Raw genomic sequence first — 70,817 nt, forward strand, 5'->3', positions numbered from 1 at the left:
AAAAAAACCAGCATATAGCCGACTTAGAGGAGCTGTTTGTTACGATAGCCAAATACAAGCTAAAGCTGAACCCTGAGAAATGCATTTTCGGTGTGGAAGCAGGAAAATTCTTAGGTTTCCTCTTGACCGAAAGAGGGATCGAAGCAAACCCTGACAAGTGTGCGGCCATTTTGGCAATGAGGAGCCCTGCTACGGTGAAGGAGGTGCAGCAGCTCACGGGTCGGATGGCCGCCCTGTCGCGATTTGTGTCTGCCAGTGGAGAGAGGGGTCACCCATATTTCCAGTGCCTGAAAAGGAACAATAGGTTTGTCTGGACGAAGGAGTGCGAAGAGGCTTTCGTAAAACTCAAAGAGTACTTGGCAAGCTCGCCGGTTCTGTGCAAACCCCAAGTGGGAGCGCCCCTCAGGTTATACTTCGCCGTAACCGAGAAGGCGCTGAGTGCGGTGCTCGTCCAGGACCAAGATCAAATTCAGAAACCCGTTTATTTTGTCAGCAAGGTGTTGCAGGGCCCAGAAGTGAGATATCAGGCTTTGGAGAAAGCAGCACTGGCAGTAGTGTTTTCGGCAATGAGGTTGCGCCACTACTTCTAGAGCTTTACAGTGTTTGGTGATGACCGACTTACCTATCCAGAAGGTCCTAAAGAAACCAGATGTGGCTGGAAGAATGGTAAAATGGGCGGTAGAGTTGTCGGAGTTCGACATCAAGTATGAGCCCCGAGGACCGATCAAGGGACAAATCTTCGCTGACTTCGTGGTCGAATTATCCTCTGAAACAGTGCAAAGCGCCGGAGATGGTTTTCGTTGGGTGCTCTCAGTGGACGGATCCTCTAACCAGTTGGGCAGTGGGGCCGGGATAATTTTGGAAGGACCCAACGGCGTGTTGATAGAACAGTCCCTAAAATTCGCCTTTAAAGCCAGCAACAACCAGGCGGAATACGAGGCTTTGATCGCTGGTGTTTTGTTGGCAAAGGAGATGGGAGCAAGGGTGCTGTTGGCCAAGAGCGATTCATTGCTAATCACAGGCCAAGTGACCGGCGAGTTCCAGGCTAAAGATACGCAGATGGCAGCTTATCTGGAGTATGTGCAGGAGTTGAGGAAGTCTTTTGTTTCGTTCGAAGTAGTGCATGTGCCAAGAGAGCAGAACGCCCGAGCCGACTTGCTAGCAAAGCTCGCCAGTTCGGGCAAGGGGGGCAGGCAGAGGACCGTCATACAAGAAATCCTGAAGACACCCCGAGCGTTCGTGGCAGACCACCAAGTTCTCCAAATCTGCAAGTCAAAGGAAGGGATGGCAAGAAGTCATAAGTCCCTATCTCAGGAGACCTTGAGGACGCCAAGGGTTAGAGCGCATCCAGTGGGAGAGATAAAGATGACACAAGTTTGCGCCGTCCACGAGCCGGACACATGGATAACGCCATACCAGCGATACATGGCAGATGGCGTACTCCCAATGGACTCGACGGAAGCTAGGAAGGTAAAAAAGAACTCCAGCAAGTTCACCCTCATCGATGGCGAGTTGTACAAGTTTGGGTTCACACACCCCCTTTTAGTATGTGTGCATGGAGAGAGGTGCACGAGAATTATGGCCGAGCTCCATGAAGGGATTTGCGGGAGTCACATCGGAGGTCGAGCCTTGGCGACAAGAACCATCTGTGCAGGTTATTATTGGCCGACAATGAGGGAAGACTGCAAGAGATATGCCCAACGTTGCAAGCAGTGCCAGGAGCACGCCGATTGGCACAAGGCGCCTCCGGAAGAGTTAAAATCAATCTACAGTCCCTGGCCTTTCCACACATGGGAATCGATATCCTGGGACCCTTCCCATTGGCGATTAGGCAGATGAAGTATTTGGTTGTGGCAGTCGAATACTTCACGAAGTGGATTGAAGCAGAACCAGTAGCCCAGATCACAGTGCACAAGATACAGAACTTCGTGTGGAAGAATATTGTGTGTCGCTTCGGTGTGCCCAAGCGTTTGGTATCGGATAACGGGACTCAGTTCGCAAGTCACCTGCTGAAGAAGCTGTGCGAGGACGTTGGAACTCAACATGTGTTCGCTTCTGTGGAACATCCACAAACGAATGGGCAGGTGGAGTCGGCTAATCGGGTTTTACTAAGAGGTTTGAAGAGGAGATTGGAGAAGGCCAAAGGATCTTGGGCTGAGGAAGTTCCCCGTATAATATGGGCATATCACACCACTGAACAGTCAGGAACCCACGAAACCCCGTTTAGCTTGGTGTACGGGTGCGATGCGATGATCCCACTTGAAATCCAGGAAAGCTCGTCGAGATTCCAGAACTTCGTAGCAGAAGACTCGAATGCAGAAAGGAGGATGAACTTAGACTTGTTAGATGAGGTCAGGGAGGAGGCAAGGGTAAAGGCCGAAGCAATAAAGAGAAGAGTCGAGCGCAAGTACAATTCTAGGGCAAGGCCAAGACAGTTCAGAGATGGCGACCTGGTAATGAGGAAGGCCCACCTGTACGAGATGCAGAATAAATTGTCACCCAAATGGACGGGACCGTTTAGAATAACTGAAGCACTCGGGAACGGCACCTATCGTTTGGAAACACTGGAGGGAGGGGCGATTCCTCGCACTTGGAACGCTACCCACCTCAAGTTTTATTACAGTTGAAACATTGTAAGTAGCAGTTAACTCGAACAGTTGAGTGAAAACAGTTTTTCAAGGTGGCGCTCTTTTTCCCTGAGAAGGGTTTTTTAATGAGGCCACCCAATAAAGAAAGTTCGAGTCTATCAAGTTTTCCCAGTTATTGAGTTTGCATGATTATCATTTTAAATAGTCTATCAAGTTTTCCCAGTTATTGAGTTTGCCCGATTATGATTTTAATTTTTTTTTAACAAAAGACTTAGTCGTCCTTGTATAATTTAGGGCAGATTCAGATCGCATGCATTCAGTCCAAAGTTTTAAAGTATAAATTTTTAAGACCTCATCGCCACCTGGCGATCGGTGGCAAACGAGTATAAGTTTCAAGTCCTCATCGCCACTCAGCGATTGGAGGCACAAGATAAGTTTAAGTCCTCATCGCCATATGGCGATTGGAGGCACAAGCACAAAGTTTTAAACCCTCATCGCCACCTGGTAATCGGAGGTGAAAGTTAAGTTTTAAGTCCTACTCGCCTAAGAACGAGTATAGGCGAGAACAGATTAAGAAGTCCTACTCGCCTAGAACGAGTATAGGCGAGGACAGAATAAAAAGTCCTACTCGCCTAGAGCGAGTATAGGCGAGGACAGAATAAAAAGTCCTACTCGCCTAGAGCGAGTATAGGCGAGAACAGATTAAGAAGTCCTACTCGCCAAGAACGAGTATAGGCGAGAGTTCAGAGCAAGATGACAGGTATGTCCAGTATGAGTTAAAATCCGGGCGCCTAGTCCTTGAGCAGGGGTTAAGGGATTCCTTCGGGACGCCCCCTCCTCAAGTATGAATAGCTAGCCCCGGTACCAGATAACAGTTAAAATCCGGGCGCCTAGTCCTTGAGCAGGGGTTAAGGGATTCCTTCGGGACGCCCCCTCCTCAAGTATGAATAGCTAGCCCCGGTACTAGAGAAAGTCCTCCTCACCCTCGAGAGAGTTCAGGCAAGATGAGAGTAAAAGTCCTCAGTGCATCCAGGGAAAAGGTAGCCCCTGGGCAGGTTGAGGCACCAGATAAAGTCCTTCTCGCCGTCGAGCGAGTTCAGGCCAGATAAAGTCCTCCTCACCCCAGAGTGAGTTCAGGCAAGAACAGGATAACAAGACCTCTTTGCATAAGCAAATTGAGGCAAGTTCGAAAGTCCTCAGTGCAGAATCAAGCCAGCCCAGTTCAGGCGATGACCTGGAAATACTCATGTCACTTGGCAGATCGGGCAAGCGAGATTTCAGATACTAAAAATGACTCTCGCCTACTGGTCAGTAAGTAATTTCGTGTCAAATGTTATTGCTATAGACTAACTGTTTGTTTAAAATAAGTTGATCGCCAGAAAATTAGACATTTCTGTCTGCGCTAAGTTAATTGGGTCGAGTGAGAGCCCACCAAATTATCAGGCGATCGCACAACAGGTAAAAGATAAACCATGAGCATAAGTTGACACGGTCCGAAGAAAAGGAGTCATTACAAACAGATTCGTTGCACATAGACAGAGGTCGAATATGTAAGTCTTTCAGAATGTTCCTAAGAAAACGTCAAATGAAAACAAATGAAAACGTTAATCTGAGGGTACAATTTTTCCGTCTACCACTTCATGACAAATCGAGAACTGGGAGAGGTCCAAGTCGGGGTAAGCACAAGCGAACTGCTCCAAGGCTGCGCCAAACTCGGAAGTCAGAACATTTGCGGCGTTGAGGTCGAGTTCTTCACTTTGTTTCTTCAGCTTTTCGTTCTCCTCAAGCGCCTGGGCAAGTTTTGCTGCAAATTCGTTCAGCTCCTTATCTTTCTCGCTCAGTTCCTTGGCTTTTTGGTCCATGTCGGCTTTGATGTTACCCAGGAGATCCTCCCTCTCAATCGACTTGGCCTCGAGCTCGTCCGCGTAGGCCCCTTTAGCCTTGAGAGTCTCCTCAAGGCCCGCTATCTTCTCCTGCTGATGCACGAGTCTGCCCTCGAGTTCAGTGACCTCTAAGAGTTTGGCGTTGAGCTTTTGGCCTAGTTCAGCGTTATTTTTGCGTTCGCTCCGCAACTCCTCCTTCAGAGCATTCTCTAACCGCGAAAACTCCAATCCCCGCATCGTAAGATCACGCTTAAGTTGTTGAACTTGGTCTTTCGCAACACCGGCTTCGGATTCATACTGGCCCAAGGAGTCTCTTAAAGCCTCGCCCATCATCTGGTAAAGGCGTTTCTCTACGCACTCGGTAGTCATAGCGCTAAGGTAAGCGGCGTGGTCTTTCAAGACCTCCTCGACAGGGGCTGGAAGAGCAGGGATTGGAAGAGGAGTCGGGGGTTGGTTCTCGCCGCCGCCTTCATAAGTATGGACAACCAGGGGAACATCAGGACGCGGCGGCGACACGTCTGGCTCCACTACAGGTTGGGGAGACCACTGAATGTCCGTAGCTTGCTCCGGAACGCCCCCAACAGCTGAGGTGTTTGACAGTAGAGCATCCCCAGCACTCTCAAAGGGTGTAGAGACGCTGGGGGGTTTTTCCGCATAATCTGGGCCCGTACTCTCGTTTGCGGGTAGCTCGGTGACGGTTGCCCTGTTCCTTTTGCAGATAAGTCCATCTTCAATGCTCTCGTCATCCTCCTCATCCGACACCATTATGGGATTCTTCCTCTTGGCCCTCTTTGGCGGCAGCTTCTTTCTCGAAGGGGCAGGAGGGGCGATAAGGGAAGATGAGCCCATGGGAGGAAGCTCGCCTCGGGCAACAGCGGCTTCCGCTACAGAATTCGGGACGGTTTGAGAACCCGCAGCAAGTTTGTGGCGTTTGACTATAGAACGCAGCCTAGCCATATGATCCTTTCCCAGCATTGTGTCTGCACGAAGTGATCGATGTTCACAAATCAATACAATTACAGATACAGATAATTAGCAGTGCAAGGGTAAGCGCAGGACATGTAATGCGAACAAACTTGGTAAAGAAGTAAAACAGATTTGGCACAGGAAGAAAATCCAGGTGGAGTGGAGGGACAGACCTATGTAAAAGTCTAGTTGATCCTCATAGAATTCGAACTTGATGATTGAAGAGGTAGGTAAGGTGGTATTGGTCGAGGCAACTTCCTTCCAGAAGTGGCACAAGTCTCTATCGAGCTCCCCCATCTTCTCTGGACTCCTAGCTTTCCGAAAGTGATCCTGAGAATCCTTTTTTCCCTTGTCAACCCAGTACAAGGGGAACCCATCGAGAAGTGTGGGACTCTGATCATTACAGCAAACATGAACGAACTTACCCTTCCAATCCTTATAAGATTGTTGGAAGATGGAAAGGATGGATCTCCCAGCAATCCCATTAAAGCTTACCCATAGGCGGTCCCCCGGGTTTTTGGCCTCAAACAGAAATAAGAACACGTCTACAGAGGCTGGATGGCCTAAATGTGCACAAACAATTTGGTATGCCCTGACAAACGCCCAGCCGTTGGGATGCAGCTGAGCAGGGACAATATCAAGCTCGGTAAGGAGCTCCCTCTCAAAGCGAGTAAAGGGGAACCTGAGCTTAACCTTCTTAAACACGGTTGCGTAAACAAAGCAGAAAGGGTGGCCATCGTTGCCATCGCTATCAGTACAAACAGGTTCCCCGGGAGGACAAGGACGAATAACAACCTTGTCATCATGCTCCTTATGGAATGTAAGGTGGGTCTTATCTCTCAAGCGAAGAATGTCGGCCTCAGAGTTAATCGAGGAAGTCTCGTTCAGCAGGGCTGGAGGAGCCCAGGAGTACAACAATTTGTAATTAGGAATGGGGCGGGCAGTGGCGCTAGTTTCTGGGGGAGTTGATTGCAATTGGTTTGGACGAGAGGGCGCAGGCCTCTGAGCCCGATTTGAAAGGATGCCAGGATCTCTAGGTGGGTTACGAGATGTGGAGGGGTTTCCTGACGAAGGTTGTTTGCGAGATTTCGAAGGAGGGTTTCGAGAGGGGGCAGGGGTGGCACCTGTATGAGCCATCGAGAACTGCAGGAAAGACGAAAGGAAAGTAAGAAAAGGAAAGCGGAGGATTTCTAAAAGGAATGATCCGATTCGAAAAATAGGAAAGGAAAGCAGCATGAACAACAGGGGTCGTAGGAAGGGAAAGAAAACCTAAAGGCGCAGGGAAAAAAGCAAGATAGAGAACAAACAGCCCACAACGTATGCGTCAAACAGTTAAGGGATGATGCAAGTTGATCAAAATGCGGTGAGCACCAACAAAGGGATGAAGGGCTTACCTTTTTTATGATCGAGGGAGCGTACGAGGAAATGATGATTGGGGAGTTGAAGCGTTCACCAGAGCGTATCGAAAGTTTGAAAGTGAAGCAGGAAGATAATGTAACAGTGGGGTGGCACGAGAAGTTTAGAGTTTCGAAGGTTATGGGAAGCGCACGACACGAAATAACAACCGTCGATGAATCCACGTGTCATTTGATGGGAGGGGGTTGGTGAAGTGTCAAATCAGTAACCGGCGTGCGCATTAGCGCGCGAAGCCACGTAGATCGCCGAAGTTTAAACTTATCCTCCCCGAGTCACCAAGGGCGATGACATGATCAGGTAGTGTGAAGGGGCGGTCTGCAAAATGTACACGACCGCCGACGGGGTCGTCGTCAAACGAAGGGCTAGGCGGTCTGACATCGCTACGAGCAGTACGTCGCCAACCATCCCAATGAGCTCGGGCGCGATAATGCTGAAGGTTCGAATAAGAAAGCTCAAACGGAAAGGCATCCATCACAAAAGCGAAGGCCGAGCAGAGCCATAAACAAGGCAACCAGAAACAAGATGTTTAAGGAATGGGAAACAAACAAAATCTAAGAAATTCACGCCGAGCGTAAAGGCAATATCGGAGTGACGTGCGCGGCATGACAAAGAACACAAGCATGTAAGATAATTTAAACAGCATTCAGCATAAAGAAAAGTGCAGAACCAATGTTAGGGTTACAGACGAAGTTTGTAACATTTGCAAAATGGAATTGTAGTCCTATACACGTCCTAAATATCTGCACAAAAAGCAAGAACACATCACTCATCAGTGGCCCCAGGCTTCAAGCAGTGCGACGAAAAGGCCCCGTCTCCGAACCGCAAAGCCCGAGTCAGAAGCGTCCTCTGATGATCGTTTATCTTTGAACCTACGTGAAAGAGAGGAGTAAAGTATAGTAAGAGGCATACGGGAAACAAAGTATTCCTAAGCGAAATCATAACAAGGAGTGGGAAAGTCATGAGAAAAGCCTCACACACATATATATCTTTTCAGAAGCTCGGCATTATACTCCAAGCTTATTAAAGCAGCCGCATCAAATCCTCCAACACCTGCCAGGATCTTGCAAGCTTCCTGATCCCTTGAAGACAGTTTCTTAAGGGGTTTAGATTTCAAAGCTCTGGCGTCCTTTGTCCAGTACAAAGGAAAGCCGTCCAGGGCAGAAGGCACCAAGCTGGAGCAGCATACCTTAAAAAACCTGCCTTTCCACCCTGTGAAGGCTTGCTGAAAAGGAGTCAAAAGAATCCTACCAGGGATATTGCTAAGAGTTACCCAAAGATTGTTTCTCTGCCTCTTCACCTCAAAGAAGTGAAGAAAAATGTCCACAGAAGGCACACACCCAAGGAAGCCAAACAAAATGTCAAAGGCCTTCACGAAGGCCCAACTGTTAGGGTACAGTTGGGCTGGAGCGGTGTTCATCTTCGTTAACAGCTCCCTCTCGAACCTGGAAAAGGGAAGGCGTACGCCGACGCACTTAAAAACTACTTGATAAAAATAGAAAAGGGGACCCCGTTATTGGATCGTTCATCCCCGCACACCGGCTCCCCCATGGAACAAGGGAGCACGACGATGTCATCATCGTGCCTCTTTGCGAAGGCACGATGGACATAGGAGCACGCTTCCCCACGTGTTCCCTCAGGGCCCTGGTAGAAAGTAAGCAAGAGTACTCGTCGAGTAGTTCACTCGAAGCCCAAGGATAGAGATCCTTGTGACTCACTCGGGAGGAAGATGGATTGGTAGACATCTTAGTTTGTACTGGCAGTAAAGAAACTGGAGGTCAAGGGTTCAGTAACGCAACAAAGGGAAGGGTCGCAAAGAAAGAACGTGGGGCAAGAAGTTCTTGGAAAGAAGGTGAATAGTGCAAGAAAGATACGAAAGAAGCAGAGACAATGAGTTGAGATGCGGGGTTTTCAAGATTCGAGCCTCATGGCTGAAGCGGTAAAACAAGCGCCTCGTGAGTGGGCCACATGTCGCGAGGTAAAGGTACGGATTAAAATGTAATTTGTCTCACTCAGAGAATGTCACATCGTCAGAGTCCTTGAGGGTACGTTGCGCCGGCGATACAGAAATGTCACGTCAATCGATCGGAAGGTGGCATGTCATCAAAACGCCGCAAGGGCAGTAGGGGGCAAGCTTTAGTCTTTTCGCTGAAAGCAAGTTATCAGCTCAAGACTTGGGGGCTTGTGTACCGACCAAGTCATCGGGTGTGATGACGTGGTCAAGAGAAAGGTAGGTAGTCAAGAAGTCAACGTAGTCGTCGTATGTAAAGGCGGCGTTCTACAGCATAAATAAGCGGTTATCGCCGAGATGTGTCACCGCCAAGATGGATCATCGCCCATCGCCTAAGTAAGACATCGCCTAAGCAAGACATCGCCTGAAGAGTCAACCCGCATGACGTAAGCATTTCACAGAGAGGAGGCCCACAAGAGGGGATAACCCTAAGTTGGGTAGCGGCACTGTGGGTCCCTATGCACAGAATAAATGATCAAGTCAAAAGGGCACGTAGTAATGCCCACGTGCTCATTAAAGGTATCCAGGGAAGATTGCATGCATGTCACGTGTCCAATTAGGGCACTCGAACAGAGTGATGCCGCGATAAATACAGCGCTCAAGTTAGAGCCCAAGTGGCCATAAGGTTATACATTGCACTCCAGATAAGGGAAGTCCATGGGCCAGATACGCTAAGATCCTAAAGATAGCGGCGCAAGGACCTTCTCCAAGGAACCCTAGATAATAGCAGGCAACGCAGAGGTAAACCCTAGTTTTCACTTATATATAGGGCGCAAATAAGCCCTAGAGAGGTACGTTTTTCAGTTCACAGTTACACGAGTTTTAACCTAGTTCCCAGATAGACATACAGAGCAAAAAACCCTAATTGTTCTTGACGGCGCATCCGCTGAGAGCACAAGACAATTAGGGCAACACAGTTTTAACCATACAGTTTCAGTCATTGAGATAATTATACAGTTTCTAGTTACTCTGGTGTTTCTCGCTAGCTGACTTGATCGTCGGAGTGCAAACGGCCGCGAGGGCGCCCCTTTGTTCTTCTTTTTTCAGGTACTGACAGACGAAACAAAACGAAGGTGCCCTAGCTCGTTAGAACAAGCCGCGCACAAAGACGACCCAGGTCAACTGGCCGGAACACATATTCCGAGAGAACAAAACACAAAAGCAGATTCTCTATCCAAGTTGGCAAGTCAACGAAGACAACCTCAACACAACTCCATTCTACATCAAACCTTGCACAATCCGACAGTTGGAGTGGAAGAATGTTTGATTGCTACCACAAAGAAAGATGATTGGATTCAATCATACAAAGAACTGATTAAAAATCAAGAACAAGGAATTGAAATTGATGTTAGAATGGCTAGAAAAGTTGCTAACTTTATCCTCATAGGAGATGAATTGTACAAAAGAGGGTTTTCAACTCCTTTGTTAAAGTGCCTTTCTCATGAGCAATCTGAACATGTAATCCGAGAACTTCATGAAGGACTATGTGGATTGCACTGTGGTGCGCGAACAATGGCAACAAGAATCTGCCGTGCCGGATATTATTGGCCAACAATACGAGAAGACTGCAATCAATACGTCAAAACCTGTAAGAAGTGTCAGGAATTTTGAAGCCTCAACCATATACCATCACAAGAATTGCATGGAATTTCTCCTCCTTGGCCATTTGCTAAATGGGGAATGGATATCCTCGCCCCATTCCCTTTAGGCCGAGGACAAACAAAATTCATGATCGTTGCGGTTGATTATTTCACAAAATGGATAGAAGCTGAAGTGTTGACAAAAATAACAGCTCAACAAGTTCAAACTGTTGAACCAAGTGGTGTTCAAGCTTTGAAGAATCCAAACCCTTTGAAGGATGTTGAAGCCTTGGCTGTGCTTGCTGTTGCTGTGCTGGTTTAGTATAGTTCTTGGGTTGTTTGAGTGTTGTAATCCACCCCTTGATCGAATCTAAAGCATAGGCATTCTCAATCTTTGTGAAAGTAAAATGTTTTCAAACTAAGTTAAAACAACCGATTGTTTTGTCGAAACAACCGATTGTTTTGTCGAAACAACCGATTGTTTTGTCGAAACAACCGATTGTTTTGTCGAAACAACCGATTGTTTTTTCGAAACAACCGATTGTCGAAACAACCGATTGATCAAAGTTTGTGGAATAGGATTCTGCTTGTATTGATTTCAGATTATCTTCTGTAACAAGTGTAATCCTTGTACTCTGTGAAACAAGTTTTCGTTTCTGTGTTTGCTGAGATTGACTGTGTGTTCTTGAGGGGATCAAGATCAGGAATCTTAGTTTTGGTGTGTTGGCCAAGAAGAGTGTGTGTCTTGAGGTGTTCAAGGTCACTTTCTTGGTTGTGGTGTAAGTGATCAAGGTGTGATTGCTTAGTGGAATTCCTTAGGGTTTCTGAGAAGACTGGATGTAGCTTTGGATTTGGAGTGAACCAGTATAAACATCTGTGTGCAATCTCTCTATCCCTAACTCTTTAAATTCAGTTTTATTTGTTGTTTGTTGGTATAAACAACCGATTGTTTTTGTGAAACAACTAATTGTTTTTTTGGTACTGCTGTTTTTAATTGCTATTTGGCAAACTGAATTTCTTATCAATTGTTTCTTGAGATAATTTCATTCTTGTTTTAAAAGTTTGCGAAAACCCTCTTTAAACAATTCACCCCCCTCTAGTTTAAAGCAATCCATCCTAACACAAACATTTGTGTGGAAGAACATAATTTGTAGATTCGGTATTCCACATTCTATTATAACTGACAATGGCCGACAGTTCACTGATAAAAAGCTTCTGGAATTCTATGCGGATTTGGGAATCAAATCTACAACCACCTCAATTGAACATCCGCAAACAAATGGACAAGCAGAGTCAGCTAACAAAGTCATTCTCAGTCAACTAAAGAGGAGATTGGGAAGCGCGAAAGGATTGTGGGCCGAGAAGTTACATGAAATATTGTGGGCATATAGATGCACATCGCAAACATCAATTGAAGAAACACCATTTAACCTAACATATGGAACAGACGCTATGTTGCCAATAGAAGTCAGTGAACCAACATTATGGAGACAAATAGAAGATTGGAGTGTTAATAATGAATGCTTAAAGGCAGAACTAGATTTGATTGAAGAACTCCGAGAGAAAGCCAAAATAAGAGAAGAGGCAGTAAAAAGAATAGCATGTAAGAGGTTTAATGCAAAGGTAAGGCCGAGAACTTTTAGTGAAGGAGATTAGTATGGAGAATGAGGACTGATGCAAGAAAAGACCCTGCACAAGGGAAGTTAGCACCAAACTGGGAAGGACCATTCAAAGTAATAGAAAACTTAAAGAATGAAGCCTATAGGTTGGAAACGTTAGACGAAAAGTTAATACCCAAAACATGGAATGCGAGTCACTTGAAGTTTTATTTCATTTAAGGCTTGTATTTAAGAACACCAACTATTGTATATTAAGTCCTTTTGTAGAACAGTGAATGATGAAAATGTTGAAAGTTCTAAGTGTTAACTAGAAACTCTCGGTTTAGGATTCTTTCACTCCAGGTGAAATTCCTTCTGAGAGAACATCTACTTATAATTCTTTCGGTCTTTGATGATTTCACTTCAGGTGAAATCCCTCTCGAGAGAACATTTCCTTATAATTCTCTCGGTTCAGGATGCTTTCACTCCAGGTGAAATCCCTCCCGAGAGAACATCTACTTATAATTCTTTCGGTCTTGGATGCTTTCACTTCAGGTGAAATCCCTCCCGAGAGAATATTTCCTTATAATTCTTTCGGTCTTGGATGTTTTCACTCACAGTGAAATCCCTCCCGAGAGAAAATCTACTTATAATCCTTTCGGACTCGGACGCTTTCACGACGAACCTAAAACTTCCCAAAAGAACTATTTCATGTAAATCTTTCGGCATAAACTACTTTCACTTAAACTCTTTTCCAAAGAATATTATTCTGTGTAGTTCTCGTGGTCAAGGATGCCTTTTTTTTTAGTTGGGCAAAGTACATCGAAAACTATCGAAAACTAATGCCGAATACTGATGCCGAAAGATGAGATCAAATGTGTTTGTTATATTAGATGAGTTAAACTAAGATATATCTTTTAAGCATAGTTAGCCGAATACTAAGCCGGATACTAAAGCCGAAAAGGTGAGATGTATTTATCTTAGGTTGGAAAAATAAATCAAAGTTAAGGTCGAGGATGTTATTTTATTTTTATCTCGGTTGATAATGTCGAATACTAAAACCGAAAGGTGGGATCAGAAACGTTAGTTATATTAGGTGATATAACTTTATCTTTCATGCATATTTGTGGTAAATAAGATTATTCACTAGCAAACAATTGGGATACATGCAAAGTAAATAAAATATTATATATAGTTTGATGTTATTATACTTCCAAAATAACCATCAAGTGGCTAGGACAAAACATGTTAAGAACCCTGGAACTTTACTTGGAATTCTTACAAAACAACAAACTAAAACAAGCTATTCGGTGTCGACATGCCTATCATCATCAGCACCACCATCTTTGATGGAGGAAGGCCCAAGCTCACCACACTATGAAAGCCAAGCTTCCAAGACTAAGACCGTCTAGCCATGATGGGAGCGTCTAGCCTCAAAAAGGAGCGTCTAGCAATGATGAGGAGCGTCTAGGCCATGAAGTGGAGCGGCTACATAAGGAGCATCTATGAAGAGTTCTAGACCGTCTAGCTTCACATATACATGGGCCAAGCTACGGTTTTGTGAAGAGAAGGCTTTGTTGCATAAAGGCCCATTAGGGGTACTTAGTAAATAGAGTAGTGTAGAAAGCATATTTGAGTGAAACTTTCTAGAAGCTTTCCATGTGCTCATTTGTGCACCCATGTGCCATGTGCACCCATGTGCTTCACATTTACATTTCATTTGGCTAGCATTAGGGTTGCATTATGGTCCTCCTTAGCCTATAAAAGGAGGAGCCTACACCTTGTATTTTCAAGTTTATTGTGAGTAAAGTTATGCTGCCAAATTGTGCTCAACTTTGCTTCTCCCTAGAATCCTAGGCTCTAAACTTCAATTCCTTCATCTTTTCCCTTGAGCTGGCCGAACCACTCAATACCCATACCTATCATGCACCTACAAGATCAACACCACTCTTAGGAGGATCTTGCTCACTCTCATTCATTGCTTCCGCCCCATACTCTACATTGATTCAAGAAGAACTTCATGAAAATGCCATCATTTGGTATCATGAGCTTTGGTTCTTCAAGATGAGTAGCTCCTTGTCTTTTCAATTTTAGTTCTTCTTTATTTCATATTGTCATTTACTTTCCTTACTTGTCTTGCTGTTTTTTACATTTTAATTTGTTCTTGGTGTGCTTTGTGGAAGATCCAACCGAAGCACTCTTGTTCATTTGATCTTGAACAAGTTCTTGTGCAATTTGTGATAGGATTCCATACACCTTTGTGTTGCTATTTTCTTTTAGGCTTTTGAGTCTTTATTGCTTTCCTTATTTGGTTCATATTATGCTTTGAGTCTTTAATTTTCTGAATCTATACATGTTTTGTCAAGTCATGTTCATCCATATTGTCAACAATTCATAGTAGTCCTTTTATTTGGCTTAATTGTTTCTTGATTTTGGGTCTCTTTATTTGCTTGAATCTGCTGTTCTTTGCTCCTTTGGTGCCTTTTAATTTTTAGTTTGAGCTCATATTGTGTTTAGATCATACACAATTCTATTTCACAAATTTCCATTGTGTCTAAACTTTGGTATCTTGCTGTTTTTGTTTCCAGTTTTCAGATTCCCCTGTTTTCACCTTCTCTGTTTTGGCTGTTTTAACCCAGAAAAATATTTCCACCCATAGGAAAATTTTGATTCTCTGGAAAATGCAAGTTTAAAGTGTTATAGAAAGGACAAAAAAAGAATTAGGTCAAAAGAAGCAACAGAAAAAAAATGATAAATCTTTTAAGATCAGAGTGCAAATCTGAAGCGCTCCAGCTGACATAACCGAACACCAATTTTGCAAAATTTATTAAAACAAAATGGTGCATCCGTTTTGAGTGATTCCAAAGCCAGATTTTAGATAAGATCCTGAATATCTTGCATAACAAATTTCAGAGCCAAATTCTAAAAATACAGCTCAGCATAAATCAGGGAAGAAACACGTTTTCTAGCCCACAACATTTTCCAGTGGTGCTGTTTTTTTATTTGGTCATCTAATCTAGTGCTTTTCTTTAGGAATTCTTTTGTGTGCCAACCTTTAATTGAGTACCTTTATTTGTTTGCTTTACTTAATTGACTCTCTTTCTAGTTGTCACAATCTAAATCCTTTTGGTGGTACTGTTTTTATTCAATTAAATTTGTTTCTTGCTTTTGTTCTTTGACCTCTAATTTGGGTGCTGGAATTTAATTCTTCTTTGGTGCTTATGTGAATGGGAACTTGATTTGGTTAAGGTTTAGCCCTTTGCTAGGTGCTGGAAATTGGAGGATTAAAGGCCATCATTCTAAGGAGAAGACAAGGCCAAAGCCGAAACAAGCATTCTTGAGAAAACACTATAAACACTTGGAAGATCAACAAGCAAAGACAACAAGGAAGTGCACTAACCAAAAGAGGATCAACAAAGGGAGTTCTCTTATTTCCTTTGCAACTTGGTTTATTGTTAATTACCTTGTTAATTACGTTTAGACGGTGAGTGTGTCTTTAAGGGCTCAAAGTGTCCAAGAAGCCTCACCTAGGGCCGAATAGTATAGCATTCTTGATTAGTAATTGTTACTTGTTTGTAATTGCTTTTCTTTTGCCTTCATAGCTACGCTTTGCATGTTTAATTTTGTTTAAATTTTTGTGCTAAACCGACTAGCTTTGTTGCATAGTTAGCTTGCATTGTTTTCTTGCATTTATTTCTCAACTTATTTGTGTTCTAAGTGTTTCACTAAGAGAAAGTCTTGTGTGAAGATATTTGGGGATAGTTTTTTGGCAAGGAAAAGGCTTGGTACTTAAGTAGTCCTTTGTGACTCACCTCCCTTACCTGGAAAACTACCTTCTTTAACTTTCCTAAACTTTCTTAAAGTAAAACACCTATATACACAAAGTTTTAGCCATGTCTTCTTCTTCTCACTCTCCAAAGTCTATAGAAAGTGAAGTAAAATCTTTGAAAACTCTTTTAAAAGAAGTATCCCAAGCGGTACAATTGATATCTTTTAGACAATTGGAGAATGAGAACAAAATCAATGAGTTGGCTAAAGCTCAAGAAGAGAAGTCACAAAAAACACAAAAATAAAAAAAAAACGCTTACTCATGCATCTCAAAGTATTGAGTCTCTAGGGGAGGGAAGCCGTAGAATCAATGATTATTACCAACCACCCCCTAGAAGAACTAGGCAAAGGGAACAAGAGGTGCCAAAGGAAGTAAGGGTAGACCTACCCCATTTCTATGGTAAGGAAGATGTAGAGGCCTACCTAGATTGGGAGATGAAAGTAGAGCAACTCTTTGCTTGCCATAGGGTGAGTGAAGAGAGAAAGGTACCCTTAGCAACCCTTAGTTTCCAAAGCAATGCCATGTATTGGTGGACCTCTCTAGAGAGAGACCGACGTCTTCATAGGGAGCCTTCCATAGAATATTGGAATGACCTTAGGGGAGCCCTAAGACGTCGCCACATACCTTCCTACTACCATAGGGAGTTGATGGACAAGCTCCAAAGACTCCAACAAAAGAACTTAAGTGTGGAAGAGTATAGGCAGAAAATGGAGCTCTACATGATGAGAGCATCCATTAGAGAGGAAGAAACCACCACCATATCTAGGTTTCTAAGTGGGCTCAATCTTGAGATAAGGGATAGAGTAGAACTATTTCCCTACCAAGACTTGAATGATTTGGTTCAACTTTGCATTAAAGTTGAACAACAAAATTTGCGCAAAACTTCAAGTGAAAGGGTGGGTTCTTACTCTAATTCTTATCCCAAGAAAGACTTTAAAAGGGAGGGTAGTACACCTAGAGAGGAATCCAAAGAAACTACCAAACCCTTAGTAAAAGATGCCTCCACCCCATACATCCGTGCTAGGGACACCAAGTGTTTTAAATGTTTTGGAAGAGGGCATGTGCAAGCACAATGTCCAAACCAAAGGGTTTTGTTTTTAAAGGGAAGAGATGAGTACACAAGTGGTGAGGATGAACCTAGTACACAAGGAAAGGGGGAAGGAGAGAGGATAAATCCTTTGGAGGGGGACTTATTGATGATTCAAAGAATCCTCCACAATCAACCTAGTGCATCCATTGAGACACAACGAGAGAACATTTTTCATACTAGATGCAATATTTTAGAAAATATATGCTCTCTTATTGTGGATGGTGGATCATGCTGCAATTGTTGTAGCACTAGATTGATTGAAAAACTAAAACTACAAGTAGTTCCTCATCCAAAACCGTACAATTTACAATGGATCAATGAGGATGGAGAACTACGTGTAGACAAACAAGTGGAAATCGAGTTTTCTATAGGTAACTACAAAGACAATGTTTTATGTGATGTAGTACCTATGGAAGCTTGCCACATCTTATTAGGTAGACCATGGCAATTTGATAAGAAAACCTCGCATAATGGTCTAACTAACGAGATTTCTTTCATCCACAAGCACAAAAGGTTTGTACTTAGTCCTTTACCACATTCCCAAGTGGTAAAAGACCAAATACAAATGAAACACAAAAGGGATGAAGAAAAAATAGAAAAAGAGAAAAATTTTGGGAAACAAAAGGCGTGGGAGAATAGTGTTCCTTCCCACAAGGTCATTCAACAAGTCAAGCACATAGAAAATACCTTTACAAACATGCTTCTTGTTGAACAACCTAGCCTTTCCTTTTGTAAAGGAACACTTGCAAGCATAAGCACAAAAGAAAAGTCTTTAAAAGAAGCTTGCATAGATCAAGACTATTTCTCAAATGTGTTAAGATATCCCCAAGGGAATGACAAGTTATCTATAAGCACCTACCAATTTTTGTATGAAGTAGTGCCTAGAACAACTTGCCATGTCTTATTGAGACAACCATTGCAAAATGTACAAATTTTCATAAACCATGGTTGTACCAACGAGACTCTCTTTGCACATAAGAGAAAAAGTCTACAAGAAGGAGAACTCATGGGACAAATGAGAGTTGATAAAACTCTAGAGTTTTTTTCACCCATGAGAAAAGAAGTTCAAAGACATTACTTTAGGTATACCTCTTGTTTTCAAACTACACCTAAAGCGAAGTCCCAAGAACTCTATCCTCCTTCACCTTTTGTAAAAAATCCTTGGGAAGACACACATTTCAAATTAGATCTTCCTAGGACGACAAAAGGTCTTATTTCATTTTTCATGGATGTGGATAAACTCATCCTAAGAAACGTGACAAGCTTCCATGATTTATTCTCAAATGAAAGAGCTACAACATTTGCAAACATAGCTCTTCTTTTCATGCTTCACGAAATCATGAAAGACACTCACAAATCTTGGGATAAGAATCCTTTTCCTTATAAACATGCATACAATGGAGTAGTCCACAAGATTACTCATATTTCTCCATTTGAAGTTGTATGTGGCCAATGTCCTCTTACCATTTTAAAGTTGTTACCATCTCTTAAAAGGCTTATGCCTAAAGGAAAAGTAACTACTTTTGGAAATTTTAGAAAATATAAGAGGACTAGAGAGCACCTACAACCCTCAAAAGAGAGGTATTGTGAGAAGTTGGCCAAAACAAGAGAAAAACAAAAATGGCAACTTCACACACTTCTTTGTTCTCCAAAGGCTCACCCTAACTCCTTTGCTTTGTTTCAAGATTCACATAGGTTGATATTTGATCCTGGAGGACACATCTTGACGAAGCAAGAGGCTGCTATCCGAGATCAAGAAAGCAAATCTGAGGATAGATCTTCTCAAGACGGAGGAGATGATGGACACCATCCAGCCACAACCATTCCCTTAGCAAAAGCCTTGGATTTGAGGACAAATCCTTTTCAAGAGGGAGGGGATGATGGAGGAAGGCCCAAGCTCACCACACTATGAAAGCCAAGCTTCCAAGACTAAGACCGTCTAGCCATGATGGGAGCGTCTAGCCTAAAAAAGGAGCGTCTAGCCATGATGAGGAGCGTCTAGGCCATGAAGTGGAGCGGCTACATAAGGAGCATCTATGAAGAGTTCTAGACCGTCTAACTTCACATATACATGGGCCAAGCTACGGTTTTGTGAAGAGAAGGCTTTGTTGCATAAAGGCCCATTAGGGGTACTTAGTAAATAGAGTAGTGTAGAAAGCATATTTGAGTGAAACTTTCTAGAAGCTTTCCATGTGCTCATTTGTGCACCCATGTGCCATGTGCACCCATGTGCTTCACATTTACATTTCATTTGGCTAAGTTTATTGTGAGTAAAGTTATGCTGCCAAATTGTGCTCAACTTTGCTTCTCCCTAGAATCCTAGGCTCTAAACTTCAATTCCTTCATCTTTTCCCTTGAGCTGGCCGAACCACTCAATACCCATACCTATCATGCACCTACAAGATCAACACCACTCTTAGGAGGATCTTGCTCACTCTCATTCATTGCTTCCGCCCCATACTCTACATTGATTCAAGAAGAACTTCATGAAAATGCCATCAATCTTCATCTTGATCTTCATCATAAGTGTACCGCCCTGGAAGTCGGGAGTAATGACGTGGCGTCGAGCTATGATATAGGCGTGTTGGATAGGTCACCTGGTTGGCAGAAGGGAAGGAGGTCGGGAGGTTTGCGTAGTCGCCAGTTATTAAGTTGGCGTGCTCTGATCTCCATCATACCTATACCGGCGAGTTGAAGATGAAGTCCCCAGATATGAACCTAGGCGACCAAGTGATTAGAGATCGCCGAAACAAGGACATCGCCGAAGATGAAGGCAGATGGACGCTTCCTAGCTGGCCAGAGGATGAGGTCGGGGGACAGTTTACTTGAACGTATACAGTGAAACAGGTAGCACCGATCATGAAGGCGGCCGGCGAGACCACAGGGAAGGTGTGTACGAAGGCACCCGAACTCGCCATCCAGAAGAGATCGCGCTCCGAGGCAACTATTCACTGAGTAGTATCATGCATAAGTTACTTAGCCAAAGAAGAGTCAGAAGTAGCGCCCAAGTCAAGGATACTCTAGATGATGGCACGTGTACAGCTGGATGCGAGCCACGTGTCCAGATGTGTAACTGCCAGGAGAGAGAAAGTGCCCAGGTATATAAGAGTCTCCAACGAACTTCTGAGGTACGCACGTTCAGATTATCTCTTTACGCTTGCGAGTCTTGAGTACACTAAGAGAGAACTGGTCACGGTTCCTTAGAGTTCTTGAGTTTTACTCTTAAGTAATTGGTGGTTCAGTCGCTGACTTGGGCGTCAGAGCGCGATCGGTCGCAGTGGCGCCGTTTCGTCTTTTGCAGGTTCTTGAGGTGGATCGCGGTGAAGGACGGAGGCAAACACGGCGCATACGTCAATCCAAGTTTGACGAGGCAAAGCTCCAGCGTTTTGGTCAACAGGCAGGATCATCAGGCGCCCACCGTGGGGCCGTGTAAAACCTGTTCCCATCCACAGTGTGAGTTCTTGGAGGTTTCGGCAGTTTCTGCGTGGTTGTGTGCTGGTGCAACCATTGTCCGCTGTTCATCTAGGTTTTGATCGGTGATTTCGCATTTTCCACCGTTTGTTTGTGTTTTTGTTCGGTGAGGTGAGGTTTTTCGCTGCTTGCGCGAGTTTTAATCGGTGAGATCTGAGTTCTGCTGCTCGTTTGGATTCTCGTGGAAGAAGCGTTGGTTTTTTGGTGGAGTTGCGAGTTTCTTTGAAGGTTTGCTGTGTTCTTGAGGTTCTTCGAAGTTTCCGCGAAGTTCTGACCGATTGATCGCTGAATCGATCGTCGCTGAAGAAGTTGTTGTTCATCGCTCTCTGTGATTTGTCAGGTTTTCATGAGAAAAATAAGAAGCAACCGTTCAAGTCCAGTTGTGGCCGTTGCTGCTGAAGGAGCCATGACTATGGCGCAGATGGTGGAAATCATGCGCTCGCTGCAGGCGAATGTGGAAGCCTCGCGTATAGAGCAGGCAAGAATGCACGAGGACCTGGTCGCCTCTCGGGCCAGGAATGATGAGCTTAGCAGAGTGACTGAAGAACTGCGTCAAGCTCTTCAAGAGCAGCGAGGGCGCCCAGTCGCTGAAGAGGTCGCGCCGTCAACGCCGCCTCGCGTTTTCCCTATGCCTTTCACTCAGGCGATTACCGACACGCCTATCCCCGCGAGTGTGGTACCTGTGAAGGCTGTTTCTACCGGCGTGGAGGATCCTGAGGCACATCTCACCACGTTCCATACGCAGATGATGCTGTCAGGAGGATCAGACGCCGTGTACTGCAAGATGTTTGTGAGCACACTCCAGGGAACGGCGCTGGAATGGTTTGTGAGCCTGCCTACGGGTCACATTACCAACTTCCAACAGTTTTCAAAGATCTTCGTCGAGCAGTACATAGTGAACAAAGCACCGCCCAGGGTGTCTTACGATCTGTTCGACATAAGGCAGTATCAGGGAAAGTCCCTTAGGGACTACCTGAATCGTTTTGGGGCGCAGATGGTCCGCTCGCCAGCCAAAGACGAAGAGATGCTGGTCTACGCATTCAAAAAGGGCGTGCTGTCGGGACCATTCTGCGAGGCATTGATCAGGGCTCACCCCGCCACATTTGCTGAGGTCAGGCGACTTGCGGTGGCCCACATCGCCGATGAAAGTGAGGTCGTCGAGAAGAGGGGAAGCGTGGCTCCCGCTAGGCCACGTGCCCAGACCAGGATCCAGCCACAGAGGGTGCTGGAGACGGCAGCGGCCAGGAGGGATCAGAGGACTCGCCATCCTTATGATCCAAGGAAGAACAAGGGCAGGGGCCAAGGGCGCCCTAAACCAGCACGCCGGGAGTACAATCGCCCGCTAAAACACAAGTTTGTCATGGGGCTGGCGGACCTGATCGCCATTCCCAATATATCAGCTAGGTTGAAGGCGCCCAAGAAGGTGGGCGATAAGGTGTTGGGACCAAAGCCGGACGCCTGGTGCGAATTCCACCAGGGCTTTGGCCACACCGTGGACTCATGTTTAGCTTTGGGATACCAGCTCGACGACCTGGTCAAGAGCGGGTTCCTGAATGATTATCTGCTGGATAGAAGGACGGGGGGCGCGTCGAGCTCCCAACCAGCAGGTGGTGAGGCTCAGCAGCACGAGATGCCTACCCACGGAGAAATCCACACCATTGCATGAGGTTTCTCGGGTGGTGGATGCACCGCATCACAGAGGAAGAGGTATGCGAGGTCTGTGATGACGGTGGATATGTTTGAGAACCACTCGCCGGATGTGGACATTACGTTCACAAAGCAAGATCTTCGGGACGTTGTGCCTCATGACAACGACCCCATAGTCATCTCGTTGATCACAGTAGGAAGGAAGGTCCACAGGGTTCTGGTGGACCAAGGAAGCTCGGCAGACGTGATGTTCTGGCCGACTTTCACGCAGTTGGAGCTACCCCTTGACCAGCTGAGGCCCTATGGAGGTTGTTTGTATGGTTTCGCTGGCAACCAGGTGGAGGTCAGGGGGTACATTGAGTTGAAGACTACGTTTATAGATGAGGCGGGTTCGAGAACAGAGAAAATCAAGTACCTTGTCGTAAATGCTCCCTCAGCATACAACATTCTGCTGGGAAGACCCACGCTCAATAGAATAGGCGCTATACCGTCGACCCGGCACATGAAGGTGAAGCTGCCATCTATGGAGGGGGTGGTGATCACCATCAAATTTGACCAGAAAGAAGCAAAGAAGTGCTATGAGAATAGCCTGAAAAACAAGAGGTCTGTGAGTTGCGTGACAACCACCCCGCCACCCGGTGTGAAGCCCAGGACGACGGTGATGGAGGAGACCGCTGGAGGCGACGTGGTGATGGTAGATGCTGAGCTGGGGGAGGGGAACGCCGGTCTAGAGGAAGAGGAGGCGAGGAATCGCCCTGAGGAAGCGAGGGAGCTGGGAATGGCCAGGGCGGTGATCGCCAGAGAAACCAGACCAAAACCTGTCGAGCAGTGGCTCGAAAGGGAGATCGGGGGAAAGATCTTCAAGCTGGGAAGATCCCTGGAAGTTGAGCTCCAGAACCAGATCGCCAAGGTGATAGAGCGGCATCTGGATGCGTTTGCATGGTCCGCTTCGGACATGCCCGGGATCGATCCCGACTTCTTGTGCCATCATTTGGCGATGGACAGTCAGTCAGACCGGTACGCCAGAGGAGAAGGAAGTTCAACGAGGAGAGGAGGCAGGTGATTAGAGACGAATCCCAGAAACTCCTCGCTGCAGGCCATATCAGGGAGGTGCAATACCCTGAGTGGCTGGCCAATGTCGTGCTGGTGAAGAAGAGCAATGGGAAGTGGCGCATGTGCGTCGACTTCACCGATTTGAACAAGGCTTGCCCAAAGGATTCATATCCTTTGCCAAGCATAGACGCCCTGGTGGACAGTGTTGCAGGGTGTAAGTTGCTGAGTTTCCTGGACGCCTTCTCGGGGTATAACCAGATCAAGATGCATCCCATGGATGAAGAGAAGACTGCCTTCATGACCGAGAGATCGTGCTATTGCTACAAGGTGATGCCTTTTGGGCTGAAGAACGCGGGGGCCACGTACCAGAGGTTGATGGATCGAGTACTTGCACCAATGCTGGGAAGGAATGTGCAAGCGTACGTGGATGACATGGTCATGACCTCGCCGGAGAAAAGCAAGCACGTTGCGGACTTGGAGGAGTTGTTCACTACGATCGCCAAGTTTAGGTTGAAGCTGAATCCCGAGAAGTGCATCTTTGGCGTGGAGGCTGGGAAGTTCTTGGGTTTCCTCTTAACTGAAAGAGGAATAGAAGCCAACCCTGATAAGTGTGCCGCCATCTTAGTGATGAGGAGCCCGGCTACCGTGAAGGAAGTGCAGCAGCTTACAGGTCGGATGGCCGCCCTGTCTCGTTTCGTGTCAGCTAGCGGAGAGAAGGGTCATCCGTATTTTCAGTGCTTGAGGCGGAACAACAAGTTTACCTGGACGAAGGAGTGCGAAGAGGCCTTCGTTAAGCTTAAGGAGTACCTGGCGAGCCCGCCGGTTTTGTGCAAACCGCTGGTGGGAACCCCTCTCAGGTTGTATTTTGCTGTGACCGAGAGGGCGGTGAGTGCGGTGCTCGCCCAGGACCAAGATCAGGCTCAAAAGCCTATTTATTTTGTTAGTAAGGTGCTGCAGGGCCCCGAAACGAGGTATCAGGCCCTGGAGAAGGCTGCACTGGCAGTAGTCTTTCCGGCAAGGAGGTTACGCCACTATTTCCATAGCTTCACGATACTGGTAATGACCGACCTGCCCATCCAGAAGGTTTTGAAGAAGCCTGACGTTGCTGGGAGGATGGTCAAGTGGGCAGTGGAGCTGTCGGAGTTTGATATTAAGTATGAGCCCTGAGGTCCGATCAAGGGGCAGATCTTCGCAGACTTCGTGGTCGAGCTCTCGTCTGAGGCAACACGAGTTGAGGGGAATGACTTTCGTTGGGTGCTCTCAGTGGACGGATCGTCGAACCAGCAGGGTAGCGGTGCTGGGGTCATCTTGGAGGGACCCAACGGCGTGCTGATCGAGCAATCTTTGAGGTTTGCCTTCAAAGCCAGCAACAATCAAGCAGAATATGAGGCGCTGATCGCCGGTATCTTGCTGGCTAAGGAGATGGGAGCCAGGGTGCTGATGGCTAAGAGTGACTCGCTGTTAGTCACGGGACAAGTAACAGGCGAGTTCCAGGCTAAAGATCCACAAATGGCGGCTTACCTGGAGTATGTACAGGAATTGAAGAGTTCCTTTGTCTCCTTTGAAGTGGTGCATGTGCCCAGAGAGCAGAATGCCCGAGCTGACTTGCTAGCTAAGCTCGCCAGTTCAGGCAAGGGGGGTTGGCAGAGTACGGTGATTCAAGAAACTCTGAAGACGCCAAGAGCATTTGTGGCAGATCACCTGGTTCTTCAGATAAGCAAGTCGACGGAAAAAGCGACAAGGAGTCACAGGTCTTTGACTCAAGAAACCTTGAGATCGCCGAGAATAAGGGCATGTTGGGGAGAGAAGGTGAACGTGACGCAGGTTTGCGCTACGCTTGAGCCAGACACCTGGGTAACGCAGTACAAGCGATGCCTGGCGGATGGCCTTCTCCCGCTGGATCCGACGGAGGCTAGGAGGATAAAGAAGAATTCTAGCAAGTTCACAATGATTGATGGCGAGCTGTATAGGTTTGGGTTCACTCAGCCACTCCTGGAATGTGTGCACGGCGAGAAATGTGCAAGAATTATGGCAGAGCTCCATGAAGGGATATGCGGAAGCCACGTCGGGGGTCGAGCTCTGGCCGAAGGACTCTCCGTGCAGGTTACTACTGGCCAACAATGAGAGAAGATTGCAAGAGGTATGCGCAGTGCTGCAAGCGATGCCAGCAGCACGCCGATTGGCACAAGGCACCTCCCGAGGAGTTGAAGTCGATTTACAGCCCTTGGCCGTTTCATACATGGGGAATCGACATCCTGGGACAGTTCCCGCTGGCGATCAGGCAGATGAAGTACTTGGTGGTGGTGATTGAATATTTCACCAAATGGATCGAAGCAGAACCAGTGGCCCAGATCACCGCACACAAGATCGAGGGTTTCGTGTGGAAGAACATTGTGTGCCGGTTTGGTGTGCCCAAGCGCCTGGTGTCGGACAATGGGACTCAGTTTGCAAGTCACCTGTTGAAGAAGCTGTGTGAAGGGGTGGGAATTCAACAAGTATTTGCATCCGTCGAGCACCCTCAGACGAATGGCCAAGTAGAGTCAGCTAATCGGGTGCTGCTGAGAGGGTTGAAGAGAAGGCTAGAGAAAGCCAAAGGAAGTTGGGCTGAGGAGGTACCCCGTATAGTTTGGGCGTACCACACCACCGAGCAGTCAGGAACCCATGAGACCCCGTTCAGCCTGGTCTATGGATGCGACGCAATGATTCCAGTGGAGATCCAGGAGAGCTCGCCGAGATTCCAGAACTTCGTGGAGGAAGACTCGAATGAGGAAAGAAGGTTGAATCTGGACTTACTGGATGAGGTCAGGGAGGAGGCAAGATTAAAAGCTGAGGCGGTGAAAACAAGGATTGAACGAAGATATAACTCGAAGGTGATGCCAAGACAGTTCAGAGAAGGCGACCTGGTGATGAGGAAGGCTCACCAATACGAGATGGAGAATAAGCTGTCGCCTAAGTGGACGGGGCCGTTCAGAATAACCGAGGCGCTCGGGAACGGCGCCTACCGCTTAGAAACTTTGGAAGGAGGGGCGATTCCTCGCACTTGGAACGCCACGCACCTCAAGTTATATTACAGTTAAGAACTTTGTAAGTAAAGACAAACACGAAAAGCTTTACAATGTTTCGGTTAAAACAGTTTGGAGGGGGCACTCTTTTTTCCCTAAGGAGGGTTTTTAATGAGGCCACCCAATAAAGAAGAATTTTCAAAGTTTAAAGTGTTTTAGATTGCATGCGTGTTGTTTTCTGAAAGTTTTGAAGAAAGACCTTGTCACTTATATGTGATTTAAGGCAAGTTGAAGTTATGTTGCATGCTTTCTAAAAGGTTTCTAAGTCCCCATCGTCTTTCGGCGACTGGCGGCATCAGTTAAAGTTTCAAGTCCTCATCGTTTTTAGGCGATCGGAGGCACCAGTTAAAAGACCTCAACGCCCTCGCGCGTCCTGAGGCGAGAAAGAGATAAAGACCTCCTCGCCGTCGAGCGAGTGCAGGCGAGTTAGAATGAAAAGTCCTCAGTGTTTCTGGGGGAGAGAAGATGGAGCCCCTGGGGCAACGTAGAGGCACCAGTAAAAAGTCCTCAGTGCTTCCGGAAGAGAGGAGATGTAGCCTCTGGGGCAATGTAGAGGCACCAGTAAAATGTCCTCAGTGCTTCCGGAGGAGAGGAGATGTAGCCTCTGGGCAATGTAGAGGCACCAGCAAAAAGTCCTCAGTGTTTCTGGGGGAGAGAAGATGTAACCCCTGGGGCAATGTGGAGGCACGAGATAAAGACCTTCTCGCCGATGAGCGAGTCCAGGCACGAGATAAAGACCTTCTCGCCGATGAGCGAGTTCAGGCGAGTTAAAGACCTTCTCACCGACGAGCGAGTTCAGGCGAGTTAAAGACCTTCTCGCCGATGAGCGAGTTCAGGCAAGGTAAAATCCTTCTCGTCTCGAACGAGTTCAGGTATGGTGTGAAGGGTGGAAGAAGTTTGGAGGGTGGCTAAGGTAGGTTCAAAGAGAACGCCTAGCCATCCGGTCTTTTGTTCTGAAGCTCAGGGAGGTAGAGAAGGATCCGAAAGGCGCTTCTACCCCCAGATAAAGGAACAATGGCCTAGTTGTGAAGGCAAGAGGAAGCTGGTATCGCCAAGAGTCTTTGGCGACCAGGAGAAATTCAAGCAATGGCGAGAAAGCCAAGGCCCGTTTTGATAAGGCAGATCAGATGAGTTGTGTCTTAAGCCATTAGTTGGGTTGAGGTTCGTTATTTGAAGAGCGATTTCACGCTAAGGTTCATTACCTTGAGGTTACAAGTTGTTAGAATGTTTTTGTTCGAAATTCGGTGGTTCGAAGCAGTTAAGTATACAATCGCGCTCGCGGAGTTACTAAGTTAATTTCGTTGAAGTGAATTGTACGAGGAGAGATAAGGCAGACAAAGAAGTTGTAAGAAGAAGACTTTATAATAAAGTACGATCAGTTCAAGATACATGAGCAGAAAAGGGAAAAATTTATTACAAGTAAATTGGGTAAGAGAGAGACAGATGAATAAGTGGTGAAGGGAAGCAGCGAGCGGCTAGTCTTCAGAAGGAACAATCTTCCCGTCCACCACCTCGTTGTTCAGCGACACCATGGAGAGATCCAAGTCAGGGTACAGGCAGGCGAATTATTCCAAGGCGGCGTCGAATCCAGCAGCGAGAATCTGGGTGGAGCTCAACTCAAGTTCTTCAATCTGCTTCTTGAGCCCCTCGTTCTGCTGCTTCAGCTCTTCAGCTTGTTTCTTGAGTTCTTCAATTGTTTCCCGAGCTTGAAGAAGGTCTTCAGTAACCTTCTTGGATTCCGCCTGTGCCTGGGCCAGCTGTGTGGTGATCTTCCCATTTTCTTCTTTGGCCTCAGCGAGTTTGGCCAGGTGTCGTCTCTCTCCTTTTCGACTTTCCCCAAGAAGACCTCCCGATCGGCTGACCTCTTCTCGAGGGTTTTTACCTTGGTGGCATATGCTTTGATCGACGCCTCCAGGTCAGCCACTTTGACGCGATAAGGGACCAGCTTGCTCTCCAGCTCGATCTTCTCTTGAGCTAAGAGCTGCACCTTATGGCGTAGATCGGTGGCCTCCTTGCGTGCCACCCGAATCTAGGCGATTCTCCTCTTGGAGCACGGAGATGTCATCCTGGAGCTTCTTGCTGGAACTCTCCACAGCTTTGGATATGATGGAGGGGAAGTCCTCCGCCATCATCTTGAGTTTCGCTGAGAAGGGTTCCCACACCTTTTTTACCTCAAGGGAGAGGTCTGCTCGTGGGGGCACCAGAGGAGCTTGTTGTTGGTTCTCGCCACCACCTTCTTGAGTTGGTTGTTGAATGGGAGCTTTTTGGCGTGGTGGCGACGGCGGGGATTCAGTGATGATGATAGGCAAGTTGTGAGCGCCTTCATCCCCGCCTGGTGCAGCTCCAGCAGTCGAGGCAGTTGAAGGAGGACCCCCTCCAGCAGATACGTATGGCGTGGAAGCGCTCGGGGGGTTCTCCATAAAGTTGGGCTTGGCAGCCTCAACCACAGGAAGCGCAGCTGCCAGGGGAACCGCTTGGACTGGCGAGGTAGGAGCTGGGGGAGGAAGCAGTGTTGGAGGTGGAGCCGGCGTGGAAGGTGGTGTTGACGTTGGAAGAGGAGGTGGAGCAGGTGGTGAAGAAGGCGCCACCCTCTTCCTCTTAGTGATAAGGCCATCCTCAGTCGCCTCATCGTCTTCTTCTTCGTCTTCATGAACCACTTGAGGGGTTTTCCTCTTTGGTTTCCTGAGGATGAGTTTTTTGCGTTGTTGGGCGGGCTGGGCCTCGGAAGGAGCTGGGCCTTTGGGGGGCGATCTCCCCTGGGCGGCGGCGATCTCCACCACTGAGTTTGGCACGGTCTAGGAACCCGATGCCAACCCATGGGCTCGGGCGAGCGCCCTCAACTCAGCCAGTTTTCCCTTGCCCAACATGAGGTCTGCATAATGCAAAGGTACATGGGTCAGCTCAGAGAGAAAGATAAACGCATAAGTCAGTATGCAAGAAAAGCAGATAAGTGGTGCAGAAAATAAAACCAAAGTCTTGTGCACAACAGACAAGACGCCCAACAGCAGTTAACAGAGGAATAGCATAGGGCAAAGACTTAAACATTGAAGCACTAACCTATGCGAGCCTCGAGTTGATCTTCGAAGAACTCGAAGGAGATGAGCGCAGTGGTGAGGAAAGTGATGTTGGTGTCTGCCACGCTCTTCCAGAAAAGGCACAGATCTTTGTCCAAGGCTCCCATGTTGTCGGGGCTCCTTGGCCTCCTGAAGCTCCCCTTGGATTCTTTATTTCCCTTGTTTACCCAATACAAGGGAAAGCCTTCGAGCAGCGAGGCGTCCTTGTCGTTTGGGCGCACTTGGACAAACTTGCCTTTCCAATCCTTGTAGGATTGCTGGAAGATGGAGAAGATCGACCTCCCAGCAATCCCGTTCAGACTCACCCAGAGGCGATCTCCTGGATGCTTAGCTTCAAACAGGAAGAGGAAAACGTCCACTGACGCTGGCAGTCCCAGATGTGCGCACATGATTTGAAACGCCCGCACGAATGCCCAGCTGTTGGGATGGAGCTGGGCGGCGGCGATGTCAAGCTCGGTGAGTAGCTCCCTTTCGAAACGAGTGAAGGGAAACCTAAGTTTCACCTTCTTGAATAGGGTGGTGTATATGAAGCAAAACAGCTCGCCGTTATTCCCTTTGTCGTCTGCACAAACTGGCACATCGGGGGGGCAAGGTAGCACCATCATCTTGTCGTCGTGCTCCTTGTGAAACGACAGGTGGGGCTCGTCCCCTTTCTTCAATCGAAGAACTGTTCCAGCAGAGTTTACTGAGGAAGTTTCCTTCAGCAAAGTCGGGGTGGCCCATGGATATAGCTTTTTGAAGTCTGGGGAAGGAATGGGGGCTCCTCCGGCGACCGGTGGAGTAGCCTGAGCCAGGTCAGGGCGAGAGGTTGCAGGCCTCTCAGCCTGGGAAGAAGAAGCACCAGGTGCTCGTGGTGGGTTATATGCTTGAGACGGAGGGTTACGTGACGAGGGAGGAGGATTCGCGGTGGTCTTTGTACGAGCCATCGCGGAAACTGCAAAGGAAAAGGAAAGGTGAGCAGGGTTCGCAGAGGCTGGCCCAATCGTGAAAGAAGGATGAAGAAACGAACGAACGAAGGTTCGTTGTAATGGAGACAAAGCCCTAAGTTACGAGAAGGGAGAAACAGAAGAAACAGCCCACAGCGTATGCACCAGACAGTTAATGGATGATGCGAATCGGTTAAAATGCAGGAAAACTCAGCAGAAGAAGTATAGGGAGTACCTTTTTATGATCGGAAGAACGATGAAGGAAGTTGAGAATCCAGAAGGTTGAAGAGGGTCGTGGGTTTTTGCAGAAGAAGCTTGAAGCGTTTGAGAAAGCAAAGAGGTGATGGAACAGTAGAAGTGAAATGGGTTTAAGGGTTTTTCGAATGGGTTTTGGAAGCGCAAACGACAATTAAAGGTAACCGTTGATGAAGCCACGTGTCGGGTGATTGGAAGAGTGTTTAGTGGAGCGTCAGGAAAGCAGAAAGTACAAACGTTTGGAATTCTGCGCCAGCGCCACGTAGATCGGTAGTGACGTGACTCCTTTAGTCTTTTCGCTGGACAGGTCTTCGCTTAAGACTGGGGGGCTTGTGTACCGCCCTGGTAGTCGGGAGTAATGACGTGGCGTCGAGCTATGATATAGGCGTGTTGGATAGGTCACCTGGTTGGCAGAAGGGAAGGAGGTCGGGAGGTTTGCGTAGTCGCCAGTTATTAAGTTGGCGTGCTCTGATCTCCATCATACCTATACCGGCGAGTTGAAGATGAAGTCGCCAGATATGAACCCAGGCGACCAAGTGATTAGAGATCGCCGAAACAAGGACATCGCCGAAGATGAAGGCAGATGGACGCTTCCTAGCTGGCCAGAGGATGAGGTCGGGGGACAGTTTACTTGAACGTATACAGTGAAACAGGTAGCACCGATCATGAAGGCGGCCGGCGAGACCACAGGGAAGGTGTGTACGAAGGCACCCGAACTCACCATCCAGAAGAGATCGCGCTCCGAGGCAACTATGCACTGAGTAGTATCATGCATAAGTAACTTAGCCAAAGAAGAGTCAGAAGTAGCGCCCAAGTCAAGGATACTCTAGATGATGGCACGTGTACAGCTGGATGCGAGCCACGTGTCCAGATGTGTAACTGCCAGGAGAGAGAAAGTGCCCAGGTATATAAGAGTCTCCAACGAACTTCTGAGGTACGCACGTTCAGATTATCTCTTTACGCTTGCGAGTCTTGAGTACACTGAGAGAGAACTGGTCACGGTTCCTTAGAGTTCTTGAGTTTTACTCTTAAGTAATTGGTGGTTAAGTCGCTGACTTGGGCGTCGGAGCGCGATCGGCCGCAGCGGCGCCGTTTCGTCTTTTGCAGGTTCTTGAGGTGGATCGCGGCGAAGGACGGAGGCAAACACGGCGCATACGTCGATCCAAGTTTGACGAGGCAAAGCTCCAGCGTTTTGGTCAACAGGCAGGATCAATAAGGAATTTCACTAATTGGAATCAGTTCGCCATTATAAAAATCTTTACCCACGTCAAAATTTCCAGCATCCAATGGAATCTTGTAAAAATACTTAGCTTGCTGGAGAGCTTTTTGAAAACCCAACTTGTGTTGTTGAACAACATAACCCTTAGCCCGAGTAACCCTTGAATTCAACTGGTTTATCACAGATTCTAAACGAAGATTATTATCAGCTTCAGCTTTCTTCGCAGCAGAAAGATCAGCGAAGTTTCCTTTCAATCGTTGAATCTCATCGTCAAGGGATAACTTCTGAGCTGTTAACTCAGCAACCTCATCCTTTAAAGACTCTTTCTCGACTTCATAACAATCCTTAGCCTTAGACAAATCTTCAACCTGGGAGGTTAAGGATCCGATCTTCTCATTTGATTCAGTTGCTTCTTTTTTCAATTTTTCAAGTTCAAAAGAAGAAACAACATCCTTAGTCTTTTCTCTTATTGCTTTGCCAATTAGTAAAGTTCGGCTAGCAAGCTCAATCACCGAATTTGTAAGAGAAGGAATAGTAGCCGATGAGAACATGTCACGAGAGGAAGCATCGTGACTAGTATGCACAAAATCCGAAAAACGTGTAGAAGAGGTGAAGACAGTTTCAAAAAGGTATTGAGAAGAGCTCCTAGAACCGTGACGATGCCTCTTAGAAGAATGTGATTTCTTAGCACTCTTCTCTCGCTTTCTAGCTTTCTTCGAAGGACCCGCTTCAGCTTCAACAACATTCTCGGTTGCCTCTACCCGAGAACTAGGCTAAAGAATTTCAATGTCCGCCTCCAGTTGGACATTCCTTTTAGGCCGAGGAGTGGAACCTCCAGATTGATTGAATAACTTGAAAAACTAAGCACGACCTTTCGGATTGGTAGCCGCCATCAAACCTGAACATTATCAAAAGATTTAGCAAAGTTAAGGTTCCTCTATAATAATAAAAGAATCTGAAAGAATCACATACCAATGAAGTCTTTTCGAGGGTTACGAGCAACATATAGACGGAGTAGAGCACGAGTAGGAATCTTCTGGGAAAAGTGACAAAGTACCGAAATGACATGATGTTCTTCATTGCTCATGGAATGGTAAGAACATGAATTAAACTTCAAAGGAGAACGAGTCCAGTTGAAAGGAAACTTTGGAACATCACCATTAAAGAAATATTTCTTCCTGGTTTCCTCAATAAAAACTTTGAAAAAACCTCCTTTGAAATTCTTATACGAGGTGGTAAATGGAGATAGAAAACAAATTTTGGTCTTACTGATCAAAGACAACCAGCGAGGTTTCTTACCGGGCCAAGAACTGTAATAGTATAAGAAAGTTTTCGGACTAGGAGTCAGCGAGAGATATTTACACAAAATACTAAAAGCTTGCATATACGCCCAACCGTTAGGGTGAAGTTGAGTAAGTGCAACATTAAGAAAACGTAAGACGCCCATTTGAAATTCACTCGAAGGAAACCTAACATGGAGATCGGTGAAGAGACACGCATAAAAAAAAAAAGAATTTGGAATTATCGCCTTCACGGCCATGGTATACATTGTCAATGGCTCGAGCTCGCCGAAAGGAAATTATTTCTTCGGTAGCTTCGGGAGAATAAACATAAAGGTTAGAAAGTAAGTTGCGGAGGTTTAAAGAAAATCTGTATCGAGAGAAAAATTCTCGAACCTTGGGGTGAACCCATTCGTAACCAAGACGAGGTTTTAATTTCTGCTCGGCCAGTTCATCCTTTTCCTCGACGTCAATATCCACAACTTCTTCACTCGACGTTTTCATACAAGAAAGTGTTTCAGACGAAGATGTAGACTCAGTCTTTTTATTGATTTCAATCACTCTCCTAGTAGATTCGTTGCTCGCGCTCGAATACCCCGAAGAAATGGAAATAGAGCTTGAAGAAGACGTCATACCTTTTAGACACAATTGCTTAAACTTTCTGAAAATGCCAAAGGAAAAAGCGGTAAAACAAAGCAAATGAAATTGAACATTTATAGCCATGGAAGAATCATGATACATGAACAGTCATGATGCAGTAAGCGTTATATTAAATTGCATCAAATGGCTAAGGATTCACACCTTGTCATGTCAAACTGCACAGTCAGAGGAAGCACGAAAAATGAAGAGTCCTGTGCAGAATTAACACGACATTAAAGGCACGTTTCTTTTCAAAAATTCGTTTTCCCTCCCAAAATATAAAAGAGGTGAAGTTTCATTTTCTCATAGACATTTCGTCGTTTACATCTCCTTATGCCTGGGGGGCTTAGTGTACTGATTCGGCCGAGAGATTCGGCCGAAAGGTCCAATTAGGCCAAGAGGCCAACCGAAAGCAATGTGAAGATTGAGCCGGGAGTTTAACCCAAAAGTGAAGATGTGAAGTTGAACTAAAAAAAGGTCAATTGAGAGAATTAAAAGAAAAAGATAAAATAAAATGGAAATTATTATTAAACAAAAGCCCATGAAAACGGGCCCAAATATGCAGGTGTGTGTAGTAAATGTTTAATACAAAGAGAAAAAGCCCAAATAACTTCTGGGCCCAATAAAAGAGTAGTATAAATAGAGGGTCATCGTAAGAGGTAAGGGGAGTGAATTCATTCTAATATCTTGTAAAACTAAATCTAACTTTGGCATCGGAGCACCTTTCAGGTACACACACCCATCTATGAGAGGGAGCCGAGACTAAAAACCGAAAGATCAAATGGAGTAAATTAAGTTTGACTGGAAGCTGTTTGTACCGTCCTGATCTACCAAGATTTGGGCCGATTGGGTTTGCCAGCTTTTGGGTCGATGGTGATGAGCTCATGCCCTAAAGCCTTTACGCCTCGCGAACTCCGCTCAAGGTTGGGGGGCTGTGTACCGTCCCGATTCTACCAGGAATTGGGCCGATTGGGTTTGCCAACTTTTTGGGTCGATTGGACCTGATAGGAATCAGGACGAGAAGGCTAGCTGGCCTAAGCCCAATCATACAGTCTTAGCAAAATTAGATGGTTTCCTCGGATTTAACGAAAACCCCAGTTTAATTGCACAATATTCTTAATTATATCGCTTAAATACTCCGATTATATCGCTTAAATACTCCGATTTGCCTGAACAATATCCTTAATTATATCACTTAAATACTCTGATTATATCGCTTAAATACTTCGATTTACTTGAACAATATCCTTAATTATATTAAATACTCTGATTATATCGCTTAAATACTCTGATTTACTTGCACAATATCCTTAATTATATTGTCTAAATACTTTGACTCGCTTGATATTCCTGATTACGTTGCATAACTGCCTGGATTATATGATAGAATCATCCCGATATACTAAGATTTTAGGAAAAGTTACCTGAAGATGACATGTTAATATCCGGAGAAACGAGAGTCCAAAAGAAAAAGCCCGTAAGGCCTTATAAATAGACAACCACCCTCAGGGAGTATCTCAACTTGCTTTTTTACATTATACTCACTAGATATACAAAATTTGATGCTCTTAGTGACTTCAACGTCGGAGTGTAATCGTGGGAGGAGCCCCCATTCGTTCTCTAGAAGCTGATCTACTAAAGCTTGAAGGGAGGCCATCAGGAGCTCATCCGGATTCCGACCGACTTCAAGCCAGCGAGAACAGTGTCCATCAAGCAATTCGATAAAACGAGAAAGATTTATGAACCAAGTACAAACCAAGAACAAATAAGCCGAAAGTTTGAGTCGAGAAAGGAGTTCGGAAGCGAGGGCCGAGAAGTCAACGGGTGGAAGGCAAAAAAAGAGTTTGCTTCTATGTCCTTGTAAGAACAATTAATTTATTACTTTTTCCGTGTTGTTATAAAATAAGGTGTATGATACTCATTTAATTCAAAGTTAGAAAATTATTATTTCATTGAAAAGATTTCACATATAAGGAAATGTTTCAACCTTAATTGTGTCTTTATGTAAAAAAAATGCACAAAAAATGAAAGAATTTGGGACTATGAACATCATAAATGTTTTGAATATATCTGTACTTTATTTTTTCTTCTATCTTTAAAAAATCTCGTGGTATGATACTACACTTAATCCAACTAATTCAAAGTTGGAGAGAAAGAAAGATGAATGTGTACCTCTACTCATTTTAAGATGAACATTTTTAAAAACAATAAGAAACAAGGTTGATGTGTGAAGATTCATTATATTAGTTCACCCAACAATAAGAGTTACGCCCTGTCACCTCAAACAACCTGCTTAAGACTCTCACTAAGTATTTGTAAACCATTTTAGGTACACAAGTATTTTATACCTCTCCAGGTTAATCAATATTCTTACACCTCTATAGGTCACCCAATATTTTTACACCTCTATAGGTCACTCAGTATTCTTACACCTCATCAGTTCACCCAATATTCTTACACTTATACGGGTCACCAAGTATTTTCTACCTCTCTATGTACACTAAGTATTCTTTACCTCTTTAGGTAACCAGTCTTAATCTCTCCCAAAGATTAAGACCTCTTAACAATAAGAAACATATTTACTCAGAGAACCGTGAAACCTCTAAGGGTATACTTCACAATGTGAAATATTTACAATGGTTTAGCACACAACCCAATCTCACAAGTCGCTTTACAATATCTGATATGAATATATATGTAAAAATCTCAATACATAAATGTAAAAGCATTTATGTACACTTTGAATATTTTTTTTTGTTATTGTTCTTGTATTCATTTTTTTCAAGGTCTTTATAAAGTTTTTAGAATATGACCATTGAAATTTTGCATTCTTCATTCTTCCATATAGCCATTATACGCTCAATATAGAAACAATTACTCTGATTGATCTTTTTGTGTTTTGAATGTGTAAGGCATTTTGAATTCTTTCCTTATACTATTCAAATATGAACGTTGAGGATTTAATCTTCTTTACTCAAATATGTCATGTTGTTCTTCTCTTTAAACGTGCTAGATGCTTAAAATGGAAATTTAAGCTTTGATGTTTTCTACGCGTTCATGAATCACTATAATCTTTTGAAATTGTTTCTTTACTCGCATTTAATCGAATGTTGAAGCTTGAACCAATTCTAAATTTGAATATTTCCTTTATTACATTGTTCATTATCTTCCACGTATTAGACGCTTAATATGGAAATATTGGTTTTGATAAAATCTTCATGTCTTTAATCACTTTTTGTTTCTCAAAGAGTTTCTTTATCTAAGTAAAATTTGACCGTTGAGGATAGAACATTTCTTGACTTGTATATCTTCTCTTCAACATTATTAATTTCTTTCTTCATATCAGATACTTATAAAGGAAAGTTCAAATATATGTCTTCAATGCATTTTACTATTTGTTTGTGCTTAGAATCATCTTTATCTTTGAATATCTTCATTTGTATCTTCTTAATATTACTTCATTCTTGATCTACGCAAATCTCGCTCATCAGTTTCATATCTTTCCTATCTTCTTATCAGACACTCAATAAGGAAAATTTGACATTCAACTTTATTTATGTCTTTATGTTCCTTTGATAATTTATAGGAACAATACAAGTATTAGTGAATATTATAATTAACATGATAAATCATGTGTATCATTGAAAAAATATAATATAATATAATGTAGTTAATAGTATTTGTCAAACTCTTATAAGCATGAGTCATCCTTTCACATTGTAAATAATATAATAAAAAATTTCTCTTTGGTCATGTAATGGGCCTTGGTTTCATCTTTTGGGTCTTGTATTTGAGCTAATACTAGAGTTGGGTGTAAATAGTAATAGAGTCTAGGTAGGGTTAGAATTGGGCTTCATTGAGCCCAATTGTAAATGGGTGTGCGTCTAGAATAAATGGGCGTTCGTCTAGCAACATGGAGCAACCCCTCTAGGCATGGTGAGCATGAACATTGGCAAGGAGAGCATGGGTATCCACATAGCATATCCTCAATGGAGAAGATTTCCACAATTGAAGATAGGTCACTTGTCAAGCTCCAATTTGAGAGGATTTGCTCCAATGAGAGAGAGTCATTTGTCATCATGTGAGTGGAAAGTTTTTAGGGTTAAAATTATGATATTGGACACCACTTTACACTATAAATAAGAGTGTTAATCCTTTTGTAAAATTCATCTAGAATGAGAAGAGTTGTGTTGTCCATTTTTTGTCATAAACATTTGTTCTTGAGCTCTCTCTAGGCTAATCTCTTGTGTAATCCCCCTAGAATCTTAACTAGTGAGTTGACCTCATCTTTCACTCTCCCAAACCCATATTTTCCACTTCAAATCTAGATATCTTTTCCTCCATTGCAGAAAGCTTCTCCAACTCCATTAAAAGATACAAAGCAATACAATGCAAGGAGAAAAAGGTATCTATCATTTGGTATCTAAAGTCATGGTTATGTTGAGATAAGTAGAACATTTTTTCTTCTAAATTTTCTTTCCATATATTATGTGTTGTCTTCACTATTTTTAGATTGTCTTAAACATGTTTTGGTTTCATTCCATCCATTGATTTGTTGTTTTGTTCAAATTTTTTGGTTCAAATCACTTGTTCCTACTTGAACCATCCATATGTTGTTCTGGGTGCTCTAATTTGTGAAACCATGTGTGCTTTCGTTTTCTCTTGAGTCCTGTTTCATTTTATTTGGTTAATTCACTTTAATTGTGCTTCGTGTTATTTTCTAAATTTGTCCATGTTGTCAAAGTGTTGAGAATTCATGAATGTCATAAAATTCTAGTAGTACTTTTGTTCAATTTTATTTTCTTGCTTTTGTGTCCAACAACAATAAAAATTAGAAAAAAATTATTTGATGAAACGAAAGTGATTTGGTGTTTTTGTGTTTTTAATTTTTTGTATTTAAGATATTTGACTTGTTATTAGACCATTGACAAGTTCCTTATTAAAGTTAGGTTTCCTTTGTGTCTTGAGTTAATCATAATCTTCTTTCAATTCCACAACTTTCCTTCTTTTTGTTGTTTGATGATTTTTGGTATTGGATGGAAAAAATTATTGCAAGCAATGTACGCGTTCAAATGGTGTGGAATTTTATGTGAGAACTTCAATATGTTGATAGGCACATCCAACTTTTCAGTACAAAAAATGATAAATGTTGAAAGCCTAGATGCCAGTATTGAAAAAGTTTGAAAGAGGCGTAGAAAAAGGCTCTTGGGTTTTGATTTACTGCATTTGTTTTAATTCATATTTTGAGCTGAAATTTTGTGAGAAGATTACTTATTGTGTTAGTAATTTGTGGTTAAAATGTGGGAGAAAAATTCAATCTATAAAAATTGAAATGAATTGTTGAATTAGTGTTGCGAGAACCATTCTTAGGGATTTTTGTTTTGTTTTATTCATATAATCTTGTACCATTCTTATGTTTCTTTTGAGTGCTTACTTTTCTTAGGATTGAACTAGTTTAAATTTGTTGCAATTTCAGTTCCTAGACTTAGAAATTTCTTTTTGTTTCTTAGCTTTCATTCTTCTTTGTGTTTTAAGTATTTTTTTCATTTCAAAGAAATTTGTGAAGTGCAATTGGGATAAGTTATGGCTGAGAAAGACTTGATATTTAAGTGATCCTTTTATCCACCTCTCTTTCTTGGAAATTTACCTTTTGTGCTAAACTTACTTTCTTTCTTATTGAAATACTTATAATACAAAATTAAAATGTCTAGGAAAACTTCTCACTATAGTGGAAGTTACCCTAGTGATGCTCCATAAATTTCAACATGTTTAAATCAATAGCTAAAGTCACTTTAACTATGGAGAAAACAAAAGGTTGCTTTAAAAGAAAAAGAAGCCCAACTTGCTATTCTAGAGGAGGACCTTAGACTTTTAAGGCAACAAGAAGAAAACATCCAACAAAAATTAAAAAGGTAGAAGTGTGTCCAACAAAAGTTATAGGTTGAGGGATACTCAGTTTGGGGAGGGTAGCTCAAGAGTGAATCAATATTATCAACCCCAACCTAGAAGACATAGAAGAGTAACCAAGCCTAGAGAGGTTAGAGTCGCCTTACCTCACTTTCATGAGAAAGAAGATGTTGAAGTCTACCTTGATTGAGAAATCAAAGTAGAACAACTATTTTATTGTGACTAAGTCAACGAGGAAAGGGAATTACCCATGGAAATCTTAATTTTCCAGGGATATGCCATGTACTGGTGGACTTCCTTGAAAATAGGGAGACACCTCCACAATTGAGCCATTTGTTTAGTATTGGAATGAACTCAAGAGTGCTCTAAGACACCATTATATTCCCTTTTACTATAATCGGGAGCTTAGGGATAGGCTTTAAGGACTACATAGAAAAACATGAGTGTAGAAGAATATAAGCAGAAGATGGAGTTATACATGATGAGGGTGGGAATCCGGGAGGAAGAGAACATCACCATAGCTAGGTTCATGAGCGGTCTCAATCTTGAGATAAGAGTCAAAGTTGAATTTTTGCCATCTTAATGTCTTGGTCCAACTTTGCATTAAAGTTGAGCAACAAAATTTGAGAAAATAATCAAGTCGAAAAGAAAACTCTTACTCTAGTTCTTACCAAAAGAAAGATTCCAAGAGTGATGGTGTTTTTACAAAAGATAAAAATAAAGAATAACCCTCCAAAAACCTATATAAGGAAAAAAGCAAGGATGTGCAAACCTCACACAATCGCACTAGGGATATTTAGTGTTTTAAATGTCTTGGTAGAGGTCACATTGCATCTCAATGCGCAAAAATATGGTCATGATCTTAAGGGGTAAGGACATTTATAGTAGCAAGGATGAAACATTTAGTAAGAGTGAAGAATTCGAGAGTGAACATAATGAGGATGCATATCCATGTGAGGGGGATCTGGTGATGATCCGAAGAACCCTAAAAAATCAACCTAGTCTTCAACTTGAATCACAAAGGGAGAACATCTTTCACACCAGATGTAAAATTTTAGAAAACACATGTTCTCTCATTGTTGATAGTGGGTCATGGCGTAATTTTTTCAATACTAGGTTGGTTGAGAACTTAAATCTAACTGTCATTCTGCACCCGAAGTCATATAGTTTCATTGCCTAATGAAGATGGGGATTTGACAGTTAATCAACAAGTGAAGGTCAAGTTACTTGTGGGCCAATATGAATACAAAGTTTATGGAATATTGTTCCCATGAAAACTTGTCATATCTTATTGGGAAGGTCATTGCAATTTGATAAGAAAATCATACATAATGGACAACTTGCTAGAAGTTACAAAGGTAGAAATGATAGCTTGAAGCAGTAAGCTTCCATTTTGTCTTGCAGTTATGAGGACATTTTCCAACTCGGACAATGACTCTTAGCAAGTGAGGAGGCAAATGAGCAATTGGCTCGTTAGTTCCAATCCTTTCAATCACTTTTTCATTTAGTTATGCAATTCCTCTCTCTAGATGCTCATAGTCTTCTACAATAGCACCAATCAATGCAAGACCATTCCAATCCACAAATCCCATTAATGTAGGACCAACCTCATGATCATCAACAACAAGAGTCATCACAACAACAAATGTAACCATAACAACAAGAAAATAATTATGAAGAGGAAAATGTTGATCAATCATCTCCTGAGTATGTACATTATTAATTAGATTGTTATTGGAATTTTAATGTAGTTCTTTATCCATACTTTTTTATTTATATTTCAAGTCTAATGAATAATACATATTTACATATTTCATATACATTTATTTCATATCTTAAGACCAATTATATGCATTTATGAATGGTACATTGAATATTAAATTCATTTGTATGTTATTTATTTGGAGATTGTACAATTGTTATATAGGATAGACAGATGTACATATCTATGGAATTTTTGGAAAAGCCTACCAAAATTTTCTTTTTCTAATATTACCTAATTTCATTGGTAATATATTGAAGAACACATATGTCTGTAATTATCGAAAGACTCACCCGACAGTAATTACCGAAGGGTCCATCTATCGATAATTACTAACGGACACATCCTTTGGTACATTAATGATAAATGCATTCGTCAGTAAATGCATTATGATATATAGTCAAAGAATGGGATTATTGAGGGCTTATCCCTTGGTAATTTCCAAAGGATAATGTCATCAGTAATTACTAAAGGATACATTTGTTAGCAATTATCGACAATCATAATAAATCCATTGGTAAGCATTACCGACAGTGGTTTTATCAACAAATTTAGTACTGTCATTTTTTTCCTCAGAAAATGCAATTAGCGACGAATTTCTCACATTATCTACAGATTTTGACTGTCATTTTCTTATGAAGGTTATTTGTTTATGGTAAGGAGAATGTTTGGTCAAGTCCAAAAGGACTTTGATGTTACTCAAAGAAAAAATATTTTTATAAGATGGCTTATGATAAAGGTTAAATCATTGTAAAATTCATACTAAGATAGACATGCATTATGTGTAAAATGTATAAAAAAAGCAACCTGAAAAGCTGCAAAACCTCCCACAAAGCAAATAAATTGAATAAATCTTGTAGAAACATAAGAAAAAGAACAAACAAATAAAGATTAGAATAGACCAATTCACTCAGTGCATGAGGAACGAATAAGCGGATTGTCTACAGAGAGCAAACATTAAAGAAATTCCCAAATTATTGAGCATGGATGACATGCGCTGAGCAAATTGAAGCCACATGAACTAAGAGATACATATTTTAAAAGGCTAAGCGAATTCATATGGGTTGAGCAAAAAGAGTTCTTCACCATAAAGAAAGATCAAATTCGCTTTAAAGAGGCTTGTAGCCAACTTGAACCAAAGGGATAAAGATTCATTTTTGCTTAGGTTTGGCTTGAAGCAAATCCCAAGCCTAAGAAGACTTCATGGTTAAGAAAGGGTTGTGATGGGCTCAACTTGAAGCGAATCCCAGCCAAATCCCCGGATATTTGAATCCAAGAAAGCCCAGAAATGGGCTTGAAGCCCAAAATATTTCTTTAACGTGAAGGAAACCAATTGATAACTATTTTACAAAAAGTGTACCATGTTAGAAGTAATAAATTATCCCCAAGGACGGATATCAAACATACAAGGAACAGTTAAAATCTCATATATAATATTCACTAAATATAAGACAATATGTAAAAAGTTTGTTGAAAGGTTGTGTGTATGATGAATTTGTAAGAAATAAAATAAAGCAAAGTAATTGATTTGTATGAGTGAATTGAGAAAATTGGGATTGGGGTTCATCCTTCTCACTCGTTTGTATTTTCAAAAACATATAATATTTCATATTGATTGATATTGATGCACATATAAAAATAATTCATATCGATTCCTGCATACAAAGTTATTATGAGAGTCTCCTAAATATTGATTCATCGCATAAAAACTCCTTATCTTTACAAACTAATGTTATAAAGCAAATAACATTTCAAATTTTTTCCTTGCATTCAAATATGTTAAGCATTATCATTTAGGTTAGATGCTTAAAAGTATTTTCCAGTCAAATATAAGGATCAAAATCATGAATAGTTCGACCTTTGAGAATAAAATGATAATACCAATGATCAATCAAGAGCTGAATATTATAGATAAATATTACCTGAATACATAAGAGTTTGAAAATTACTCTCGATCCCAAAGGGAAGAATTAACCACTCATGTTGGCCCATGGGAAGGAAGAAAAGAAGATCCGAGATGTTTCTCCTTGACAACTACCTCCTCTAGAATATTCTATCTCTCTCTATTCTTCCAATGATGTCTAGGGTTATGTCTCACGCCTTCTATTTAACGTTAAAAAAAAAAATATTAATAAGAGAACAATCTAGTTTCACAACAAAAAGAATAGAAATTGGAAGCCAAAACATGGTATCACACCAAATGTTTCATTTCTCTTGGTTTGCTCGTAAATAAAAAATGGGCATAAAGAATTCTTTCATTGGACTCAAAGTGGGTGTCAAAATGTTCTAATTAAGAGTTTAGGAGGAACCTAAACCATTTAGTATTAACGTCTTATCTTTTCTTAGTTCTCAGGTCCTATTTATAATTGGTTATTCCTATTGATGTTGTAATTATAATTAGATCTAGAGTTTAGATTTCACATTATTTCCCCTTCTAGAAAATCTTATATTTTCTTTGATAATCTTGACAAATCTAACTGGTAAAGTACCTACCGGACACAACCTCCAAGTTTTGAAGGTAAGTGAAGAGACTATCAATTAGGTTGGTAAAATGCCTAATTCTACACAACAAAGAATTATGGATAAGGTCGACAAAATGTCTATTCATATACTGGTGAAATGCCTACCAATACAACTGTGTATACAATTTTAGTTTTACAAATAAATGGCATGTAGAAATTCTATTTGTCATTAAAAATGGGTTTGTTTAATTATTTTTTATTGGACTTAGTTGAAAGAAAAACCTTTATATTAATAGAGTTAATTCAAAGCCAGAAAAAATTTTCTTATGTAAAGAAAACAAAATGCATTTAAACACTACTGTTTGAATGTAATCATATTACATAAAATACATGTTCTTTTTTTCTACAAATTAATATACTATTTTCTTCCACTGTGAATACATTAATAAAATTGCGAGGGTAGAAGTTGTTATTCGCTTATTCTTGAATCGCTTCCAACGCCATAGGAGGTCTTGTTGAAGTGAGTCTGCCAGTAGCAGTGGAAGTCGTTGAGTGAAATGGGTTAGGAGGAACAGTTAACTGGTTTTCCTCTGCAGTTTCTAACATTTGTAAGACAGATTTTATGGATGGTCTGTTCACTGGCTGCCACTGAATACACCAAAGTCCAACAATTGCTAGTTTCTTTGCAATTTTAACTTCATCTTCATCCTCAACATGGACATGGATATCTCCATCAACCAGGTTATGGATCCAATCTGGGTAGAGAACATGGAAATCTTGTGCTGAAGATATGTCTACATTCTTCCTTCCTCCAACCATTTCCAACAACAACATTCCATAACTGTAGATATCAGATTTATAAGACACATTTCCAAAGTTTCTAGAAAAAACTTCTGGTGCAATGTATCCCAAGGTTCCCCTTGCAGCTGTCATGGACACCAAACTAGGATTCCTTGAACACAATTTGGCTAAGCCAAAGTCAGAAATTTTCGGAGTGAAGTTGTCATCGAGTAACACATTGTGAGGGTTGATGTCAAAGTGAATAATGGGACGATCACAACCTTGATGAAGATACTCAATCCCTTTAGCTATGCCAAGAGCAATGTGTTGAAGCTTCTCCCAGCCAAGAAAATGGTCCTTGTCGTCCGGTGGAAATATGAAGCTTTGTAGCGAACCGTTTGGAAATAAATTGTAGACAAGAGCACGATGGAGTCCTTCTGCACAGAAGCCAAGCAAACGAACCACGTTGATGTGGTGGATTTTTCCCATAATTCCAACTTCATTGATGAAATCTTTCCCATCTCCCTCTGTATTATTGAGGATCTTCACAGCCACCAGAATCTCATTCGAAAGCTTTCCTCTAAATACAGCTCCATGAGCTCCTTCCCCCAACTTCTCTTTAAAACCACCTGTGATTCTTTTAATATCAGCATAGGTAAATCTTGCAGGCTTATCTGCCCTGTAATCCTCTAGAAACTTATCCACTCTAGCTTGGTCTTCTTCTTTCTTTCTAAAATGGCGGTCTATCTTAAAGACGGCAATAACCGCCAGCCCCAGAAAAACAGAACCTGCAATATCATTAGGAGACTTGCTTAAAGAGAGAAAGAAAACAAAAAACTAAGTGAACTAATATGATAGAGTCTGGTCTCACCTGCAGCAGTGAAAAGAACAGATCTGGGAATGTGAATTTTTCTTGGTTTCGCACTGCAGTCTACACATTCGATGTCCGTTTTGCTGTTCTTCTTCCATTTACATCTATTGCCTTTTGCTTCGCACTCACTACAACTTGGTTTGGACCATCTCAAATTCAACCGATTCGTCCGCAGGTCAGAGGCCGAGGCCTGCGAAATGATGTTGAACATCTTGGTACAAGATGTTAGGTCCAATTCGAGGATACTTTCGTCAGAGTTAGATACATAAGTCGGACAATAAATCATATCTTGTGAACCCGAGTTTAACTGGTCGCTGTTTCTCAGGTGTGTAAGCCCAAGTAAAGAACAATCGAAGAAGTTCAAGTTGTTGTATCTTACAAGTCCATGTGATGAATAAAGTTCGTAAGGAGGAATAGTAAAATTGTAGAGGTTTAGAAACTTCTTCGGAAGGCAATTTTCTGGATCTTCCAAGTAAGTAAGCTGAGATCGGTAGTCTATGTTTGTGACACGGAGTTTTACTGTAGGGTGCACAAGCATGGTCTCTTTATTTTCACTACAATAGACACATAAACCGGGAGAATCACATGCATCTTTCATCCCCTGGAGGAGTTGGAAGGGAAATCTAATAAGCGGTTCTTCAGACCCACAAGACAATTCCGAGCACTCGTTTTGACCGCTGCTACTTACTGCAAGCATGAGTATCAGCAATAGTGTTATCAATATGGAATCACCTTGGAGGGGTAGCATACTCGACTCGCCCATCCCAGCAATGCAAGTGCTTGTTCTCTTTTGGGAAAAGAAAAAACCAGACACAACCTAACTTGGTGCCTCTTTAGATTTATGTTTACCCTATTTTTTGTATTTTTGTTTATTCAATTTACAATCACCCAATAGAAAGAAAGGGATCCAAAAACACGGTTTCTCGTCAAAGTCTACGTCTGTGTTTTAAAGGTTATTGCAGAATTTTCCAAGAAAAAATCCCCTCCCTAGTCGAAGTCTTCCATCTTAAATACGAACTTTAATGATAAGATTTTAATGCATGGCCCACCCCTGTCCCCTGTGACTCTTCAATACGCGTATTGGTATAATTTCTACGAAATTACAAGAGTGAGTTTTTCCTCTGTTCTAAACGGTGTTCATATCTTTTCAATTGTCCAATAATTGTTTAGTAACAATACCCTAATAAAAACTCAATAAAAGAAAAAGATACATCCCTAACCTTCTTGCTTATATCGTTACACCAAAATAATAATAATTAAAAAAACATTAGGGCGAGTCTCTGCATTTATCTTGAGTTTCAATGAAAAACGGTGTGCGTAGAGAGAGCGCGTTATTATTGATGCTGGTGTTTCTACTTGAGCAAATTGGTGCTACAAAACAGTATGAACATGCGTGTCTCCCTTCTTCGTGTGGCAGAGTCACCAACATAACGCATCCATTCCGATTAAAAGGCGACCCAGATCACTGCGGCGACAACAGGTATGAGCTCACCTGTGAAAATAATGTTGCCATTTTATATCTGTACTCCGGAAAATATCATGTTCAGGCAATCAACTACAACAATTTCACAATTCGACTGGTGGATCCCGGCGTTCAACAATTAAATTGCTCCTCCATTCCTCGCTATTTCTTGTCTCGATCCAATTTCAGCGATTCCTATGATTTGAGCAACATAGATATGGAAGCATACCATACTAGTCAAAAACGATTATCCGATCAACCTGTCTATTTTAATCATGGGAAGGTGAACGTGGTTGGTTCAGAGCCGGTTTCCGAACATGTAGTTTTCATGAATTGTAGGCATCCAGTGAGTGACAATGGTAAGTATGTAGATACTGCAGCCTGCGTGAATTGGCACTCCAAAGGTTATACATATGCTATCGCTGGTGACTTAATCTCAGAGGATTTAGAGGTTGGTTGTGATGTAAAGCTGGTTACTCCCACATCTTGGTGGGGTTTGAATACAACTCAACATTCCTACACAGAGATGTACAAGGCACTAGTGTATGGGTTTGAGATTTCGTGGATGATTCGCGCCTGCGAGGACATTTGTGGAAAGTCAGTGGCTCGCTACTGCAATTGGAACCTTTCCGGGAAGGTCGATTGCTCGCTCAACTGCCACAGTTTCCTTGGAATTTTGCATATATGCGGTAAAGGAAGTCAACACTTCATTCTATTATTATGAATTTCTTGAGAATCAACATCATATTATAATTGAAGATAGAAATAATTTTTAATAGAAAGAACAATTTTAAAATTACATACTTCTAGTTGACCAGTGAAAAAAAGTATTTGTTAAAGTTCTTATTATGTAATCATTATCATTACAAACACTCAACCTACCTATATTAAATTTTAATGCTTCTACTCTGTAAACAGTCATTTTCATAATTTGTTAAGGATTTTGACGTATAATTAAATTGACAGTTTTTCTTTAATTATTGATTTTAATTAAATAAAACTTATCTCTTTTAATTGTTTTGTGATCAAAGGAATTCGGAAAATGATATTTTATTTCCCTTTCAGATGGTAGTGGGATATGGTACCAGGTTCTACTATACGCAAGAGGTCAGATTTTATCATCTTATATGACAATCTCAAGCGAGGTTTTTCTAAATTAGCATCAGACTCTTGAGTATGTAATTACATTAATTAGTCATAAAAAGTGAGATTTAGCATCTATAATTGTTCCATTAAAGTTATAAGCCCTTAAATTCAATATATATATATATATATATGACAGTTAAAAAGAAAATTGGCTTCCTATGATGTTTCATACTATACAGTGATATCTTACTCATTGCGTCTCATGGTAACATTATAATCAATCAAACAATTTATCATACTATTTATTCACACAACTAAATTTTTCTTGCAGATACTCTTTATGCTGTCTGGATAGGTGAGTTGTCCTACTTCTATATGCTACTAGAGTAACCATGCAAAAAAGTTTTACAAGAAATAAATTGGCATTATTATTTACTTTTGATTATATGACAATCTCTACCACTTTCATTCATCCGGTAGCAACTTCCAAATATAAACAATTCATTGCACATTTATATCTTTTTCTTTCTCATTTGTTACTCAAACATGGTTATTTTTATGATATTAACTTGTAGGTCTGGTTCAAACAATAAAAGGACAAAATGAAGGTTTTGATGATGTCGGCAACTATAAATTAGGATTAATTATAGGACACTACGTTTTACCATCCTTCTGGGCAGGAAGATTTTTGTTTGGGATGACTTTATTTATTGCACTGTTGATATACAAATGGAAAAGTCGACATTTGTCTATGTACGAAAGTATTGAAAATTACTTGCAACATGCCAATTTGATGCCTATTAGATATTCATATAAGGAAATCAAGAAAATGACCGAAGGTTTCAATGACAAGTTGGGTGAAGGAGGATATGGATCTGTGTTTAAGGGAAAGTTGTCTAGTGGACCTGTTGCGGCAATAAAAATGTTAGGTAAATCAACACGAGATGGACAAGATTTTATCAGTGAAGTTGCAACTATTGGAAGAATACATCATCAAAATATAGTCAAATTAGTTGGATTTTGTGCCGAAGGATCAAAACGTGCACTTGTGTACGAATTCATGTCAAATGGATCTCTTGATAAAATTATTTTTTCTAAAGATGGAAATATAGATTTAAGCTATGATGAAATATATAATATTTCAATTGGAGTAGCTCGGGGAATTGCTTATCTTCACCATGGGTGTGAGATGCAAATTTTGCATTTTGATATCAAGCCCCACAACATCCTACTAGATGGAAAACTCACCCCAAAGGTATCTGATTTTGGATTGGCAAAGTTATATCCAATAGATAACAACATTGCCACAATGACAGGAGCAAGAGGAACAATTAGGTATATGGCTCCAGAATTATTTTATAAAAATATTGGAAGAATATCTCACAAGGCTGATGTTTATAGCTTTGGAATGCTTCTGATGGAGATGGCAAACAAAGGAAAAAACCTAAATCCCCATGCAGAGCATTCAAGTCAACTATACTTTCCCTTTTGGATTCATAAGCATGTAGAAAAAGAAAAACATATAGAAATTGAAGATGCCAACGAGAAAGAAAAGGAAGAAGTAAAAAAAATGATTATAGTTGCACTTTGGTGTATACAGTTGAATCCAAATGATCGTCCCACAATGAATGAAGTAGTTGAAATGCTTGAAGGAGACATTGAAAACCTGAAAATACCTCCAAAGCCTACTTTATATCCAGATGAAACAATGTCAAGTGACCTAGGCTTCACTAGTTCTTCCAATTCTTCCATGTAAATTGCAATTAATTCTTTAATAGATTATATAAAAATGAATAATAGTTTATTTATTGGCTTAACTATTCTTTTTATTATTTGTGTTTGACTATTATAATGATTTTTTCCATTAATATCATTACTTTGAATGCTTTCAATTTGGTCTCATGTTTTGAGAAAACATATCTATACGGTCTTTTATGTAGAAATGATGTTAACGATATTATTACAGTGATATATATGACACAAATAACAAATAACACCTCATTACCCATGATAAGATATCGTGACCCCAATCAGGGAACAAGTAATAAAAAATTAGTTTATATAAAGATGAGGTTCTATTTGTCATTAATTTCAAGGTTACGAAGAATGTATGTAATAACATAAACTGCAAAAGAAATGTTGTGGCAATATGAGAACAAAAGCACTAATGGTGTTTTGTGGCATCCATGCAATGGTGAGGATTGAAAACACTTTGATAGTATATCTCAATTTTCAATTGAGGTACACAATGTGCAATTAGGTTTATGCTCTAATGGTTTTAACACATGTTCATGCATCAAATGCAACATTTTCATGTTGCTCAATAACTGTGACCTTGTACAATCTTTCTCTAGAAATGTGCATGTCTAAACGTTTTACAATTTCTAGTTGTCTCAAAATCTGAAGGTAGATATTGATGTTTTTTTTTAGATTCATCGATAGATGACTTGAAGAAGTTGCTAAGTGGTCTCCTAACATACAATATTTGAAGGAAACAAGACTTCATGTTTAGGAAAACATTAATGTGGACGATTAATGATTTTCTTGAGTATGATATGTTGTCTAGTTGGGAAACTCATGGTAAATTGGCATGCCCACATTGCATGGAGCATACAAAAGGATTTAGATTCCTATCGTAGATTTTTACCAAATGATCATGCATTTAGGAGGAATATGAATGCATTAGGGAAGTTGACATGCATGTTCCACTACCTAAGTTGATACCTACACAAGTTTGGAATGAGTGAAGACTTATCCTAAAGTAATTGAAACTAGTGTGTAAAGAATATATGGTTATGGGGAGTGACATAATTGGACGAAAAAAACATCTTTTGGGATATTCTGTACTAGAAAGATAATTGATGTTATGCATATTGAAAAAATAATCTTTGATAACATCTTTAACACTGTGATGAATTTGAGTGGAAAGATAAAAGACAATGAAAAGTCACAAATGGACTTAAGTTTGTATTATAGGCAAAAAGACTTGGAGCTGAAATCACATCCTAATGGAAAGATGTTCAAGCCAACAACAAAATTACATGCAAAATTATAGACTTAGGATACAAATATTCTTCCAACTTGGCAACAAGTGTTGATTTCAATAGGAGAATGGTTCTTGGTATGAAAAGTCATGATTGTCATGTATTCATGGAATGCTTACTTCCTATATCATTTAGTTTGTTACCAAGTCATGTTCTGAATATCATTATGGAGGTCAGTCATTTTTTCAAAAAATGTGTGTTCTATAACTTTGAAGGAAGATGACCTTACTAGGATGGAACAAAACATTTTAATCGTTCTCTACAAGTTGGAAAGAATATTTCCCACAACATTCTTTGATTCTATAAAACATATTCTTGTCCATCTATCATATAAAGCGAGACTTGGTGAACTAGTATAGTATTGGTGGATGTACCCGTTTGAAAGGTAATACGAAGCTCTTATTCTTCAATTTTGTGATTTATAATTATCAATTTTAAAAATATTTCTTTAATTTTATAGATTCATGGGATATGCTAAACAATCAGTGAAGAATAAGGCTAGGGTTCAAGGATCTATTTGTGCATCGTATTTGCATTGTGAGACAACTAAATTTTGTTCTTAATATTTTAACAACTTTATGTTAGACCAAAAAATACTAAAAATGAAATTGAAAGTGAAAGGCTTCAATCAACATTATCAATCTTTGACAATCTGAACATCATTTTAGGAGGGAGTTCAGTCATTGGCTAAGTGATAAAGATTTAAACACAACTCATGTTCATATATTGATCAACTACAATGAAGTTAAACCTTACCTTGAGTAAGTCTTATGCAAGATATTTTTTAAAAAACATTGTAATGCATTTCATTAAATTGTCATTGACCCAATGTAATGATACCTATTGAAAATTTCTTCTTACAATCCAATCAAATTGATGAATCAAATGCTTCAACTCACATACATGTATATTCCTTTGTCATTTAGGGGTCAAGTATGTATCTTCAAATTCTATAATTTACCTTTGCTTGACTTGTTTAACCATTCCATCAGAAATTTGACATTGATATACTTTGAGGTTTATAAAGAGCCCTTAGGTGTGAAGAACCATCATCTTATAGATTAATCATTTGGTCTTTTAAGGTGTGTAAAATAATGATACACATTCTTTATAAATAGGTACAAATTCCACAATCATGGATGGAGTGAGGGAGAGAGAATGATAAATAGTGGGGTTCATGTGAAAGGGCTTACAAAAGGAGGTGAAAATGATTTCTATGGTGTGATTCAATACATGTATGAGGTGGAGTACAATTCTTCAACCTCTGATAAGAAAGTTATATTATTTTATTGTTATTGGCTTAATCCATCAAGAGGAGTTACAAGAATGGATTCCAAATATGGTATTGTGGATACTTTAATGAATATAAGATATGTGTCATTTAATCCATTTATCATTGTACATAATGTAAAACAAGTGTATTATGTACCATATCCAACATCACCAACAAGCAAACATGTGGTGTGTTGTACAAGATGAAGCCTAGAAGTCATATAGATTATGATGATGTAGAAGTTGAAGTGTCATACCAAGTTGATGAAATGTCAAATGTCAATGAAACTTGAGAGGCACTTTCCCAAGGTCCGTTGGTATGAGAACCTAAGAGATGATTATTTCCATTTTAATACTTTCAAATAAACAAGAAGACAAGCTCTAGGCAAGTTCAATTCTCATTCAAAGCAAAAGTGATTACAAGAGGGGGTAAGCTTCTTATTTATAGAAGGAGAGGCTTTATCCACTCAATGCTTCGGTAGATGTGGGAATAATTGTGAAAAGTGCAAGTTGCACTTGTATTTTCATCACTTAGGCTTCTCCAAGTCCTACATTGTTTGATTTCTTGATTTTTGAAGAGTTTATAGGCTTTCAAGCTCTCCTAGCATTTGCCTTGACTGTGTGGTTTGGTATTGGACGATGTTGACTCCTTCTTTGACTTTTTGATTAGGGTTTTGACTTTCCTAATAGAGAGGGTTGCACCTTGACTTCCAATTGGGGCTTTGACTTAATAATCAAACCCTAACCAAGCCCAAATTGAACCCATTATGTGTTTATTTTTTTACATGAAGAAAATATTATTCCTATACATTTTTCAACTTTTATTTTATATACATACTACTTCTATGCATTTTTGCAAAGCTAAGAAGAAAGAAAAAAATCTTCAAGTACAGGTTCTACCTCCCAACTAGGCTCCATCTTCTTCATTTTTCTTAGCTCAAAATGTGGTGGTTGTATCATCCATCAGACCCTCCCTCTTGAGAAGGCTTTACCCTTAGATCCAAGTGATGCTCAGGGACCGCCACCTTTATTTATTAATTTCATGTTATTCCCTCCAGGATCATGGATCCGTCTTTAGAAAATAAATAAAAAGTATTCAAACATAAATGTTTATAAAGAAAATATTAAGAAAAGAAGGCCCTTTATTTTTGCAAATTTTTTATGAGAAAAGGTTGGCCATTTCTTAAAAATATTTTTGTTCACTTTGTGTTGTCCATTGCCCAAGTCAGGCAACATCATCATGTTGTCTATTGGCCCTTTCTTGTTCCTCATGATTTGAGCAAATAGGTCCCTTATTTCATCATATTTCATATAGCTCATCAAACTAGTCGTTTTAATCAATTAATCTTGAGCCAAAACAGTTTGTAAATAACTGAAAACAGATTTAACAGTTTTATGAAAAGCTGTTAAGAAATTCAAAAATCATCCGGTTGAAATGTTGATTTAACCGGTTGAATTGGTTTTGACAGTTAAGTCAACCAAAACCAAACCATTTCAAAAGACCCTTCACAGGCTGAGGAAAAACAACCGATTAAAACGAGAAATCAACAGGTTGTTTTTCACTTAGCTTTGAAAAATATTTTTCTTTTTTTAAAACCAAATTGATTCAGTTGTGAATTGATTAGGAGTGGATTTAGCAAATTCTAAACTACCTAGAACTAAACCCTAAACAAGGTTCATTTGTCTTCATGGATTTGGAGGCATCAAAGCTTCATTTTCAACATTCTCCCCTATTTGATGAAGACAAATCCCTAGGTTGCTTTGGGAAGTTCTGTTTTGAATTTGGCATAACCTACAATCACAAAAGGATGCAGGTACAAGAAATAATCTATTCCAAATATATCAAGTATCACAGAACCAGTTTCCACTAGGTGAATTCCAAAGAGGAACATCAACCAAATAAGTGTGAAGACCAGTTACACACACATACATGTAGCAGTTTCATAATTTGACATTTAGTGGGTTATTTTTCTTGAGAAAAAGAATTTGTTCAGATGCAATAAAGCAAGTTGTCAGTCCCCTAACAAAATGCACAAATAAATATCACATGCTGATTTGACCAAGCCTAAAAAGCTTTTAATTTCCAAGATATGTAGGAATATATTCCATAAATGGCAGTAAGTGCATAGAGAGAACATGTTCAAGGCAGTAATTAATGCACCATTGACCACCAACGACTCTGAGAGTGATCAGAGATACGAATCAAGGCACAGAGAATTAAAGTAGAATTAACCACAATGCTGTCAGGGCTGAAACAATCGATTGTTTCATGAAAACAATCGATTGAATTTCTGTGACAGCAATTTGAGTTTAATAAAATCAAATTCTTCAACAGAAATCAAAATTCAGAGATACAGATCAAAGCACATATTATTTGTATGAGATTAGAGAAGCTACAAAACCAAATAAGCCAGAAATTAGTTTGCAAAATTATAGAATATGATTTAATACAGTTTGTTCAAGTATAAGAAGAAAATGAAAAATTGATCTTCAAGATCACTGTACAAAATTTAAACTTTTCATAACACTAGAAACAAATCTATATCTCTAGCATATGCATCCATGTAGGCAAGATTCTACAGATCCTTCAATATGGTAGCAAAATCCTGCAAAAAAACAACAACACATCAAATAACAAGATTTGATCCCTTAAAGAATTTAGGTCCTTTTATGTTAGATTGATCATTAGAACCTTTAAGATTCTTAGGAATCCATTTCAATATGCCTATGGGAACAAGATTTTTCCTAGCTTTGCAAAATCTAACAAAATGGCCTTTCGAACAATAGAAGCAGGAAACAATTGGTTGTTTCGATTTTTTAATCGACTGTTTTCTGTAAAAGTTAAAAATAGTTTTGAACTTTCTTTGTTCTTGTTTTTGTGGATAAAAACCAAGACTAGATTTTCCAAACACACAACTTTGAGATGCTAGCACACTCTCAAAATTTGATTTTTCTTTGGTGAGTTTATCCACAGTTTTCACAAGATAAAACACTTTGTTTTCAAGAATTTTGCAATTTTCACAAGAACTTGAGTTACATTTACAAGAAGAGTTTTTATAAATGATATCAAGTGTTTCAAAATCACTTCTGGAATTATCCATCTCTTTTTCCAAGTTTTAAACTCTTGTTTCCAACCAATTGTTCAAACCTTTCAATCTATTGTTTAAGAGGGCTAGCTTATTTTCTTCTTCATGAGTCTCTTTAAAAGCCTCAAGAAGTTCATAATAGCTATCACCTTTAGATGAGGAAAAAGAACTTACGCTACTTGAGATAGAATATTTTAGGCACAGATTAACCTATGCATCTTCAGAGGAGGAGCTGGAGGAAGACACTTCATTGTCCTCCCAAGCTATATAGGTTTTCTTTGTCTTGGCTCTTCTTTCTCCTTTCTTGAAATTTGTTGTCTCCTTAGCTTCACTGTTTGGACATTCTACTTTGATATGTCCCTGCTCACCACATCCAAAGCAAGTATACTTATTATTATTGAAATCACTTAGTTTCTTGGAATTGTACCTTTTGGAAGATTGATGTTTGTTGTTGTTCTTTCTTAAGAATTTGCTAAACTTCTTTGACAACAAGCTAAACATATCTTCCTCATCACTTGAGTCTTGACACCTTCTATGTCTAGCTATTTTTAGAGTTGTGCCTTTGTTGTGCTGGTCCTCATTCTCTTGAACAAACAATTAGTTCATTTCCGATTCATGCTCCCTCAGCTTACCAAACAAAGAGGTTGTAGACATTGAGGTTAGATCTTTTGATTCTGATATGGCAGTAACCTTTGGCTGCCAAGTTCTGTCTAGACATTTGAGAATCTTTATATTTAGTTCCTCTTCCTCAAAGGTCTTCCCAAGGCCCATAAGATGATTCACAATGTGAGAAAATCTTTTTTGCACTTCAGATATAGATTATCCCTTCTACATTCTAAACATTTCATACTCTTGAATGAGAGCATGCTTCCTTGCCCTCTTGACATCATTTGTCCCCTCATATGTGACTTCAAGAATGTCCCACATTTCTTTTACAGCTGCACATTGGGATATCCTGAAAAATTCATCACAACTCAAAGCAAAAGTTATTATATTCTTTGCAATCCAATCAAACTTAGCTTTCTTACTATCTGTCTCAGTCCATTCAGACCAAGGCTTATCAACAAACACATAATCTTTTTTTTTACTTGTAGAATAAAAGGTCCATTCTCTATAGCTTCCCAAATTCCTTTATCTGTAGATTGAATAAAAAAAATTATTCTAACTTTCTAGAACTGATAGTTCACACCACAGAATAAAGGTGGTCTATTGATAGAAGCTCCCTCCCCAAAAGGTAACTTGTCAGCCATTAAACAGATTTGAAAACGAGAACTTGAGGAGAATTCAATAACCTAACTCTTGATGCCAATTGTAAAAATTAGTGGCCTTAACAAGAGCGGGGGTGAATTGTTTGAGTAAAGTTTTCGCAAATACTGGCTAAGAATGAAGATTGATGTTGATTTACAGATCAAAGAATCAGATCAGCCAAGAAAACAAATTTGTTAAAAGTGTTATCAGAAAAACAACTAGTTGACAATACGATTTAACCGATTGTTTATGGCAACATAGATGAAATCACAAGTCAAACAAATTTTAAATGAGTGAGAGAGAGACAAGATCACACAAACAATTATACTGGTTCACTCCTTACCAGAGCTACATCCAGTCCCTAGAAAACCACTAGGTATTCACTAGGTAACGAACAACAAATTACAACACACCACAACCTCAAAGAGGTGATCTTGACCGCTCAAGAACACACACCCTCTTTGACTTCACACACAGTCAGAACAACCCTCTGGCCTTACAGATACACAGTTTACAAGAATTCAAACTAAAGAACAATTACAAAAGAATATGGAATAGTTTACACCTGATTACAGGAAACACAGTTGCTTCTAATCCACTATTTAACCAAAGCACAACCCAGGGCAATCTTTCTTTCTTGAATCACAAAATCTTTTCTTAATCACTAGTTGTGTGTTTTTCAAATAAGAAGGGTAATCACAATTTTATAGCTCATCAAACTAGTCATTTTAATCAATTAATCATGAACCAAAATGGTTTGTAAATAATTGAAAACATATTTAACAGTTTTATGAGAAGCTATTAAGAAATTCAAAAATCAACCGGTTGAAATGTCAATTTAACCGGTTGAATTGGTTTTGATAGTTAAGTCAACCAAAACCAAACCATTTCAAAAGACCCTTCACAAGCTGAGGAAAAAAAACCGATTAAAACGAGAAATCAGCAAGTTGTTTTTCACTTAGCTTTGAAAAACATTTTTCTTTTTTTAAAACCAGATTGATTCAGTTGTAAATTGATTTGGAGTGGATCCAGCAAATTCTAAACTACCTAGAACTAAACCCTAAACATAACAACAAGGTCTTCAAGTTGTCTTCATGGATTTGGAGGCATCAAAGCTTCATTTTCAACAATTTGGCCCTGAGTTTCTAACTAATGCAAATGCCTTATTCATTTTCATGCTCTTTTATGATGTAACATAAAATAAAAATTAAGCAACCACAACCGTCAATTTATCAATGAAAGTCTCAATTGTTTAAGATTCACACACATTTACTTGGCTTAATTAGTCTAATTCCTTATTGTTTGTCATTCTCTATTAAGAAACCACAACAGTCAATTAATCAATGAAACTCTCAGTTGTTTAAGATTCACACACATTTACTTAGCTTAATTAGTCTAATTCCTTATTACTTATTATTCTCTATTCCAACTAATCATCCTGTTTAATTTTCATGTACCACAATTTCAACTAAATTTTAATATGGATCACTACAAGAAAAAGTCTTTTTAGAAACTAAGTTTTTGGTTTCTAAAATGATAAAAATGGTCACTAACTTAATTAGAAACTAATAATCTTAAGTGGCTAAAATCATGGTCGCTAATTTTATATACCAATTTAGATTCTAATTTAGAAACCAATTTAGTTACCCTTAAATAAAAACCAATTTAGTGACCAAATATATAAAAACTAATTTAGTGACCAGTTATATAGAAACCAAATTAACAACTAATTTTATTGAAACCAATTTAGTGACTGTTCCGTCCGGTAGACCGGGACGTCTTCGTGCGCGACCTCAACCGTCAGCTAAGGACTCCTTCCCACTGATTGCCTGTGAATTCCTGCAAAAAAGAGGACAAAGAGGAGCCCTAGCGGCTGTTTGCACTCCGACGCTCAAGTCAGCCAGCAAGAAACACCAAAAAACTGTCCACCCACGTATCTGAGCACCGCGTGTGGCACTCTGAAGGTGGTGAAAGAACTGTGTATCTGTGTGTGTATTGTCTCCTTTAGGCAAAAATATTCTCCAGTCACTTGTACGTAACCTTAAAGCACGGGCAAGCAACCAAAGAGTTTCTCGTAAGTTTGCCAAAGGTTCCAACCCTCTTTCCGACATTCTCAGCGCTATTTAAACTGCCCCAGCATTTAAAGCGCCTTAAAGCGCTTTTAATCTCTAACGTAACGTATTCTTTAAAGCGCTTAATTACGAAACGTAGCGCATTTAAGACGTTGAAACGCTCGGGAGCCCTAATAGTACCTGAATGCTCGAAAGGGAAACTGTATTGAATATCTTAATTACCTGGCACTTGACTAGAGGGTGTTTCTATTCTGGCATGGCTGTCGTACACGTGGAGGGCCTCACGACGCCATAACCCCCTCTGGGGGCGTTTCTGCGTGTGGGTCCTCCTGCCTGGGAGTGCTACTGCGCTAGGGGTGGCTTTTTGGGTGCCAACTCATGCCCCCAAGTATCTAGCCACTTACTCTGAGAGCGTATCTGCCTTCCTCTCGCACCCTGCACCCGGTTATCCTGGGCGTGACCTTCCTCTTGGGTCGTATCTGTCCCGAAGGCGTCTCTGGGGCGGCAAGGGTACTTCACGAGTCAGGCTGCCCTTCACTGGTACTATCACTATGGCCTTGAAGCCACCTTTTCCTTCTCTTTATCACTTTCCCGAGATATCGGGTCCTGAGGCTTCCCACGGCGTCGCTCCCTCCATGGTATTTCCTACCCATGGGTATCGGGGAACCATACTGTGATTGCCTTACCTTTACACTATTTGATCTGGCCACGCCCTGGCTAGGCGACGCCTTCACCCAGGCGACGCCTTGCCTTGGCGACGCCTGGTCCTATCTTGGCGACGCTTCCTCCTGGCGTCTCTACACCTGGGCGACACCTTAAGTTGACTTTGACTTTCCAGTCGTTGACTTTGACTTAGTCAACGCCCTGATACGGGACGGTACACAAGCCCCCCAGTCTTAAGCCGAAGACTTGTCTTCAGCGCAAAGACTAAAGCCTTGCCTCCACCATCTGCGTGCCTTCCTGATAACGTGTCATTCTCTGCTGACTCAGCAAATTTTCGAATTACTGGCGCGACATTTTCTGAACCACAGGGGTATTCTTAATGAGCGATTGGACATTCCCTGAAATGGGGATGATTACACCTTTTGGGCTGCCCTTGATCGCGCGCCACGTGGCCCATCGCGTGGCCCTCCTTTAGAGACCCTTGCGCTTCCCCTGGGCAATCAACCCTCTGACGCGTGGCCCGATCCTACGGCCCTTAGTTAGCGCTTCTTGAGTCGCGAAATGTAACGTTTAAGTTACTCCAAACCCCGCGCTCACCCTACTGTTACATTCATTCACTCTGCTACTTTGCCCTGTTCATCGCCTCCAAAACCTCTCCTCTCTGCAATTGCGATTCTCCCCTTCCTGCGCTCTCATACCGCCTCCACTTCAGCAGCAAAGGTATGGTCTCGAGCACTCTCAACTCTTCACTGTTGTCGCATTATAGGAAACTGCCTGGGACTGTTGTTATTCTCGTATTTCTCTGAATATTGTTTGTATGCTTCGTTGTTCCTTTCGCTTCCCTTCGTTCTCTTGTGGGTAGGGCGCTCCTAGGGTTCTTCCATTTTCCCCTTTTCTTCTCTCCAAACCCCTTTTCTCTGAACCCTTTCTTTCTCTTTTGATCTTCAGCATTGGCGTTGATGGCAAAAACCAAGACCACCGCGCCTCCCCCGCTCCCTAAGTCTCATTATAAGGGCGAATATGACTGGGCCCCCGACGAACTTCTGGACGAATGTTCCCTCCTGAACTCCGTTGAGGACGTGGAGGCCCACAGGGGGGACCCTACTCTCTATAACTTCAATGCTTTCCACAAAAGTCATGACTCCCAAGTCCTGGTAAGCCGAGTGCGACCTGGGATGCCCGTTTGCGCGGACTCACGGGATACTGGGGGATGCGCTTTCTTCTTCATCTATCAGATGGTGCTCAAAAGGGTGGGCCTGCGTCTACCCCTCACTCCCTTCGAAAAAGAGCTACTGACAGAGATAAACACTGCTCCCGCCCAACTCCATCCCAACAGTTGGGCTTTCGTGAGGGGGTTCCAAATTCTCTGCGGCTATCTAGGTGTTCCCTCCTCTGTGGACGTTTTTCTCCACTTCTTCGAGGTAAAGAAGCAAGGGAAAAGCCTCTGGATGAGCTTTTCTGGGATCACCGGGCGCATCATCCTTACGCTCTTCCAGAATTCGTTCAAAGACTGGAAGGGGAAATTTTTCAAGGTACGCGCGACCAAGCGCGATCCTACCATTCTAGAGGGTTTTCCCCTGTACTGGACAGACAAACCCATAACTATGAAGCCCTTGGCTTTGGACGAACTTGCCCCGCCTGACCGGGATATATGCAAAGCCTTGGCGGGACTGGGGATAGTCTTCGATACCGCCAAGCTCATCGCGAACGAATTCAATGCCCATGGGCTTTCTACATACTTCGGTATCTGCTCTTGGCGATTTATGATGCATTAGTTGTTATGGTTATCTGCATTACCATTTTTCACTGTACAATGTTACTTGCATTTCGCATCTCTTCCTGTATTGTGAATCCAAATAACTGCTCTAGTACTAATCCTTGTTGTTTGGCCTGTCTTGATGTAGGATCGGTGATGGGCGCTTCCAAAAGAATAATGTTGGCGAAAGCACTGAAGGAGGCTCGTGCCGCCAAGGCAGGCGTCTCCTCCAGCCCTGTTGCCAATCCGATTCTCCCACCGGCTCCGACACCGCCGCCTTCAGTCACTGCCGAAGCTGCTTCTAGCCCATCTCCGACGTCTCCACCTGGCTCCGACTTGCTTCCAACCCCCAACTCTCCTTCGCCTATCGCCGCCGTTCCCCTAGCTGCGGCCTCGTCACCGGCTCCACCCCCCCTTGACAAAGGGAAAAGGGTTTTGGAGATTCTGTCAGACGACGAGGAATCGGAGGGTGTGGCTCCCTTCAGAAGGAGAAAATCCGCGCGGGTTCCTCTTCTGGTAGAGACGTCACCACAGGGAGGGAACCCCTTTATGGACAACCCTCCAAGCGCAACCTCACTCCCTCCTAGGATTCTCCAAGAGGAAAGGGGCGAAGGTGCTGAATCTGCGCCGCCTCTGCCGCCGCCAGAAACTACTGCTTCCCCGACTCCCGACGCTGCTGCCCCCGACTTCATCGCCATCCCTCCTCCAAACATGCATCTGATGAGGGGTTTCAGTGGCGGGACTATGCCAGAAGGTACCGACAGGAGGGAAGGTATGCCTTTCTATTTGGGGGCCTTCTTGGCGGTGGCTCTTGAATGGCGCTCCCAGGCCAAAAACGCTGTCATGCAAGCTCAAACTCTCCAGGCCTTGGAGACGAAGGCATCTACCCTGGAGGAGGAAATGAGGATCCTGGGACGTCAGAACGAGGCTTATTGTTCCTCCCTGAAGCAAGCACAAGAGTCCAGGGCAGAAACTGAGAGGAAACTGGCAGAGGCCTTGGAGCTCCAGGCTGACTTCTACGCTCGTGAAGTTTCTCTCCAAGTACAGGTGGTGGATCTTCAGGAAGTGGTCAAAGCGGATGCAGAAACTCACAAAGACCTGAAGGACCGTTGCTGTGAACAGGCTGCCAAGGTGGAGCGGATGGAGGAGGAAATGGCCACGCAGGCCAAAGCTATGGACCTTCTCCGAGTTGACTACGACAAACTGCAGGTCGAGGTTAGCCGGCTTCGCGTGGAGAAAGAGGCTCTGGAGAAGCAGGTGGCCTCTGGAGACGCCGCCATTGAGGAACTGGAGAAGGAGAAAAAGTCCCTTATCCAGGAGATGGCGGGCACCTTCGAGGAGGGGTTCCAAGAGGCCCTGTCCCAGGCGTCCTGTGAGAACCCTGGCATCAACCTTTCGAACTGCGACCCCACACACCACGTAGTCGACGGGAAGGTCGTGCCCATGGATTTGAACGACTGAACTGCTGCCCCTCATCCGCCACCTTCCTCTTCAAGCTTAACTCTTCATTCTTTACCTTCGCTTTTTGATTTTATTTGCCAAAACTTGTAATTCTTTGAACTATCCGCATTCTTGTTACTGATTTGGGACGTTCGCATGGTTGTCTTTATTTCTTTGTCACATACGATTCTGCCTATGCGATCTCGCTCTCGTCTTTTCCCTTCATACGCTTCAATTATTTTATCTGTGTTCTGCCCGTTTCTCACACTTCGTTGGGCGGTTTGGTATGATTGGGTAAGGTCGCCCGCCAACCCTTACGCCCATGGAGAGGCTCACTAAGTGGCGCCGTATCGTCCACGGGACGTCTCTGATATCGAAAGGCTCTTTCTTTGATCTTTTAACGCTCGGCGCCCACGCCTAAGGAGAGGCCTGCTAAAGCAGCACCGTATCGTCCCCGGGTGTCTAAAACGCTGAGTGCTGTGGGGTTTTGGTTCCCTCCATGGTCTTTCCTGCCCATAGGTATCGGGGAACACCCTGCCAGTGACTCGCTGGCGTTTGACGGTCTCGTCTCCCTCCACAGTCTTTCCTACCTGTGGGTATCGGGGAGGCGACGCCTGCAACTAACTTTGCCTTTCTCTGATTTCTTCTCCCTCCTCAGTCTTTCCTACCTGGGGGTATCGGGGAGGTAACGCCAGTCGGTATTTGGGTTGGCGACGCCCGCGATTTCTCGTCTGTCATCGCCCTTTACGTCCTTCCTGGCAACGCCTCGGGCGTTACCTTTACTTCGTCATTGACCTTAATTCTTGCCTTGGTCAACGCCTAATAACAGCGAAGAGCCCAAGGCTTTGCCTGTGCCATCCACGTGGCGCTCCTTGTATAGCTGATGGGACCTTCTGTCATTCGACTTGATCCACGTGGCGCTGCTTGTATGGTTGATGGGGTGTCTAGTCATTCCATTTTCTAACTCCGGCTGTACCCCTGGCTCACTTTCGACGGCTCGTACCATTGGATATTCTGTTGACGGGACATTTTCTGATTTAAACCAGAGGTGCCAGCATCATCCTTTCATCTTCCACCACGTGTATCAATCGTGCGGTGCATCCATTCACGTCGTTTGGCGCTCTAACCGCTTTATTTAATTCTTCAAGCTCTGGAACTATCTTCATCGTTTTCTCACTTCTCATAACCTACTTGCGTTCTTTCTTCTTGCACCCTTTCTTCTTGCACCCTTTCTTCTCTGTCGAAGGGCTGTTCTAACCTTCGCTCCCCTCGCTCAACCCTTGCATTTCTAGCCATCCTGATCTTGCTAAAGAATGTCTTCTCACGATGCTTCCCCCAGGGTCCGTCCCAAAGACTTGTACCCTTGGGCCTCGAGCGAACTTCTTGATGAGTGTTCATGCTTGCTCTCCACCAGGGCCGTACGAGAACACAAAGGGGAGTTGTGTTCTTACGACCACCGGGCCTTCGCGAGGAGGCACGATGACGACATCGCTGTGCTCCCTTGCACTCTGGGGGAGCCAGTGTGTGGAGACGAACGGGCCAACAACGGGGTCCCTTTCTTTTACTTTTACCAGGTGGTGTTCAAGACCATCGGGGTGCGCTTACCCTTCTCCTGGTTCGAGAAGGAACTGCTGACGGAGATCAACGTGGCTCCAGCCCAGCTATACCCCAACAGCTGGGCCTTTGTCAAGGCCTTCGATGTCCTCTTTGGGTTTCTGGGTTGTGCACCCTCGGTTGACCTCTTTCTTCACTTTTTTGAGGTGAAGAGACAGGGACACAACCTCTGGGTAACTCTCAGCAATGTACCCGGAAGAGTTCTCTTCACGCCCTTCCCAAGCTCGTTCACGGGGTGGAAAGGCCGGTTCTTCAAGATCTGCTATATTGATCTTGTTCCCGACGCCCTCGATGGGTTTCCGTTGTACTGGGTGAGAGAGGAAAAGGTCCTCAAAGCCAAACCCCTCAAGAATCTGGCTCCAAGTGATCAAATAGCTTGCCGGATTCTTGCTGAGGCGGGAGGTTTTGACTCTGCTACGGTGATCAGCTTGGAGTTCAACGCTAGGACTCTTGAGAAGTACATAAGTAAGAACCACTGCCTTAGGCAACTTCGGCCTTCGTTACTTTCTAACTGTGCCTGTCTTTCTTCATTGTGTCTCTAATACATCTGTTCCCTTTGTGCAGGTTCGAAAATAAGCCAAGAAAAGAGGACACGACTTACTCGAGCGCTGCGGGCTGGGAAAGGGGCTTCGCCTTCCTCCAGTGATGACTCTGATGAGCGCTGAGAAGTGGCTTGTTTGTGTTTTTGCATTTTGTACTGAACATTGCTTGTAACAACAACTTTTCAATATCATAATTCTTTACAACGCCACTTTACTTTGCATATGCTTCATATACCACGCGACTTCCTTTCGTCTCGTTCTGCCAACGATGCATGCTTTTACTTGGGCGACGCCTTCTTTCTGGGCGACGCCAAGACCTAGGCGACGCCTTCTTCCTTGGCGACACCATGGCCTAGGCGGCGCATCACATTACTTCTAACAAGGAAAAATAAAGGCTGAAAACCAAGGCACTTCTTTTTCTCAACTGGTTTTTCCATTTATTAGGGTGACCTCATTAAAAAACCCCCGAAAGGGAAAAAGAGCGTCCCCTTCAACTAAATTGTTACATGCTGCTTACATAGGTCAACTGAAATAAAATTTTAAGTTGGCTGCATTCCAACTGCGCGGGATAGGGCCCCCATCTAAAGTCTCCAGGTTGTACGAACCGTTGCCCTTAGCCTCAGTAACTCTGAAGGGCCCGGTCCACTTGGGAGACAGCTTATTCTCCAACTCGTAAGGGTGAGCTTTCCTCATCACTAGGTCGCCCACCTGAAACTGTCGTGGCTTTACTTTAGAGCTATATTGCCGCTCCACTCTTCTCTTCATCGCTTCAGCTTTTATTCTAGCTTCTTCCCTGGCCTCTTCTAGCAGATCCAGGTTTACCCGTCTCTCCTCATTAGATTCCTCCACCACAAAGTTTTGAAAACGCGGTGAGCTTTCGTGTATTTCTACTGGAATCATCGCGTCCGACCCGTACACCAAACTGAACGGCGTGTCCATAGTAGAGGATTGGGGCGTGGTGTGGTATGCCCATACAATCCTTGGCACCTCTTCCGCCCACGCCCCTTTGGCCATTTCTAACCTTCTTTTTAACCCCCTCAGCAGAACTCTGTTTGCTAACTCTACTTGTCCATTGGTCTGGGGGTGTTCAACCGACGCGAACACTTGCTTGATTCTCACTTCAGCGCACAGATTTCTCAACTGCTGACTGGCGAACTGGGTCCCGTTGTCAGATATCAGGCGCCTGGGTACGCCAAAGCGACACACGATGTTTCTCCACACAAAATGCTGTACCTTATGCGCAGTGATTTGTGCCACGGGCTCTGCCTCTATCCACTTAGTGAAGTATTCTATGGCGACGATCAGATATTTCATCTGCCTGATTGCCAGTGGGAAAGGGCCCAAGATGTCAATTCCCCATGTGTGGAAAGGCCACAGGCTGTATATGGACCGCAACTCTTCTGGTGGCGCCTTGTGCCAGTCGGCGTGCTTTTGGCATTGCTTACACCGCTGGGCGTGCCGTGCGCAATCCTCTTTCACTGTTGGCCAGAAGAAACCTGCGCGTATTACCTTGGAGGCTAGGGACCTTCCTCCTACATGGCTTCCGCAGATTCCTTCATGTAGCTCCGCCATTATCCTGGTGCACTCATCGCCACTGACGCATGTTAGGATAGGGTGAGTGAAACCGTGTCTGAACAGCACCCCATCCACCAAGGTATATCTTGCGGCGTTCCTTTTGATTTTCTTACCCTCTTCAGGGTCCACTGGAAGGGCCCCATCCACCAGGTATCGTTTATAGGGCATCATCCAGGTGTCTCCCGTGGACAGGACACAAACCTGCATCTGCTCTTCCTCAGACGCACCCGCGTATATACTGATGCGGGGCGCCCTCTGCGTATCTTGGGTTAATGAGGAATGACTCCTCGGCCTTCCCCTTGATGCATAAATCTGGAGGACATCCACCCTGTTGTCTTCCACAAATCGACGTGGAGCTTTGAGGGTTTCCTGGATCACTGTCCTCTGTCTACCCCCTTGCCTGAGCTGGCCAGCTTTGCGAGCAGGTCGGCTCTGGCATTCTGCTCCCTCGGGACGTGTATTAACTCAAGAGCGTTGAACGCCCCTTTCAGCAACTGGACGTATTTTAGATACGCCGCCATCTGGGGGTTCTTCGCCTGGAACTCACCCGACACCTGCCCCGTAATCAACTGGGAGTCGCTCTTCACTAGGAGGTTCTGTGGGCCCATCTCCTTGGCCAAGAGCATTCCTGCAATCAGGGCTTCATATTCTGCTTGGTTGTTACTTGCCTTGAAGGCAAAACGCAAGGCTTGCTCGATCAGTATGCCGTCGGGTCCTTCCAGCACTATTCCCGCACCACTCCCTTGCTGGTTTGAGCAGCCATCAACCGAGAGCAGCCATTGTGAACTCGCTTCCACCTCTTGCTCACCTCCGGGCGAAAGTTCTGCTACAAAATCCGCGTACACCTGCCCTTTGATGGATCCTCTAGGCTCGTACTGTATATCGAATTCTGACAGTTCCACTGCCCAGCGTACCATTCTTCCTGCCACATCGGGCTTCTGCAGCACCTTCTGTATGGGGAGGTTGGTCATTACCACCACCGTAAAACTGTGAAAGTAATGACGGAGCCTCCTAGCCGAGAACACTACCGCCAGCGCCGCCTTCTCCAGTGCTTGGTACCTTGTCTCAGCTCCCTGTAAGGCCTTGCTTACAAAGTAGATGGGCTTCTGACTCTGGTCCTGCTCTTGGACCAACACAGAACTGATGGCCCTATCTGTTACAGTAAAATACAACCGGAGGGGCACGCCCGTTACCGGTTTGCAGAGAACTGGAGGCGTCGCCAGGTAATCCTTCAGCTTAACGAAAGCCGCTTCGCATTCCTCAGTCCATGCAAAGCGACTGTTTCTCTTGAGGCACTGGAAGTACGGGTGCCCCTTTTCTCCTCCGGCGGAAACAAACCTCGAGAGCGCCGCCATCCGCCCTGTCAACTGTTGAACCTCCTTTACCGATGTCGGACTCCGCATGGCGATAATAGCCGCACATTTGTCGGGGTTCGCCTCTATCCCCCTCTCGGTGAGCAGAAAACCCAAGAATTTACCGGCCTCTACCCCGAAAACACACTTCTCGGGGTTCAACTTGAGGCGGTATTTGGATATTGTGTTGAACAACTCCTCCAAGTCTGCCATGTGCTGCACCCTGTTCTGCGACGCCACCACCATGTCGTCTACATAGGCGTATACGTTCCTCCCAAGCATTGGCGCCAGGACCTTGTCCATTAACCTCTGGTACGTGGCGCCCGCATTTTTGAGCCCGAAGGGCATCACCTTATAGCAATAACTGCATGTTTCAGTCATGAACGCAGTCTTGCTCTCGTCTCTGGGGTGCATCTTGATTTGGTTATACCCTGAGAAGGCGTCCAGGAAGCTTAACACCTTGCTGCCAGACGCGCTGTCCACTAGGGCGTCGATGCTGGGCAACGGATAGGAATCCTTTGGGCACGCCTTGTTCAGGTCCGTGAAGTCAACGCACATTCTCCACTTTCCGTTCGCCTTTTTCACCAAGACGACGTTGGCGAGCCACTCAGGGTACTGAATCTCCCTAATGTGGCCAGCACTCAGCAGCTTCTGCGTTTCGTCTTTCACCACCTGTTGTCGCTCCTCATTGAACTTCCTCCTTCTCTGACGCACGAGGCGGACCGTGGCGTCCATGCTGAGGTGGTGACACACGAAATCGGGGTCGATGCCCGGCATATCCAAGGCGGACCATGCGAAGGCATCCAGGTGGCGCGAAATCACTTCTGCCACCCCTTCCTGTTCCTCTGGACTTAGCGAGCTTCCTAACTTGAAAGCTTTGCCGCCAATCTCCCTTTCTAGGGTGTTAGCTGCAGGTTGCTCCCTATTATCATCTTCGGCGGGCGCCGCTTCTCCGGGGGGCACCGCCTCTTCCACGGGCGCCTCCTCCATTGGCACATCTGCTTCGGGCATCGCCCTTTCTGCTATGGCCTCTTCAAGCGTCAGCCCAGCGGGCGTCGCCTCAATCATCGTTGCGTCCGCGCTCGGCGGACGTTCGTACACCATGAAAACGCCTCTCTTCGTCTTCAGGCTGTTTTCGTAGCATTTCCTCGCCTCCTCCTGGTCTGATCTGATGACTATCACCCGGCCACTGAGGTCCGGTAGCTTCATCTTCATGTGATGGGTGGAGGATACTGCACTCAGACGGTTTAACGCCGGTCTGCCCAGCAAAATATTGTATGCAGAATTGGCGTTCACAACGAGGTACCGAATGCTCTCTGTACGGGAGGCCTCTCCGTCTGTGAACGTAGTCCTCAACTCCAGGTACCCCCGGACCTCTATCTGGTTATCCCCAAACCCGTACAAGCATCCCGTATAGGGACTCAGCAGATCGGGGGACAACCGTAACTTATTAAAGGTCGACAGAAACATGACGTCTGCCGAGCTTCCTTGATCAACAAGCACTCTGTGGACCTTCCTTCCAGCCGTGACGACTGAGATGACAACGGGATCGTTGTCATGAGGCACCACATCTCGGAGGTCTCTTCTTGTGAACACAATATCTGACTCCCAGGGCTCCCCCGAGAGCCTCTCTTCGATTGAATTCACCCCCCTCGCGTATTTCTTCCGCTGGGAGGCGGTGGGTCCTCCGCCGGAAAAACCTCCAGCAATGGTGTGGACCTCGCCAAGCACAGGTATCTCGTGTGCTGGCTCATCTGCCAGCGGCGGCAGGGTGGCGGTCGTGGTGGACTCTGCGACATAATCTTTCAAAAACCCAGTCCTCACCAGCTCATCTAGCTGGTAGCCCAACGACAGGCAATTATCAATTTGGTGCCCGAAAGCTTCGTGAAATTCGCACCAAGAGTCTTTGCGGGGCCCTAACACCTTGTCGGTCTTCGCCGGTCGCCTCAGCCTCTCGGCTATGTTGGGCACGGCGATCAAATCCTTCAACTCAACTACGAAGTTGTACCTCGCCGGTCTTGCTCTTTCTCTGGCAGGGCGTTCGCCTCCTGCGGGGCCCCGGGGCTGGGGCTTTCTGGCTTCGTAGGGGCGTCTCGCCTCTGGCTTCTTTCTTCCCGTCGTGGTCTCATTGACTCTGATGGGTTGAACTCGCGCCGGTCCCCTCGGGCGTGAGGGCACGGCGCTGGTGCGCTTCACACATACCTCCCCTTCCGAAGCAATATGCTCTACCGCCCTACGCCGTAATTCAGCGAAAGTCCTAGGGCGATTGCGGATAATAGATTCTCCAAAGGGGCCGGGGCATACGCCTTTCACAAATGCGTACACGATCATAGGCTCCTCTGTTGTACCAACCTTCACGACCTGGGCCCCGAAGCGATTGATATACTCCTTCAGGGTCTCCCCCTGATACTGCTTCACGTCAAACAGGTCGTAAGAGACCAGCGGCGGGTCCTTGTTGGCCAAATACTGTTCTCTGAATAACCGCGACAACTGGCGGAAAGATGTGATATGGCCCTCGGGGAGGCTAATGAACCAGTCCATAGCCATCCCGGTCAGGGTGCTCATGAAGAGCTTGCACTTGGCAGCATCAGAACCGCCTATCAGGACCATCTGTGTGTGAAATGCAGCGAGGTGCGTCTCTGGGTCCTCCATCCCAGTGAAGATTACCTTGGGTCCCGCGAACGTGTTCGGGATCGCTGCATCTAGGATCTCCTGCGAGAGAGGAGTGGAAAACTCCCTTGGGGGGGAATGGTTCTCCGTCTCGTCCTGTCCAGGCCGCCTCCGATCGTTTCTCAGGCCCTGGCGCAACTCCTCATTCACACGGTGGAGCTCTTCGTTGCGCTCATGCGAGGCGTCAAGATCTGCCTGCATGCGCTCCTGCTCCATCTTCGAATCCGCCATGTCCTGCTGCAGCCCCCTCATTATTTCCAGGACCTGCTGCATGGATAGGTCTGCTGGGGCTGCGCGCGCTGCTCTTCGTCTGGTGGGGGCCATTGTCACTCCAACCTCCTTCAACGTTACTGTAGCTTGGTAAATTTTCCTCGAACTTGTGATGGGACTGATGTTTTATATCGAGCCCCACGGTGGGCGCCAAATGTTCCGTCCGGTTGACCGGGACGTCTTCGTGCGCGACCTCAACCGTCAGCTAAGGACTCCTTCCCACTGATTGCCTGTGAATTCCTGCAAAAAAGAGGACAAAGAGGCGCCCTAGTGGCCGTTTGCACTCCGACGCTCAAGTC

The 70,817-nt window shown here is 43.2% G+C and overlaps 4 protein-coding genes across 4 annotated transcripts; 2 read left to right on the forward strand and 2 right to left on the reverse strand.

Annotated features, from left to right (window-relative positions):
• The first annotated feature begins 10,335 nt into the window (after nucleotides 1–10,335).
• On the forward strand, nucleotides 10,336–12,598 carry LOC137815517 (uncharacterized). Its single transcript, XM_068618633.1, has 3 exons — nucleotides 10,336–10,449; nucleotides 11,639–12,064; nucleotides 12,467–12,598. The coding sequence occupies exons 1-3, from the start codon at nucleotides 10,336–10,338 to the stop codon at nucleotides 12,596–12,598; spliced, it is 672 nt and encodes a 223-aa protein (XP_068474734.1).
• A 19,057-nt stretch (nucleotides 12,599–31,655) lies between these two features.
• Nucleotides 31,656–33,578, reverse strand: LOC137815518 (COP1-interactive protein 1-like). The gene is made up of 3 exons (XM_068618634.1): nucleotides 33,342–33,578; nucleotides 32,564–32,602; nucleotides 31,656–32,438 (listed from the first exon to the last, which is right to left on the reverse strand). The coding sequence occupies exons 1-3, from the start codon at nucleotides 33,576–33,578 to the stop codon at nucleotides 31,656–31,658; spliced, it is 1,059 nt and encodes a 352-aa protein (XP_068474735.1).
• Nucleotides 33,579–43,984: 10,406 nt separating this feature from the next.
• On the reverse strand, nucleotides 43,985–46,486 carry LOC137813557 (rust resistance kinase Lr10-like). Its single transcript, XM_068615887.1, has 2 exons — nucleotides 45,367–46,486; nucleotides 43,985–45,283 (listed from the first exon to the last, which is right to left on the reverse strand). The coding sequence occupies exons 1-2, from the start codon at nucleotides 46,127–46,129 to the stop codon at nucleotides 44,193–44,195; spliced, it is 1,854 nt and encodes a 617-aa protein (XP_068471988.1). The 5' UTR covers nucleotides 46,130–46,486; the 3' UTR covers nucleotides 43,985–44,192.
• A 181-nt stretch (nucleotides 46,487–46,667) lies between these two features.
• Nucleotides 46,668–49,731, forward strand: LOC137813556 (LEAF RUST 10 DISEASE-RESISTANCE LOCUS RECEPTOR-LIKE PROTEIN KINASE-like 2.4). Its single transcript, XM_068615886.1, has 4 exons — nucleotides 46,668–47,517; nucleotides 47,894–47,935; nucleotides 48,246–48,269; nucleotides 48,490–49,731. Exons 1-4 carry the CDS (start codon nucleotides 46,668–46,670, stop codon nucleotides 49,668–49,670), a joined length of 2,097 nt encoding a protein of 698 aa, XP_068471987.1. The 3' UTR covers nucleotides 49,671–49,731.
• The last annotated feature ends 21,086 nt before the right edge of the window (nucleotides 49,732–70,817 follow it).

The sequence above is a fragment of the Phaseolus vulgaris genome, chromosome 1 (assembly GCF_000499845.2).
Source record: "Phaseolus vulgaris cultivar G19833 chromosome 1, P. vulgaris v2.0, whole genome shotgun sequence".
NCBI lineage: Eukaryota > Viridiplantae > Streptophyta > Magnoliopsida > Fabales > Fabaceae > Phaseolus > Phaseolus vulgaris.

What these genes read in the sequence shown, in the direction of transcription:
- LOC137813556 (XM_068615886.1), top strand. Translation starts at nt 46,668, where the DNA reads ATGAAAAACGGTGTGCGTAGAGAGAGCGCGTTATTATTGATGCTGGTG. An exon ending in TGGAATTTTGCATATATGCG is followed by an intron (nt 47,518 to 47,893) that starts GTAAAGGAAGTC and finishes TTTCCCTTTCAG; the next exon opens with ATGGTAGTGGGATATGGTAC. An exon ending in GGTTCTACTATACGCAAGAG is followed by an intron (nt 47,936 to 48,245) that starts GTCAGATTTTAT and finishes TTTTTCTTGCAG; the next exon opens with ATACTCTTTATGCTGTCTGG.
- LOC137815518 (XM_068618634.1), bottom strand. Translation starts at nt 33,578, where the DNA reads ATGACGTCTTCTTCAAGCTCTATTTCCATTTCTTCGGGGTATTCGAGC. An exon ending in ACGAATGGGTTCACCCCAAG is followed by an intron (nt 32,603 to 33,341) that starts GTTCGAGAATTT and finishes TTATTATTATAG; the next exon opens with AGGAACCTTAACTTTGCTAA. An exon ending in AATCTTTTGATAATGTTCAG is followed by an intron (nt 32,439 to 32,563) that starts GTTTGATGGCGG and finishes GAAATTCTTTAG; the next exon opens with CCTAGTTCTCGGGTAGAGGC.
- LOC137815517 (XM_068618633.1), top strand. Translation starts at nt 10,336, where the DNA reads ATGAAGGACTATGTGGATTGCACTGTGGTGCGCGAACAATGGCAACAA. An exon ending in CAATCAATACGTCAAAACCT is followed by an intron (nt 10,450 to 11,638) that starts GTAAGAAGTGTC and finishes AATGGCCGACAG; the next exon opens with TTCACTGATAAAAAGCTTCT. An exon ending in GTAAGAGGTTTAATGCAAAG is followed by an intron (nt 12,065 to 12,466) that starts GTAAGGCCGAGA and finishes ATTTCACTTCAG; the next exon opens with GTGAAATCCCTCTCGAGAGA.
- LOC137813557 (XM_068615887.1), bottom strand. Translation starts at nt 46,129, where the DNA reads ATGGGCGAGTCGAGTATGCTACCCCTCCAAGGTGATTCCATATTGATA. An exon ending in TGTTCTTTTCACTGCTGCAG is followed by an intron (nt 45,284 to 45,366) that starts GTGAGACCAGAC and finishes ATGATATTGCAG; the next exon opens with GTTCTGTTTTTCTGGGGCTG.